General features: G+C 47.2%; 1 protein-coding gene across 1 annotated transcript; it reads left to right on the forward strand.

The window, feature by feature from the left end:
- The first annotated feature begins 473 nt into the window (after positions 1-473).
- Positions 474-36,193, forward strand: STARD7 (StAR related lipid transfer domain containing 7). Its single transcript, XM_044279249.1, has 8 exons — positions 474-795; positions 2,491-2,654; positions 12,558-12,607; positions 12,690-12,800; positions 16,387-16,469; positions 17,445-17,544; positions 25,303-25,387; positions 28,493-36,193. Exons 1-8 carry the CDS (start codon positions 557-559, stop codon positions 28,666-28,668), a joined length of 1,008 nt encoding a protein of 335 aa, XP_044135184.1. The 5' UTR covers positions 474-556; the 3' UTR covers positions 28,669-36,193.
- Positions 36,194-72,089: the final 35,896 nt, after the last annotated feature.

The following is a 72,089-nucleotide window of genomic DNA, read 5'->3' on the forward strand; positions in this document are numbered from 1 at the left end:
CTCTGGCTGGTAAAACTTATGGGGATGCTGTGGCTGGGGCACTGTGAGGATACTGGCTGGTACTTATGGGGAATCTGTGGTTGAAACACTGGCTGGTACTTATGGGGACTCTATGGTTGGGGCACTGTGAGGACACTGGCTGGTACTTATGTGGGCTCTATGGCAGGGGCACTGTGAGGACACTGGCTGGTACCTATGGGGGCTCTATGGCTGGCTCTCAGAAGGTACTGGGGGACCCTATAACGGTGCACATTTCGCCAGCTAGTCACTGACAGCTCTGCCACAGGACGTGCCTTTCTTCTACTTCCCGGAGCACGAGGCGCCGTCCAATTAAAGTCCTTGGTCACATGGCCGGGTCACGTTATCCGCTCATCTCCATTGCCCTTGATCAGGGTTGCACTTGGTGACGTAAGAAGTCAGCGGTGATTGACAGCACTTCCCTCCAATCAGCGAAGCGGCGCGGGAGCCGACGACCAATCGCGGTGTAGGAAGGTCTGGCTCGGGCCTCAGGGTGTCTGGCGTGCTGCAGGCGGGCTCTGGGCGCTGCGGCTTCGGGATGTGGCAGCAGGTGGTCCGCGGTGTGTCGGCGGGGATCGTGGCATGGTTCCGCTGCCGCCTGCCTCCTGTGTGCCACTACGGGAGGGCACAGCAGCGCTATGGAGAACGGAGCGCCAGGGCTCTTATCCGGGGCCTGCGCTACAGGAGCAGGCCGGGGCGGACGGGCCGGCTGCTGGCTGCGCTCACAGGGGCCTTTCTATGGGAAGAGGAGCGTGTGCGGGAGGAAGAGATCCTCAGGTGAGAGGAACTGGTCACTGCTCTGACTACAACTCCCAGCAGCTGGAGGATGGCAGAGCATGCTGGGCTTGTAGTCCATTCATTGTCAAGGACATGCCGTGCACATGGTCTGATGACAGCGCTCATGTGTCCGGCCTTTGTGGGGTTTCAGTTTTTTCCCTCCCCTGTCTGGGGCTTGTTCACATCTGCGCCTTTGCAGAATCCATCAAAAAAATTGCACAAAAAATCCCACCTGCAGCTCCTAAAAAACAAAAACAAAAAAAACCCCCAAAAAACCTGCGACCCAAATTAAAACTATCTGTTAAAAATAAATCAAGGCAACTGGACGTACTGTAGATTTCTTGAAAACGTTTCACTCGTTCTCTACAGTACGTCCAGTTGCCTTGATTTATTCTTTACACATATATACCATGACCTGGATAAATGAGAACCTTCACAGACAAATTAAAACTGAACAGACCCCGTTACGGGAAGTGATGTCTGGGGTGCCATTGGGACCAGTGAAACAGCCTGTACTGTAGTTCTTAGCTGCATTCACAATTCTGCAGGCTTCAGAGCTGAAATCTCTTACCATCCTGCATGCACAAATGGTAGTCTCGGGACAAACTAAGGCTAGCGTTACTAATCTCTGGCAGGCTGATCCGTCAGGGGTACCGCATGTCGCTACCGGACACCCGCCGTCCCTATTCACTATAATAGGGTTGGACGGCAACATGCTTGCTTCAGGCAGTGGCGGAATGCAGAGAGATCGGACCTAACTATCCTACTGGATTACAGTAGCATGGGCCTACTAATAGGGCTGTTGACCGTTTGCACTGACCATAAGCAGCATTGTGACTGCAGCTCTGGAGTATAATGAATGCAGTACTTAGTGTATCTACATGAGCTGTAAGTGGCGTATCAAAGTGAACCTGCCCTTTAAGCTGGTTCTAGTGCACACTTTGCCCTCTGCCATTAGACTTCTGTCGACTGTTCCTTCAGGGGGGTTCTTCCGTCAGTGGGGACAATCGTACGTCTGTCATGGGGGGGGGAGAAACCGATCGGGCAGGTTAGGTTTTAATCTGTATGAGCCTTTTGTAATGGAGCCGTGTTTACCAGGCATCCCCTTATCCTTATCCCTGTGTAGAAATAACCCATGAGTTTTGCCCAGGCGTGCGATAACAGGAGTGGTGACGGTGTGGCCACTTGTTTAATTTGGATGCCGCCATAGACGGGCACGTGTGTGGAGGAGGGGTGGATTTTGCAGTCAGTTCTGACACCACTTATCGTGGGTAAAAGTATGGGTCAAAAAGGAAAAAAATCTTAGTAGATGGCATCAAAAGATTTTGGCCATATTCAAGGGGTTTTGTCCTATCCTTGGGGCTGCAGTGCTGGGCGCCGCTGCTTGTACGGATGAGACGCTGTGCCTGGGTGAAGGATGGGCAGCCCCTTTACAGAACTGATCGGCTCAGTGATCACACGTTGCCGGGCTAAGCATCTGCCGTCAATATCTAGGTACGGTTTTGGGATATGCGCTCTTCAGTGAAAACTCCATTATAGGCGCTGAGGTCCTTACTTCAAATCCAACCAAGGATTACACGTGCCTGGCGTTTGTATGTTCTCCCCGTGTTTTGTCTGCGTTCCTCCACGTGCTCTTTTTTTATTTTTTTCTCTTGACTTCACTGGTATTGATCATTTTTAATTTTTTTTCTGCAGTCCGGCTGAGGAGATGAAACGCGTGCAGCTTGCCTGTCGTGTATCTCAGGGGAAGACTCCAGGATTTGACAGCGGTGAAGAAGGCTGGGAGCTGGTGGTGGATAGAAAGCACTTTCGGTTGTGGAGGCGACCCATCGAGGGGACTCACCTGTATTGGTACCGAGGTGAGGGGCACTTGTCAGATTATCACCACAGGTTTGCAGTGCACACGTAGCCATCTTGTAGATGTCTCTGTGTTATGACTGGGTGTGTTGCCAGGTCCTCTCGCCTTGGCTGGCTGCTGTTCTGACTATGCTTGTGGTGCCCATGTCACAGGTCTGTGTAGTGTGCGTCACTAGTGCTGATCTACATCTCATCTTATAGTCACTAGAAATGAGTGACACCCATTAAAGTTTCAAGGCAACCTTGTGAAAAACCATATTACGTAAGAGACGTTGGAGCGCAGATGCATCTACGTTATCTGGACTGGTCAGTGAACTCGATCCAGTGGAACAGGAGGTCCCTACGGCCAGGCATCACTGTCCATCTGCAGCCTTTTTGCACCATGGCACCAGTTGTGGAAGCACACGCCGCCTTCAACCTTTTTATGCCTTTGCAGATGTTGGATCTCTGTTATTCTGGAGCCTTTTTCTAAATTTATTTCTCAAGGGTGGTCCTGCCAGGAGTTCAAGACTCCAGCCGACATAGGCATAGCTTCCATAAAATCATGTCATATGAAAAAGAATGCATTCTGTTTTGAAATTATTATTTTTTTTTTTTTTTTTTGAGTAGCAAAATAACTCTAGACAAAATTTTAGGAGCTTTAAGGGGGTTGTATGACCCCACCCCACCCTCCTGGCTAAATTTAAGGTTTGAAATGTGTTTAAAACAAAACAGAGAGCCACTCGCCTGTTCATATTTGCTGAGGGTTCCGACCCCACTGCTTCTGGTCCTCTGTGGACCAGATATATGGCGTTCCCATCTGTGGTTATGTGCGCTGCTGCTACCATTCACTGGCCCCAGTAGTGACTTGTCCCCAAGCGGAATGTCAATACTGAGTCCAGTGATTGGCTTCAGCAGTGCACATGACGATGGAGAGGACTCCACATTAGGTCCACAGAGGATCGGAAGCAGTGGGGACAGGACCCTGAGCATGGAGCACCGGCGAACAGGCAAGTGGCTTTCTTTTTTTTAAGTTAAAATCCTGGCCCGCATTAAAGCTTGGAGAGCGGACATTCCTTCAATACTAATTCCTTTCTTATAATAATGTGACTTCTTTTATTTAAACCCAATCCCTTTCACCTTATGGATGACGGCTCAGTCAAGTCATGTGACAGATTAGGCTACTTTGACACTTGCGGCAGAGTGATACGGCAAGCAGTTCCGTCGCTGGAACTGCCTGCCGGATTCGGCAAAACGTATGCCAACTGATGGCATTTGTAAGACTGATCAGGATCCTGATCGGTCAGAAAAATGCATTGAAATGCCGGATCCGTCTTTCCGGTGTCATCCGGCAAAACTGTTCCGGCATTTATTTTTTCACCTTTTTTTTTCGGTCTGCGCAGACCGGAAGCCCGGATCCGGCATCTAGGCAAGTGTTCCGTTTATTGGCCGGAGATAAAACCTTAGCATGCTGCGGTTTTATCTTTTTTTGCCTGATCGGTCAAAAAGACTGAACTGAAGACATCTTGATGCATCCTGTACTGATTTCTCTCCATTCAGATTGCATGGGGATGATACTGATCAGCTCTTTCTCGCCCAATTCCTTGGGGGACACAGGAACTCTTGGGTATAGCTTATCTCCATAGGAGGCGTGACACTAAGTAAAAGACTGTTAAGCCCCTCCTCCAGCAGCTATACCCTCAGCCTGGAGAGAGAGACTTCCAGTTTTTTGCTTAGTGTCAAGGAGGCAAGACACTCTCTGCACTGCAGAGTTGTCTTTGCGAAGATTTTAATTTTTTATTTTATTTTTTTCACTTGATTTTTTTCCACAGGGACAACATAGTCGCAGTAGACTTCTCTGTTTTCCCGGGGTTGAGCTGCGCCAGGGCCGGTTATCCGCCCTGCTGCCTCCCCCACAGAAGAAAAGGAGGACCAGGGCAGCTCATGCTCCCCTGCATCCCGCCAGCACTGGGTCGCCCACCTGCAAGCCCCTCTCCAGCTACTGTCACTTCTGTGCCAGTGGCTGAAGGGGCGTCCCCAGCTGGATGGACAAGAGGGTGAAGACATCGCATGGTGAGGTGGCTAGTGCAGCCGTTCCGCTCCCCCTCCCTTCCCTTCCTCCCCTCCGTTCCGTTCTGTGCTCCCCCGTTTTTCTGCTGGCCTCGTTGCTCCGATTCTGGGGCGGCCTGGTGCCCTGTCAGTACTGAGCGGCGCTCATGGGGGAGGGTTGTTAGGAGCGGCCGGGTATATGCGACCGCTGTTCGCGCAGGGCCGTTGTTCTACAGGACGCCTACCCCTGTCCTCCTTTCGGCTTCCTACCTCTCGCTTCCGCTGCGGCGGGGGACATTGGGAGACATGTGGTGGTTCGGATGCGGGACTTGAATCGCGCGCGCGAAAATGTTTTCCGGCGGGGGGCGGAGTTTTCGTTGCCGCGTCCTGCTTGGTCTTCAGTCAGGGGCCGGACGTCCTTCTTCCCGCGCCTCACTAGTCCCGCCTCCTCTCGTGCCTGCGTGCTTCTGTGATTCTCACTGCAGGACGGACCTTTGCTCTGGTTGCCGCCGCCGTTCTTCTGCTGCTGCTGCTGCCGCTGCCGTTCTGCTTCCTCTGTGACCTGGTAGGACTGTTGACCCTTTCCTCCACTGCAGCCCCCTGGCCTGGACGCAGTTTTTTTATATTGCTCCTACCAACATGTCTGACCCCTTAGTGCCTGTGGGACCTTGGTATCATACCTGCACCGCATGTAAGGCGCCCCTTCCTCAAGGGCAGTCTGACCCGCATTGCTCGCTTTGCAAAGACCCATCGCAGGGTCCGCCATCTGTTGTCACCCCCTGGCCTCTTGGATCCCCCTGACTGGGCTAGATCCCTCTCCCAGGCTGTGGTTAGTCTCACTAGCGTTGTGGGCCGACTTGCAGATGTGTTGCCCTTGTCGCAGCCGGATGATTCCCCTGCTGGGCCCTCCGGGTCCGCTGTCTTAGCCGACCCGTCTGAGTCTCTCTCTCTCTGCAGGCGACTCCTCCAGAGCCCGTCAATCCCAGAAGCGGTCAAGGGCGGATCACCGGTCATCCTCGGATGCTTCGGTATCTCCCCCAAGGGTGCGTTCTCAGTCGGGTCCTTCCTCATTGCAGGATTTGCCCTCTGAAGGGGAGCTGGTTGATTCCGATTGGGATATGGATTCGGCACTGCCTTCAAAGCTGGCTTCCGCCGTGGGCCATCTTATAAACAATATCCGTGATACCTTTAAGATTCACGATGATCCTCCTGATCCTGAAAAAACCAGTGTTTCCTTTTTTCGCCAGAAGCAGGCGTCTGCGGTTTTTCCCCTCCATGCTGACTTTTCGTCAGTGGTTTCTAAGGCCTGGGCCCGTCCTGATGCACGTTTTACCCCGCCGAAAAAGTTAGATGTTTGTTATCCGTTCCCGGCGGATTGCATTACAAACTGGGCGTCACCTCCTAAGGTCGACCCCCCTGTGGCCCGTTTGTCCAAGAGCACGGCTATTCCCGTCGCAGATGGTTCTTCCTTACAATCCACTGAGGATCGCCGTATAGAGGCCCTTACAAAGGGTATCTTTTCGGCCTCCGGGTCCACTCTTAGGCCAGTCTTTGCCTCCGCTTGGGCTGGAAAAGCGGTTTCAGAGTGGGCGTCTCAGCTGGATCTGGAGCTTGAATCCGACGTCCCTATTCAAGACCTCCGTGCTCTGGCTCAACTTATCGTTCAGGCTGGTAAATTTGTATGTGAAGCATCCCTGGATGCGGGGGCTCTCATTGCCCGTTCGTCTGTCCTGGCCGTTTCGGCTAGGAGGGAGCTTTGGTTAAAGGTTTGGTCGGCGGACGCCGCGTCAAAGCGGTCTCTTACTAGCCTTCCCTTCTCTGGTTCTCGTTTGTTCGGGACCCGTTTGGATGAAATCATCTCTGAAGCCACGGGGGGGAAGAGTACCCATCTTCCCCAATCTAAGGCTAGGAGCTCCACTCGTGGTCGTCCCACCTTCTCCCGCTTCAGGTCTTCTCGTAGGGCTCCCGCTCCTCGCACCGCTTCGGGTCCGTCCGCTAACCCAGTCCAGGACAGGCGTAAAAAACCCTTTTTTCAGACCCAGCCCTCCTGGCGCAAATCACAACCTGCTCGCGCTCCCGCGACCAAGCAGGCCCCCGCCTGAAGGTGCGCCCCCATCCACCCGGGTGGGGGGACGTCTCCTCCTGTTCAGGAACTTCTGGCAGGCGCACGTCTCCGACGCCTGGGCCCTCGAGGTTGTGTCTTCCGGGTACAAACTCGAGTTTGCGTCCCTTCCCCCAGTTCGGTTCTTTCGTTCTCGGGTTCCCCAGGATTCCCGAGGGGCGGCCGATTTCTTTGCTGCCGTTCACACCCTTCTGGACAAAGGAGTCATTGTCCCGGTTCCTATGGGAGACAGGTTCAAGGGGTTCTATTCGAACCTTTTTGTGGTCCCCAAGAAGGAAGGTTCGGTGCGTCCCATTCTGGATCTAAAACGACTGAACCGCTTCCTTCGTCTTCAGCGATTCCGGATGGAGTCTCTCAGGTCGGTGGTGGCCTCTCTGGAACAGGGGGAGTTCCTGGCCTCCATCGACATCTAGGACGCCTACCTTCATATTCCAATCGCACGGTGTCATCAGTGCTTTCTGCGTTTTGCAGTGGGGTCCGACCACTACCAGTTCGTTGCCCTTCCCTTCGGGCTGGCGACGGCCCCTCGTGTTTTCACAAAGGTCCTTGCCCCGGTCCTCGCCTTACTTCGTTCCAGGGGAGTTTTTCTACTTCCGTATCTGGACGACCTCCTAATCAAGGCGCCTTCTCTGTCACTGACTTCCGCCAGTGTGGATCTCTCGCTGCAAACCTTGCGCCGGTTCGGTTGGGTTATCAACCTACCCAAATCCTCTCTTGTTCCTTCCCGGCAATTGGTCTTTCTGGGGATGCTGCTGGATACGGATTCAGCGGTGGTTCGGCTTCCGTTGGAAAAGCGCCTGCTCCTCCATCGGTCGGTTCAGAGCCTTCTGTCCCACCGCCGTCCTTCTTTCCGGTTCAGCATGCGGGTCCTGGGACAGATGGTGTCCTGCTTCGAGGCGATTACTTACGCACAGTACCACTCCCGCACCTTTCAGACGGCCATTCTGTCCACCTGGGACAAGTCCCAGGAGAGTCTGGATCGGCATTTTCCCCTTTCCCCCCAGGTTCGTTCCTCTCTCCTCTGGTGGCTGCGGACCCCTCTCCAGGGGAAGTCTTTCCTGCCAATGACTTGGCTGGTGATTACCACCGATGCCAGTCTGCGGGGTTGGGGGGGAGTGTTTCCTCCTCGGTCCGTCCAGGGCACTTGGTCTCCATCGGAGTCCAGACTGCTGATCAATGTTCTGGAGCTGAGGGCCATCCTCCTCTCGCTCCGACACTGGACTTCGCTGCTTCAGGGTCGCCCTGTTCGGGTCCAATCGGACAATGCCACGGCTGTGGCGTACATAAATCACCAGGGGGGCACTCGCAGCGCGGCGGCGATGAGGGAGGTGTCTCTGATCCTTCGCTGGGCGGAGGTTCATGTTCCGGCCCTTTCGGCCATTTACATCCCGGGGGTTGGACAATTGGGCGGCGGATTTCCTCAGCCGGACGACGATCGACCCGGGGGAGTGGTCTCTGCACCCTGACGTCTTCGAGTCTCTTTGTCTCCGTTGGGGTCGTCCGGACGTGGATCTCATGGCCTCCAGATTCAACAACAAACTTCCCACCTACGTGGCCAGGGCCAAGGATCCGGACGCTTACGGCGCGGACGCGCTCGTCCTCCCCTGGACGGAGTTTTCGCTCCTCTACGTGTTTCCGCCCCTGCCTCTTCTTCCACGGGTCCTTCGGAAGATTGCGGCGGAGGGCACGCCAGCAATCCTGATAGCCCCCGACTGGCCGCGTCGTCCTTGGTACGCCGACCTTATGTTGCTTCTGGCAGACGCTCCCTTGCCTCTGCCTCTCAGAGAAGACCTCCTCTCTCAGGGGCCGATCTTCCACCAGCATTTAGGGTCGCTACGTTTAGCGGCGTGGCTATTGAAACCGCGGTCCTGACGCGGCGGGGGTTTTCTGCTGACGTGGTCCGTACCATGATTCGTGCGCGTAAACCGGCCTCGTCCAGGATTTATTACCGTACCTGGCGGGCCTATTTGGCCTTCTGCGAGGCCTTGAGGGTCCCTCCTCTGCGGTTTTCCCTTCCTACGGTTTTATCCTTTTTGCAGTCTGGTCTGGATCTGGGCTTGGGTCTCAGTACCCTGAAGGGTCAGATTTCGGCTCTTTCGGTCCTTTTTCAGCGCCCTCTGGCTCCGCTCGGTCCAGTTAAGACCTTTCTTCAGGGGGTTGCTCACTGTGCTCCCCCCATCGCCCTTCCGTTCCTGTTTGGGATCTTAACGTTGTACTGACGGCTCTCCAATCTTCCCCTTTCGAGCCTCTGCGCAAGGTTTCCCCTCGCTTGTTGTCTTGCAAAGTTTTCTTTCTCGTCGCTATCACGTCTCTTCGGCGTGTGTCTGAGTTGGCGGCTCTTTCTTGCGTGGAGCCCTTCTTGGTTTTTCACCAGGACAAGGTGGTTCTCCGCCCTGTTCCGGATTTTCTTCCAAAGGTGGTGTCCGCCTTTCACCTGAATGAGGATATTGTCCTTCCTTCTCTGTGTCCGTCCCCGTCGCATCCCCGGGAGCGGGAACTTCACCGTCTGGATGTTGTTCGGGCTCTCAGGATCTACCTGGATGTGACCAGACCCTTTCGACGCTCGGATTCTCTGTTTGTGATTCCGGAGGGTCCGCGCAGGGGGCTGGCGGCGTCTAAGGTGGTTGTTGCCCGCTTCCTCAAGATGGCTATCGTTGAGGCTTACCGTGCTCGGGGCAGGGAACCGCCCTTTGGTGTTACCGCTCATTCTACCAGAGCGGTCGGGGCTTCCTGGGCTCAGCGTAATCGTGCCTCGGCTGAACAGCTGTGCAAGGCGGCCACCTGGTCTTCTTTGCACACGTTCACCAAGTTTTACAGGGTGAACACTTATGCCTCGGCGGATGCTGCTTTGGGCCTGCTTGGTCTTGCAGGCGGCGGTGCCTTAATGTCTAGGGTGCTTGGTTCGCCTTGGGTTGTGGTCCCTCCCTGTTTGTGGACTGCTTTTGAACGTCCCAAGAGTTCCTGTGTCCCCCAAGGAATTGGGCGAGAAAACGAGATTTTTGTATAACTTACCAGTAAAATCTCTTTCTCGCTCTTCCTTGGGGGACACAGCGCCCACCCATTGTTTTTTGCTTGCCCTACGGGTGTTTTTTTTTTTCCTGACTTGTTGGTATTGGTTTGGTTACTCCTTGCCTTTGTCTTTCACTACTTGGGCACATAACGGGAAGTCTCTCTCTCCAGGCTGAGGGTATAGCTGCTGGAGGAGGGGCTTAACAGTCTTTTACTTAGTGTCACGCCTCCTATGGAGATAAGCTATACCCAAGAGTTCCTATGTCCCCCAAGGAAGAGCGAGAAAGAGATTTTACTGGTAAGTTATACAAAAATCTTGTTTTTCCGGTATAGAGCCCCTAGGATGGAACTCGATGCCGGAAAAGAAAGCCGCTAGTGTGAAACTAGCCTTAGGCAGTAGACATAGTTGCTCTTCTTATAGCGACATTAGAGAGTGAATCTGGTTAAGTCGTTGTGATTGTAATCTAGAGCCGACACCTCCCAAGAACCAGGAAACAAATGCTTCTGAAAAATTACAACTTAAAGGGGAAATGAACGGGTGGACATATCCAGATACATAAGTATCTAAAAATAATCTTTATTACATTAATTACAAGTATACATGATAAGTCCATTTGGAAGAGACAGACATGATGTAAAATGAGATACAGACAAACACATGGCTGAGACGCCCCTAGCTAGGTAAGTCACCCCAAAAAAACAGTGTTGGAGTATATCCTATAAACCCCCCCCAATACTGTTATCTATAGTGGCAAAGATGCGCAACTGGTAGGTATCAAATAAACTACCTTAACAATTGATAATGAATCGTCTATAGAAGGTCGCAGACACTAATGCAGCTCCACGACTATAATACACGAGTGATATCAAGTGTTTTGCAGCCTCGGTGTCCCACCTCATTAATACTTCCCAGTCTCCGGTGCGTAGTTGTAACTGAACAATGGTGCCGAGAGTGCAACTCAACTCATCGCCCCCCCCCCATAGCCTTGGGTTAAGAATATCTGCTGTAATCGCATTAATAGTCTCTGACGTACCTACGGACATGAGAAGTCGCTGCTAGGATGGCGCCTCAATCATCTGACACCTTTGAGGCAAAACAACACTTGATATCACTCGTGTATTATAGTCGTGGCGCTGCATTATTGTCTGGGACCTTCTATAGACGATTCATTATTAATCGTTAGGGTAGTTTATTTGATACCTACCAGTTGCGCATCTTTGCCACTATAGATAACAGTAGCAGTATTGGGGGGGGGGGTTTATAGGATATACTCCAACACAGATTTTTTTTGGGGTGACTTACCTAGCTAGGGGCGTCTCAGCCATGGGTTTGTCTGTATCTAGTTTTAAATCATGTCTAATTAGTTTAATAAAGATTATTTTTAGATACTTATATTCGCTAGCATTCCCTAGTGCCTTTTTTGGTTTGGGTAAAGTGTCATTATCTAGCCTATGGGTTATTATTAATGCATAGAGAGGTTTTTCATTTCCAGACACCTGTCAGAAGATCACATCGCTGGTGCCCGTGAGCTCTGACCGCCACTCTTCTCCTCAGTAGAGCTAAAAAATCTGCCGTCTGGATCCTGCACCGGATTTATGCTAGAATCTTGTCTGTGCGGTTGTGCGCCCCAAATTCTCTCCCTGCTTCAAAAAGTGTATCTGTGCACCAAAAATAGGTTACGTTTATACCGCATATAAGTTGGTGTAGTTTTAATCCTTGTCAGACATGGTGTTAAAATTTCTGGAAAAAAAGTGTAAAACTGCCTATTGGCGCATTTTCACTAGTTAATCTGGGTGTGGGCTAGCAAAAAAAATTTTTTTTTTAAATTTTTATATGGTGTTCACTGGGCAACCACTTTTATAATGCACTGGTGAACATCTGTGTGCGATTGCATTCCCAGCGGGCTAATGGTGACAGGGAGATCCTTACTTAGATGCCTTAATGCCACGGTTGATGATCCAGTGAGAGCCCAGCTGTATCAGTGCAGCCTGCACTGGGTCTCTTCAGTCCCTGTCACCCACGTCGGGGTTAATGGCAAGGGCGGCAGGAACTGAACACACTATACAGTCTTCACTGATACAGCCCTCTGGACAAAAACTCTTAAGAGGTTGAATGAATCAAGTTAATTTGATCAATCTCCCAGCCCTACATCCAACCCCGTACCACCCGGCCTGAAGAGCTCCCCGTCACCAGCTCCATCTGATCTTTTGGGTCTGTTCCCTATAGGTCTTAAAGCGACCCTCTAATCCAAATCTAAAATTTGACTACGTGCCCTTCCTTTCTCCCACACTGCATCCATTCTGGTCACTTAACAGATTCCTTTCGTCATGGCCACCACTGTCCTCATCTTACTGCCCTCAAATGCACATGGACGTCTGCGGTGTCCACCGGAGGGCAGAGGAGGTGGTGTGTCTTAGTCTGAAACAATGGCAGCCATCTTGAAAATAATACAACAGGGTAGGTAGCATGAGAGTAACGGAGGGCACCAAGTATGTTAACTATACACATGTCATATAGTCAAATTTTAGATTTGGACCTGAGGTCGATTTTAAACTCACCTCAACAGGTTCCTACCAAATGAATTATGAACACATTTTTCATTTATTACCTCCAATACTTAGCTAATTGAAACCTACACCGTTCCTTATGAAGCCGCGGGGGTTAACTGAGCAGCATACCGTGTCTGTTCTTACTTTCTGTGGCCTTCCCGTTTTATTGATATCCATCTCTGTTTTCTGCCCTCAGTGTTTGGCTCCTACAAGGATGTCACTCCTCGTCAGTTCTTTAACGTCCAGGTACGGTTTCCTCCGTTCATGTATGTGTCATGTTCCTGATCGTTGTGTTCTAGAGCTTTAACGTTCTGTATTTCGCCCGCAGCTGGACACAGAGTACCGGAAGAAGTGGGACGCACTGGTCATTAAACTGGAAGTGATTGAGAGAGACGTGGTCTCTGGATCCGAAGTGATTCACTGGGTCACTCATTTCCCTGTAAGTCTTCTATTACGTGCCTGTCTGTCCCTTATCATTCAATTTGTGGATTATGATTAAAGGGGTTGTCGGGTTTCTACAATCCCTTTTCTTTTGAAGTAGTCCTCCCCCAGAATGAGCTGATCACAAGTTGACCCGCAATAACTAGTTGTACTCTTCACTGAAACCAAATGTGTAATTCCCCTGCACCGCTACTACAGGGGGAAAGGAGCATTGCATGATGTCCATTGGACTGCCTGTGTAATGGGTGAAGTGTTAGGTCCTCCAGAGAGATGCTCTTCTACTGTGATCCTCAAGGTGAAAAATTCTTAAAAGCCTAATATGGCCATAAGGAATGGCCAAAGTATTCCTTCAGTCCTGCCAGTCATCTTCCCTGTCCAGTTTTCTTAAGACTCTCACTTGTGAGAGAGCATTGATCCTTTGTCTCCTATTGTGGATGAGAAGCCGAGGGGTGAGAGAAGAGGGGAAGGGTGGACGTGCATGCTCCATTATTGTGTATAGGAGTTAACAAAAACAGAAGTGCAGGCTTTCTCCAACTCCCGGCGGTAGGATCCCCACCTGTCAGACATTTATGGCATATCCATGGATCTCCAATACATACTCCCTGAAGCTAAACACCAGAATACACAATTGTGTATTATGGATTCCTATTTCATTTTTATTTATCTTTTACTTGAAATAATTTTATACACCTAATATGTTTTTATATGCGTATGGCATTTTTTCAATATGCAGCATGTTCCCCCAGATCCAATTTGGTTGTGTTTTCACCCTTAGAAGTGAATATGTTAAATTTAAAAAAGAAAAGCACCTTCCATATTTGCGTGTCCCTTTTTTATTACTTTACTCCAGTAACATTACAGAAATCATAATAAAAATTACTACTTCAGCAAAAATATGGAACCAATATGGATAAAAAGGGACAAGTCTGACTACAATGCGAACAGAAAAAGAGGACAAATTGTAGAAATGTTATCTAAAGCGCATCCATATTTGATCCTTCTGACCATGACTGAACCTGAGGGATATTACATTTTGTTGCTTTATGTTGAGGTCGTTTTTCTTGCATGTGTAATGACGGTAATGGATACACTGCTCACAAAAAGTTAAGGATATTTGGCTTTCGGGTGAAGTTTATGGAAAACTTAAAAAGTTCCTGCTACAGTGATATTATATCATGAAAGTAGGGCATTTAAGTAGACGCAGCAATGGTGATTTCCTCATCTCAAACAATTTATTGAAACAATGGGATTCAGGTCTAGAGAAAATGCAGGTCACTCCATATGAGGTCCCCCAGTCTCCAGCAGCCTTTTCCTAATGATGTGACCTCGATGAGCTGCCGCATTGTCCTCCATGAAGATGAAATTAGGCCTGTGTTCATGCAGAGGCACAATGAGTGGATTAGTGATATTATTCAAGTAGTATGGGCTTGTCACTGCACCATTCACAAAGTGTAGGGCAGTTCTGTATTGACTAGACACACCTGCCCGCACTGTAACACCACCACCATAGACTCGTCTGGTGACAAGTGGCTGATGCATAGGGCTCTCCTTGACGTCTCCAACATCGTTGGCGGCCATCATTTCTGCTCAGCTTGAATCAACTTTTATCAGTGGACAGCACTGAGACCAACTGGTCCCTCGTCCAGAGTAGATGCTCCTTGGCCTATGCAAGACGATGACGCCTGTGATCAGGTACCCTTGCAGGTCATCTAGTATGCAGACCACCAGAGGTCGCACTACATTTTTTCCAGAAGAGTAAAAATACTCCTTAACAATTTTGAGGAGTATTTCTAGCTGAGAAGGAGTAAGAATTTTGCGGTAATTCACATATATAATGCATAGGCCCACATAACGTTATGGGTCTGATATTTCTGTAGGGAATCCATTGCTAGTCTCCCATTTTACATTTATCCTACACTAAATAGAAGACCACTGCTGCCATACACGGCGCCCACCCAACGCTGCCATACGCGGCGCCACCACATGTCCATTACACAGATAGACCTACTGTGTGCACATTACACACAGAAAACTGTACAATAGACTGGTTACACTGACATAGCCCTGCACACCTTCCATACATAAATGACCTCTGCGTTCTCCACCAGCACAGTCCTACACGGAGCCTGTGTTCCCCTAACTCCTCCCACACACATGGCTGATCACATGATGTGACATCACCACAGGTCCTGTAACCACAATGTAGTCTGGAGCTGCTCCTGGTGAGAGAGATGTCCTTCAAAGGTGGCTCTTTTTGGGAGAGGGGCGGGGCTTCATGTGTGCCGAACCTGGCAGCTTCTGATACAGCACTCCTTACTAGAAAAAAAACAGGTAAAAATGCGCATGAGTCTTTTTCCAGAGAGTAAAATGGCCTGAACAGGTGTCTATGATGCTTGTACAGGCGTTATTGCGAATTCTGCAGACCACGCTGATGTAAACAGTTTTCCATGGTCTGATGTTACACTTGGGTGTCTCTCACCTCCCTAAAATGTGTCTGGAGTTGTGTAGTATTCATCATCCGTTTCCGCAGGGCATTGTGGGTCATTAGTGTGGGATGCGGCCAAAGGACATCCACTTCTATGCCTTTCTGCGACTATTGCGCATGCCCCGGCTAACGACGCAAAAACGCAACAAAGGAGGCGGTCCATCGGCGCATGCGCATTAATTACTGTGATGCCGTACAAGAAATGGGCATCGCAGTGCACATGCGCCGGCCGACTGACTGAGTGCGCAGGCGCGGTATCGCGGCGGAATAACAAGTTAGTAGATGGGTGGTCAGAGGGAAAGGATGGGCAGGCGGAGGGAAGGAAGGGGCGGGGGGACGCAATGACAAGGCTGAGCTAGCAGGGCACCTATGAGGGTAACGCCGCCTCTGGGCACTTGCGAGCCCTCATTTGCATATGTTACAAAAATCATTTTTGACGGTTTTGTCCAGGATTGATGCTAGTGGTAATGTTTTTATTAACTGTAAGCATGCTAGAGAGCTATGGTAAGGGTTAAAAAAGTGAAATGCTGATGACAGACTCCCTTTAAATACCAATTCTAATTGAACCAGGAAATGTATTGGGTGATTCATGGATTAAACACCTGTTGTGATTTTTGCCATTAAGCTCCTTGTTAGAGAACAGCAAGTTGTGCAAAAAGTACTGAAACAGAACAGTTGGACATGTGCATTCAATAGTTTAGAGAAGGTCACATGAAGTTCACCTGTAAAGGTTAGAGGGCATTTTAGGTTCATACTGATATTTCACCTACAAGCCAAATATCCCTAACTATATAGTTAGTGTATATAGTGTGTGTGTGTATATACAGTAAAAAAAATCTGGATGTAGTATATTTAATTGATAAAACATTAAGCTTTCTATAATCTTGTTACAGTTGTTCTTGAAATGTCTATGCTGTGTAATGAAAGCTTCTCTTGCCATCTGGCTTCATAACTGAACAGCTGAAGCCCTCCAGCTCACTATATATAGAGATATGGAAGTTGAGGTCGCCCACCGGCCACAATGGTTATATATGTACATTGATTTGTTTCCCTATGCCATCTCCAATCAGTAACATTTTAATTTTCACCCCCTTCACAGTATCCAATGTATTCCCGGGATTATGTTTACGTCCGAAAGTATCACGTTGACCAGGAGAACAACCTCATGGTTCTGGTGTCTCGGTAATTATATTGTCACCATTGTATTTATCAGTATTAATTCTGCGAATGCACTTGAAGTTTAGTCCTAAAATGAACTTTGATACAAACCTTTAGTTTAATTGGCTAACACAGCAAAAAATGACCGTTAGGCTAGTTTCACATTTGCAGCGTGTATTCTCTGTCGGAACAGCCTGCTGGAATTACCCAGATCTGGCACTGCCAGATTCCTGCCGGACACATTAAAGGGGTATTGCCATCTCAGACAATGGGAGCATATCGCTAGGATATGCACCCATTGTCTGATACGTGCGGGTCCACCGCTTGGACCCGCACCTACAACTAGGACGGAGCGGGGAGAGCTGTGGCTGGAGGACCCCAGATTTCCCGGGGTCCGTCCACCACCAAGTGCTGCTCTCTTAGAAGAGAATGGGAGTACACCACGCACACGCAGTCCCTGCTCCCATTCTTTTTTATGGGGCAGACGGAAATAGCTGAGCCAGCGCTCGGCTATTTTCGGCGGCCCCCCAAAAATGAATGGAAAGCGGCTGCGCATGCGCAGTGCGCCTTCCGTTCATTTCCTCGCTCCGTTCTCATTGTAGGTGCGGGTCCCAGAGGTGGGACCCACACCTATCAGACAATGGGGGCATATCCTAGCGATATGCCCCCATTGTCTGAGATGGGAATACCCCTTAACTATAATGGGGTCTGGAATAGACCATTAGTATTCACCCCATAAGACGCACTGACACTTCCCCCCCACTTTGGGCGGCAAAAAAGTGCCTCTTATAGGGCAAAAAATACAGTATTTAGGAATTGTATGAGAGAGGAAAAAAAAAATCCCCTCCCCCTAAAATGGTGCCACTCTTGTCACTTGCATGGGACTTAAGCTTCAATAGCAGACACAGCCATGGTCAAAAGTGATTACCCATATAATAGGGTTTTCTTTCTGTTCTAATACAATCTCTGTTAAGCTCCCATTTCTGTTGTCTCTCATAGGGCGGTGGAACATCCTGAGGTGCCCGAATCTCCTAACTATGTACGAGTACGGAACTACCAGTCCCAGATGGTGATCAGGCCACACTCGTCCTTTGATGAGGTAGGTGTGCTGCATTTACTCTGTATAGATTCCTTGCTTTGGGCAGTATCATTTTCCCAGTATTCATGTAAATGAAATATCATCCATAAAGGTTGGAATTTATCAGAGATCACCATTTTATGCCATTCTGATGTATCCTGCGCTGCCGGAGGATGTGCTTAATTTAATTTATGGTCAGAAAACTGTTATGAAGATGAATTCTCTGGTCCCGCTGGCCCCACCATGCCCCCTTTTCGGGAAAGTAGCGTAGAAATGGCAATTTTTATACTGGGCCTCGTGATAGGCTGACATTTCCTGTTCTGAAGAGATCACTTCTCAGCAGCCATCTCAGTATAATAACAGGCATGATTACAATAACAGATGACAGACTGGTACACAGGATCCACTATTCACAGTTGGAGATGGTCACAGCTCATATACTCTCCCTCCCTGCAGAATCATCTGTGCACAGGTCACAGAGCATGCCCCCACAATTCATCCCCGTTGGAAGTCAACGAGTTATCTCCATGTTTCACTGTCTGGGTTTAATTAGTAAAATACATATATTCTCAATAAAAGGACCTTTAATGGGATTTGTTTTAATCTACTGCCTTATGAAGTAGTCCACTTGCTGCAGATGCTAAACCTTTATTTTTTTTATGACGGACCCCTCCGTTGTGCCCATTTGTTTTTTAGCGCCACGTATGATATTAAGGACAATCAGTACAGGAAAGAGGAGATCGCAGCTCTCCTCAGTCTCCTTCTCCCTGGATGTGACGCTGTCCAGTCGCAGCAGACCGCTTCATAGCCAGTGAGAAGGGGAGATGTTTTTGCAAGATTTGGTAAATTTCATGAAAACAGGCTATGTAAGCGAGTACTAGACTCGCTCAAAATCTTACGAAAGCATCTCTTTTCTCTGACTGTCGAGTGGTCCGCTGCTAGTGGGTTTAAACAAAAATCCCATGGAAGGTCCTATTTAAAATTAAGCTACACATGAACTTTAGGCTCGTGCACACAGACTCCTCACAGATTTGTAGAATGGTGCCCGGAGTGCACCTTGTGTACATCTAATTTCTCGCCCAGTTTCCTTGGGGGACACAGAAGACCTTGGGTATAGCTCATCTCCCTAGGAGGCGTGACACTAAGTTTAAACTGTTAAGCCCCTCCTCCACAGCTATACCCTCAGCCTGGAGAGAGAGACTGCCAGTTTTTGCTTAGTGTCCAAGGAGGCAAGACACTCCCTGCTCTGCAGGGCTGTTTTCTCCTTGTTTAAATTTAGATTTTTACTTTTTTCTTTTCTTTTTGTTCCAGATCATCAGGGACAACAGAGACGCACTAGACCTCTCTGTTTTTCCCGGGGTCGAGCTGCGCCAGTGCCGGTCACCCGCACTGCTGCCTCCCCCACAGAAGGCAAGGTGGACCACGGCAGCCCAGCTCCCCTGCATCCCGCCAGCGCAAGGGTTGCCCGCACGCCAAGTCCCTCTTCCAGCGCCCTGCCACTACGGTGCCAGTAGCTGAAGGGGCGACCCTGCTGGAACGGACCGAGGGTGAAGACGTCTGTGGTGAGAGAGTGGCTTCTCCAGCCCTACGCCCCCTCCCTCCCCGGTCTCCTGTGTGACTGACCCCCATACTGGTAGCCTATCCGAGCAGAGTGGCTATTGGGTGGCCCTGCTGGACTAGGTTGGGCCCTGGGGTGCCACAAGGCGGCAATCTGCTCCCTCTCCTCCCCTCAATAGATCATATGGGACGCGCGCAAAGAGGGGGCGCTTACCGGTGCGCTGCTCAGGACCTGCTGCCGCTCCTGACGGCATGGGTAATCCTGGGCGCCGCAAAAATTTAGTCCGGGGGGGGGGGCGCTTCGCGGCCTGCAGGGCCGCACCATCCAGTGCTCCTTCCCGGGCCCTGACTCTTCCGGGGTGGGCACCCGCGGCCTGTATTGCATGTGCGAGCTATGCTCCAACTAGGCCCGGCCGACCATCGGTCCGGTTGGCCGGACGCCGCAAATTTGGGCCCAGCAGGCCGCTCCTCTCGGGTCCCTGATTCTTCCAGCCGCGGGGTGGGCTCCCGCAGCCGGCATTGGCTAGAGCTGTGCTCCAACAGGCCCCGGCCGGCCGTCGGTGCATTCCGGCCGGCCGGGCGCTGCATAGTTTGTTCAGGCTTCGCGGCCTGCTGGCACAATACCGGCGCTCGGGGTGGGCACCCGCGACCGGTACGGGGGCTCCCGCGGCCGGCTTAGGTCCGGCCGGTACTTTAAATACTTGCGGCCCGGTCAGCCGGGCGACGCTTAAATTTAGGCCCCGGCTTCACGGCCTACTAGGCCGCAAAATTCAGGCCTCTGGGAGGGGGGGGCGGGAACTCTCCAAGCGCGAATTCTTCCCGCCTGGAGGTTCCCCCACCCCCGGGGGTTCGCAGTGCCGCCCCCCCCAGGCCAGATAACTGTAACCCTTTGGGTACTGGCCGGCTCTTGACGGGCCTGTACGGCCTGTGCCCCTGTATGGTGGCCGCCCTTTCTGCCTCAGGGAGGCTGTGATATAAATAAATAAATAATAAAAATAAATAATAATAATAATAAAATAAAAAAATATATATAATTTTGTTTAAATATCTGGACTTGTGGGCTGCGCAGGACACGGCAGCCTCATCATTCAGTACTGCTGTCTGTTTGCATAGCCCCCTCTCTTAGGCGGTATGTCGTGCTCCCCGGCTGCGGCGCTGGCCAGGGCATGTTCCCCCTCCCAGGTGTTTTTCTTGCCCTCTCCTGAGATACGGCGCTGGCCAAGTGCATGCAGATTTTATTTTTATTTTATTTTTTCTGGCCATAATTTGTCGCCCACCTTAGTTCTGGTGGCTGCAGGTGCATGACCCTCCTTCCTAGGCGGAATACTGCACTCTCCCTGGCTGCGGCCTGGCCTCGTGCATGAACCCCCTTTTCTAGGCGGACTGCTGTACTCTCACCGGATGCGGTGTTGGCCATACGCACGACCCCCTTCCACAGGCGGGACGTTGCACTCGCTGGGTTCGCTGCCGGCTATGTGCGAATACTGCACTCACCGGATACGGTGCTGGCCATGTGCATGAACCCCTTTGATAGGAGGTATACTGCGCTTTCCCCGGTTACGGTGCTGGCCATGTGCACGTTCCCCTTCCATAGGCGGAACACTGGATTCTCTGCCGGCCATGTGCATGAAACCTTCCATAGGCGGAATACTGCACTCTCACCGGATACGGTGCCGGCCGTGTGCGTGAACCCCTTTCATAGGAGGTACACTGCACTCTCACTGGATCCGTTGCAGGCCATATGCATGACTTCCCCCCCCCCCCCCCCCCTTCCGTGGGCGGTGTGCCGCACTCTCGCTGGATTCGCTGCCGGCCATGGACATGTCTCCTTTCCTCAGGCGACATACGTACACTCTCACTGACGGTGTTTGTTCTCTTGCCAGTACGTTGCTGGCCATGTACATGGCCCCATCCATGGCGGCATTCTCACTGGATGCGATGCTGGCCATGTGCATGACCCTCATTTCTGGGCGGAATACTGCGCTCACTGGATGCGTTGCCGGTCCTGAGCATGCCCTCTAACTTGGGTGGACTGCTTGCACTCCCATTGGATACGGTGCTGGTCTTGTGCATGGCCACCCCTTGTTCCATGGGCGGCATTTTGCACGCTCACGCGATCCACGGCTGTCCTTGTTTATGTTGTGCTGGACTGGTACACGTCCCCCTTCATTGGCGGAGTGGTGCACTCTCACGAAATTCGGTGTTGGGTGGATTTTTGCGCAATCACTTAATGATAGTAACCCTGTGCATGCCCCCTTTCACTAAGTGGACCTTCCTGCGTTCTGCTGGATATGTGCGGCCATGGGCATGGCCCCCTTCTGGGCGGAATATGGTATGTCCTGCTTTCCGAAGTAGGTACTGGCCTTGGCATCCTCCCCTTTTTTGGGCAGGCCTCTGCACTCTTGCCGACTGCAGTGTTGCCAGGTACATTCCCCCCCCTTTTTCTGGGCGGACTGTTTGCGTTCCATCGCATGCCGTACTAGTCTTGTGCATGGCTACCTTTCAGGTTGCACTTTGCACTTCCGTTGTTACGGTTGGACTCTGGCTGATCCTTCGCTGAGTGACTATTTTTTGCAGTGAGCGGACTTTCTTGTGCGCTCTGTCCATTGTTTGAGCCGTGTATGCCTTCTCCTCCCATAGGTGAGTTGGCCTTCTCACTGCTTACGGGGCTACTCGTACGTATGCCTCCCTTTCTCCTGAGATATACTTTTTTCTCTTGAGATACGATGCTTGCAGCAAGCCTTGCACTATTCTCTAAAGAACTCATTCGGTCCACCTGTGTGAGCCTAAGGTGGTGTTCAACAAACAGCAGATGAATGCCCAATGTATTCAAAGGTATATACCTTATATATAGGTAGACGGGCTCTACTTGTTCACTACTGCACCGAGCTGGGTGGTACTCATTCCTCTCGTTGGCCTTTCCGCCCGGGGTTTGTTCGTGGTTCCTGGATATGTACCCATTCGTCCTCCCGTGGCATTGTTTCCCTGCGCTAGTGGTCACATGGTCGAGAGTGCTGTCTGCAGCGCCCCTCGGATTCTACGTTGGCTCTGGCGGGACTACGGTTCCCTCGCCTACTACCATTTCCTCCCCTTCGGATGCGGTGTGGTATGAGTCCTTCTGGTTGGCACCCTCTGCGCTTCAGTCTGATCTGTTATCAGGTTCGGGACGCTCTTTTCGGGAAGGTCACCCAACTTCTCTTGGGTGCTCGCTTACCCAGGTCCGGTGGACCTCCACCTTGGTGCGAGACGGTGTACCGGGCGTCTCGGTGTAGCGGGGTTTTTGCTCTTGAGCTGTCCTGTGGCTTCCCTGTTGGCCACCCCTCCTTCGGTTGGAGGGTGTTCTGCCGGCCTTTGGCTCCCGCTCAGTACAGATCACTCTGATGTGGCTTTTGTGTGTCGGCCACGCTTCAGAGGCTGTTCTTTCACTGCCCTCCCCTCTGGGGAGAGCATGGTTGTTCCTGTGGATGGTTCCGGTGTTCCTTTTGGCCTCGTACTGTCTCCCTTGTTCACACTGGCTGTACTAGCTGTGTGCCTATTTACCGGGTCTGCCGCGTTCTGTCCTCCCGTTGGGTGCAGATTGCGTTTTTTCCATTCTGGGAATGGTTCTACTAGGGACTGCCCTTAGATCTCCCACACCGGGTCTGTAGAACGTCTTCCTGTGGTGACTACATCGGCATGGACTTTAGCCTGTTTTGTCCTGGCATCTGGTGGTTGCTGGGCGGAGCCTTCGGTTCCTTCCGTCTGTCCTTCTGCTCCCCCACTCCGGGTGGATGCGGGGCGACGTTGCTCGGGGGCCGACGGGACCAGTTTTGCCGACCCTTCTGCCGTGTTACTGGTCTGCGCCTGATCTCATTGGGTTTTCACCCGCTTGCCTAGGCGACCCTAGCGGGCTCGCTGGTTTCGCTCCTGGCCGTGCTTTCGTCCAGGATCTGTTGTAGGACTTAGGGTTGTTACCTGGGGTTCTGTGGGAAGCTGGGCGTTTCCCCCACTCTGCCTTTCTCTCTCCATGGTTCTGTCTTTCTCCAGTCCGACCTGGTACTGGGACTGGGACCCTGTTGCTTGGAGTGTCAGGTGTCGGCGCTGTCCTTGCTCTTTCAGTGTTCCCCGGCCCTCTGGGCCTGTCAAGACCTTCTTCCATGGAGCGGCTCTTGGGTTCCCTTTGTACTGCCCTCCGGTACCGCCCTGGGATCTACATGCTGGGTTCTTGGCGCTCCTGTCTTTCCTTTGGAGCCGTTACAGTAGTTCTCTCTACTCCTTCTGTCCTGTGCGGTTGTGTTTCCGTAGCCATTGTGGCTCTGAGGGGTGCCTGAGTTGGCGGCCCTTGTTCCGAGCCTTATTTCTTTCCCCAGGACAGGGCTGTTCTCCATCCCGTCTCTTCCTTCCTTCTGAAGGTGGTGTTTGTCTTTCAGTTCAGCGAGGCATTCGTCCTCCCCTTCTCGCCCCGGGAACGGACGCTTCAGCGTTTGGGCGTTGTTTGGGCCATGCATTTTTCCTTGGAGATCTCTGAATCTTGTCGATGTTCGGTCTCTTGTGTTTCCGGAAGGTCCGCGCAAAGGGTTGCGGCCTCCAGGGTGGCTTTTCTCCGCTTTCTCGGAGTGGCTGTTGCTGTGGTTACCGCACTAAGGGCAGGTTTCTGCTTTTGGTGTCACTGTTCGTTTCACCAGAGCGGTCGGTGCCCCCTGGGCCCGGAGGCATTGGGTTTCGGCCATGCATTTGTGCAAGGCGGTCACTGATCTTCCTTTCACATCTTACCGAGTTCTACAGGGTGCATACTCGGGCTTCGGCGGATGCTGTCTTGGGCCACCTGGTCTGCAGGTGGCGGTTTTCTTGATGCCTTCGGGTGCCTCGCCTTGGTGCTGTGGTCCCTCCCCTCTTGGACTGCTATTGAACGTCCCAAGGTCTTCTGTGTCCCCCAAGGAAACTGGGCGAGAAAACGAGATTTTTGTATAACTTACCAGTAAAATCTCTTTCTCGCTCTTTCCTTGGGGGACACAGCACCCACCCATTCTTTGTTTTTCTCTGCACGGTTTCAGAGTTTGTTTTACCCGTTGGGTAGTTGGCTTGTTGGTTCCACTTGTTGGGCTTTGCCTTTTCTCACTACTTGGACACGCAACTGGCAGTCTCTCTCTCCAGGCTGAGGGTATAGCTGTGGAGGAGGGGCTTAACAGTTTAAACTTAGTGTCACGCCTCCTAGGGAGATGAGCTATACCCAAGGTCTTCTGTGTCCCCCAAGGAAAGAGCGAGAAAGAGATTTTACTGGTAAGTTATACAAAAATCTCGTTTTTATACAGACACATGGAGATTTTCCCACATACTATATCCTATATATCCTTACACACAGACTGTGCTTCATATGTCCTAGGTGATGTAACACTGGGGGAGTCACTTATAGAGAAGGATTTGGGTGTCCTTGCGGATGTTAGATTAAATTATAGTATACAATGTCAATCAGCTGCTTTTAAGGCCACCAGGATATTGTCATGCATTAAACAAGGCATGGACTCTCGGGGCAGGGATGTAATATTACCACTTTACAAACTGTTGGTGCGGCCTCATCTGGAATACGCCGTTCAGTTCTGGACACCCGTACATAGAAAGGACGCTCTGCAGCTGGAAAAAGTACAGAGGAGAGCGACTAAACTAATAAGGGACATGGATGGTCTTAGTTATGAAGAAAGATTAAAAGAATTGAATGTATTTAGTCTTAAGAAGAGACGTCTAAGGGGGGAGATGATTAACCTATACAAATATATAAATGGGCCATATAAAAAATATGGTGAAAAACTTTTCCATGTAAAATGCCCTCAAAAGACAAGGGGGCACTGCCTCCGACTGGAGAAGAAAGTTTAGTCTCCAGAAGCGTCAAAGCTTCTTTACTGTAAGAACTGTGAATCTGTGGAATAGACTTCCTCGGGACGTGGTCACAGCAGGAACAGTGGGCAGTTTCAAAAAGGGTTTAGATGAATTCTTAAAACATTAATGCTTATGAAAACGTGTAGAAATCTGAGTCTCCCTTCCTTCTGGGATTCGCGTGCCCACCTATCCCTTAGTTGAACTTGATGGACGTATGTCTTTTTTGTTCAACCGTATTAACTATGTAACAGTATTTTTGCACTATATACAGGTTTTTTTCTGACTGTATATAGCTGGTATAGGAGCATGCTTACTAATGAAAGAAGTGTAAATCCACTCTTGCCACTAACAGTGTCCTTCCCTCTGTAGAACGGCTTTGATTACATGCTGACCTACAGTGACAACCCGCAGACCGCGTTTCCTCGCTACTGTGTGAATTGGATGGTGTCCAGCGGTAAGTTTATTAAACATATCTGTCAGCAGAGTATACTGCCCTGTGTAAGTACTGAACAGGTCAGAGCATCACAAAAGCTACCAGGAGTGCAGAAGGAATACAGCAGCACATAGTTTGTCTGGAGTATTTAGCTTCAGATCGGGGGGCAGTTGGGTGGGGTACGTCTTGGAGTCCAAAAAATACGGGTAGGTTTAATAACTAGTATGTTAATAAAGTTTAATATATATATATATATATATATATATATATATATATATTTAAAAAATTTTTTTTTATATAAAAAGTGGTTTTATTTAGTAAGTGGTAAAGAACCCCATACATGCATATGTATGTCATATAATAAAGACATAAATAACATGTTACCACCCTGTAAACAACATAAAAAAAACTATACAGAATTGTTTTTTCCTATTCCCACCCCCAAAAATAAAAGTTAAGTCCAAATGTTAATATGTAGTACAAAAAAATGTGGTATCAATGAGAACCACATATCGTCCTGCAAAATATAAGCCCTCTCACATCTACAAGAGTAAAAATGAGTTCTAGCTCTTGGAATGTGGCGAAATAAGGAGACATTCTACTATTGTGCAAGAATAGTTAAAGGGAGTCTGTCACCTCCATATGGCCATATACAGTGCTTACATTGCCCTATAGCACACCTATACAGGATTGTTATGGTACCTTTGTCTTTAGACTTGCAGAAGCTGGAAAAATGAACTTTGATATGCAAATGAGAACTCGCAAGTGCCCAGGGGCGGCGTTCACTGTGTTGGTGCCCAGGCGGCCCTGCCTTTTTTCATTGTTCCCCAGCCTCTGCATATGCCCGTCCTCCTATTCCCTTGCGTCATCCTAAGGTCCGGCCGAGATCCTGCGACTGTGCGCAAAACCAGCCGTTCGCCGGAGCATGCACAGTAAAGCGATGCCGTGCCAACAATGGGCATCGCAGTGCGCATGCTCCGGCCCGGCGAGGCAGTGCACAGTGGCGGGATCTCGGCCGGACCTTAGGATGACGTAAGGGAATAGGAGGACGGGCATATGCTGGGGCGGGGGAACAATGAAAAAAGGCAGGGCAGCCTGGGCACCAACACAGTGAACGCTGCCCCTGGGCACTTGTGAGTGCTTATTTGCATATTAATCAATGTTCGTTTTTTCCAGCTTCTGCAAGTCTAAAGACAAAGGTACAATAACAATCCTGTATAGGTGTGCTATAGGGCAATGTAAGCGGTGTATATGACCATATGGAGGTAACAGACTCCCTTTAAAAACACATAAAACTACACATATTTGGTATCGCCACAATCAGGGGCGTACATAGAAATCATTAGGCCCCATAGCAAGAATCTGAATGGGTCCCCCACTAACTCTGCCCACTAACCACCACTGGCCCCATCCCACTACCTGCCCTGGCTCCTCCCCTTCCATACCACCAGCAGTGGCAGCTGTGTAGGCACCAGGAGTGACGCGGGTGCCGGGGAGCGGAGTACGTATTAGACTACTTTCACACTTGTGTTTCTATTTCTCGGTATTGAGGTCCGTCATAGGGTCTCAATACCGGGAAAAAAACGCTTCTGTTTGGTCCTATTCATTGTCTGAGGGCACTGTCCACTATAAGCAGCACACGGGCACAGTTCATGGAGGGGGGGGGGGGGGCGCTATAGTTAATATTGCCCTCATGAAATTGCTCAAGGTCTCTGCATGCACATTCCAATAGGTGTGCATGTTCTGGGTAATAGTCGGTCAGCTAAGGCTACTTTCACACTAGCGTTCGGGTGTCCGCTTGTGAGCTCCGTTGGAAGGGGCTCACAAGCGGACCCGAACGCATCCGTAATGCCCTAATGCATTCTGAGTGGATGCGGATCCGCTCAGAATGCATCAGTCTGGCAGCGTTCAGCCTCCGCTCCGCTCAGCAGGCGGACACCTGAACGCTGCTTGCAGCGTTCGGGTGTCCGCCGAGGCGTGCGGATCCGTCCAGACTTACAATGTAAGTCAATGGGGACGGATCCGTTTGAAGATGACACACTATGGCTCAATCTTCAAATGGATCCGTCCCCCATTGACTTTACATTGAAAGTCTGGACGGATCCGTCTGAGGCTACTTTCACACTTAGAAATTTTTTAACATTATAATGCAGACGGATCCGTACTGAACGGAGCCACCGTCTGCATTATATGAGCGGATCCGTCTGAGACGGATCTGCTCTGAACGCAAGTGTGAAAGTAGCCTAAGTTAGTTTTCCATTGCATCAGTTTTTAGTACCTTGTACCTAGTCCAGCAGTTTTCTGGCTGAACTTACTGGGAGGACTGCAACTCTCAGCAAACGCTGAACTGCAGCCCAACAGTCACAGCTTGCAGACAATGGCTAGCTAAGTCAATAGCCCCCAACAGAAGTAACATCGGGATACCGGGCAGCACACACCGCGATCAAGGTTTCCTACTTCCGGGTCTACACGTGTTACAGAATGAGACCAAAACGAGCTCACTGATTGGACGAGTGGCCCAATGAGTCCCCTCCCCTTAGCCAATGAAAGTCTAGATTAGAAACCCGCGGGCGGAGATTGGCTGCTAACTGAAAATATGGGGCAGGCTCGATGTGATTGACGGAAAGGAACGTGACAACCAACCAAGCGTCGTGGTTGTCATAACAACTAAACCAACCTGAGCGCGACATGGTAACAGATCCTATAGAGTCTTATATAGGGGAGGGAGGATGAAGGGGCCTGGGCACCTTACTACCTGAACAGAGGGAAAGCAGGTCCTAGGATGGAAGACAAGTGCCTCTCAATGCCCCATATAACTAGTACTAGGCAGCGATCATAGTACATAATACAGGTGTATGAGACGGGGCCTTCCATGCGCTCCGGGCCCCATAGCGTCTGCCTATATGGGCGGTACGCCACTGGCCACAACCTTACTACTGACCCATAGAATAACAGTAACATGCTGTTTCCACCCCAAAATAAAAGTTACGGCCAGAAAAAACAGCCCCGGAGCTAAAAATGCTAAAAGAATTAGTTTTACTCTTCCATAAAAAAAATGTAGTGCAGCCTCTGGTGTGATGCAAGATATTTGCAAGTACTCCGCTAACATTCTCTTGCCTTCCACAGGGATGCCAGATTTCCTAGAGAAGCTACACCTAGCAACACTCCGTGCCAGAAACATGGAGATCAAAGTGAGGGATTACATATCCTCCCGACCTCAGGACTGCAGCACTGAGGCTAGAGCCAGTCCAGAAAGGAAACCTGCTGCAGCACGTACTGCGCCACAGATGGACTATGCATAATAGGGGTGTGAATGCCCTGCCTTATCTCCACAAGCCAGAATTGAATACCACAGCTGTTGGGACAACGTGAGGCTTCATGCCAACTAAGCAGCAGCATCTCAAATACCAGGTACTACTACTGAGCAAAACTCAAACTCTTTAAATCTCTTACAAGGCCATCAGTGCCTTGTTGAGTCTCTCCTGATGCTCTGGTTGTACTAGGTGCTGCCTCCACAGCTTCAAGAGAACGTGTGGTGGACATCTGCAAGGAAACATGAATGCTGGCATCACCAACAAGAACACAAACTATTTTACGTCCTGTATGAAGTGTTCAGTGAGGTTCTTGTGCCACGGCTATTACCGATACTTCCCTCTAAGAACGTTGATGAACTTCAACATTATCAATTAGGGAACAGTTGCATGGTAGAAGGAAGCTTCATGGCCTTCAAGATTATTATTTTTTTATTTTCTATTTGAACAAGAACTGGGTTACTGGATCATAGGAATCTCCATAATGGGTTTTGATGTGTACTTGCAATGATATGAAGATTTGACTTTTTCCATGAGCAGGTGGACATCCAATATGACCTTAAAGAAATGTTTGTTTTGGTTATCCCTTATTCATAAGAAGTAATCTTCCCAAGAGCTTGTTGATCTGCAGTCAAGATTAAGTTCTGGATCGCTAAATAGAAGTGATGTTAGAAAAATATGTGCTATAGATAAATGACCTTTCTTGCAGTTCTATGCTGTTTTCAGCATTGGTAAAGCAATATCACATTGACCAGCAAGTCATTCCTCCTGTCCACAAGATGGTGGCATGTGACCAGACATGTTATCCCAGGCATGTCCAAACTGCGGACCTCCAGCTGTTGCAAAACTACAACTCCCAGCATGCCCTAATAGCTGTAAGCTATCCAGGCATGCTGGGAGTTGTAGTTTTACAACAGCTGGAGGGCCGCAGTTTGGACATGCCTGTGTTATCCAGTCTCCTCCATTGCTCTTGTGTTACATTCCGACATTCAGGAGCTGTACAGGTGCATTGTATTTCAGTTGAGGAGGCTGGAAGATGCGTCTGGTCCCATACCTCTCCTTTTGCAGCCATCTTAAGATAGGAGCGTGGTGCAGACACAGGGAAAGGCTTGCAGAACAAGAGGATGTTGCTCAAGCACTACCAAAAACATTGCAGAAAGAGTGTGATGGTAAGTTCCACCTAATTATCTGCATCACACATTTCTTAGGCTACTTTCACACTAGCGTTTTGGCTTTCCGTTTGTGAGATCCGTTTCAGGGCTCTCACAAGTGGTCCAAAACGGATCAGTTTTGCCCTAATGCATTCTGAATGGAAAAGGATCCGCTCAGAATGCATCAGTTTGCGACTGCTGAAACCTTTACTGCTGAAACCTTTACTGCTGACAAGAATGAGAGCCTTATATGAATTGAGCAGCAGATCAAGCATGCTTCATTCCTAGTCTGTTATCTGGTGGAGATAGATGAGTGCTGTAGTCGGCTGTCTCGGCACCCTCTGAGGTGACTGGTGGAGCTGTGTGTATGCGCGCGCTTGACCTGTCGCTACATTCATAAGGGGAACAGGACCTCTGTTTTTGTGATAGATTGGTGGGTGTCCAACTGCTGAAACCCCTCCACTAAACAGTTTGGGGATAGGGGATAACTTGTCTTAACAGAAATACACCTTTAAGTGCTATAGTTCAGGGGTTCTCAAGTACCGCTATCAGGTTGTGATTTTGAGGACCTCCCATAGAGACATCTGATCCAACCATTGTCATATCATGACCTGTTCTGTACTAGGGATGAACTAAAAGCATGACCGGTTTGGGGGACTTCAGTTGGGAATCACTGCTCTAGGTTACCAAAGAGTAGGTTCATTTATAAGCAGATCACACAAGCTCAGAACTGTTTAACATCTCTTAAAATTCAGATCCTTTTTACTAGAAAATATTTATTTAAAAAGTGCTTCTAATAAGCGGTTTGTTTCCATGTATGACTCCATAAGCCTGTTATGAAGCAAAATGGGGATGGGGTGCACAGATGCCCGTTGCCTACAGTTCAGGCAGAACAAAAACTAGAATGTAAACTTTTTTTTTTTAAATATATAAAAGGGACTCCGCAGCCTATCCTGCCTACATTTTCTATGCAGCTCCGTGCAATCTTGGGTCGTGCTACCTGGAGTGTTTGCTCCAATATAATTACAGACAAGTCCAGAAAACCAATAATTACTCTTACCGGTAATTGTTTTTCTTGAAACCCATGACGGCACCCATGCGACTAGGACCTCCCATCCAGGACAAGAAACCACGAAAGATAAAATAGTTCACACCCCCACCACACCTCAGTGATTCTAATAAACGGACCTCCAGAGGCGTGCCAACCACCAAGAAAAAGAAGGTTAAAAACAGAAACCAACACACAGTCGCAAAGGAGAGAACCAATCTGGTAAGTTATATCCCTTTGTCTAGCCCTGCTTGCAAAAACTTTAGGATCTTTGGTATTTCGAGAGACTTACAGGAGTCTGGGCTGTGTCCTAAGAAGGCTGAAAAAACATTCCAAACTTTGTTATTTTATAATAAGTAGGAATAATTTTATTCCTACTTCCTACTCTTCAGCATAGTGCAAACTACATTGGCGGGTAGTCCCCTTCTAGACCAAACTTCCCTTTCAAAATCCACACCGAAAGATGGAGAATTTCTGGGTTGGCATGGACTAGGGGAACCTGGTAAAGGAGATCCTTCTTCAACGGAAGGGTCCATAGAGGCTAGACTGGCGTACCAGGACCTCTTTGGCCACATTGGAGCTATCGGGATAACCAAGGCCCCCTCTTTCTATTTTCTTCAATACCTGGGAAATAAGGCAACATGGAGGGAAGGCATACCCTAATTCCTGGCTCCAGTCCTGTGCTAACCCGTCTATTGCTAACGGGCTGTCCGAATAGTTGAGGGAGAAGAACCTCTCTACGTTTCTGTTGGCTCTTGAGGCAAAAAGGTTCACTGTGGGAAGACTGTACCTCTGGACTATTAGCAAAAAATGTCTTTTTAGACACCATTCCCCTTTATTAAGGAGACTTGACTTATAAAGTCTGCTATGACGTTCTCCTTCCCCTTCAGATGCACTGCTGACAGAAAAAGCCTTCTCTCCTCCGCTATATGAAAGATTTTCTGGCATTGAAGTAAAAGGGAAGGGACTCTCGTTCCCCCTTGAAGGTTTATGTAGGCCGCTGCTGTAAAATTGTCAGAATAAAAGACAATCTTCTTGTGTTTTACCTCTGGTATAGCCAACTTCAGTGCCATCTCTGCTGCCTTTAACTCCTTGAAATTGGGGGGTGCTTTTCTCGTGTTCAAGTCCCATCTCCACTGCCAGCACCTGTTTTGGGAGTGGGCTCCCCAACCCCAAGGGCTGGCGTCTGTGGTAATTATAGCTGGGTCCAGAAACGTCCATGGAACCCCTGTGGATTCTCCGGAATTGTCCACCACAACAGGGAGAGTCTTGTCTTTGAGGAAAGGTGGAAATTCTGCTCCAAGGAATAAGGAGAGCCGTCCCATGATTTTAAAAGGTTTGCCTGAAGCTCCCTGGAGGGGATATGTGCATAAGGTACTGCTGAATTCCTAAGAAAATGCAAACCTGAGAAGGAATCTGGTATGATATTTTTTTTTTTTTTTAGTTTCTCTTTTGACTGAGAGACTATTAGATTTGGGAATCTCGCCTGTCACTCTGCCTACCCCTTCTTTTAAAACTGGCCTGGGATTTACGAAAAAGGAAGTTTTCTGAGGAACCCCCCCCCCTTTTTTTTTTTAAATCTGAGGCCCACTCTAGGATGTCATCAAGTGAGGAACCAAACAGCCTAGAACCCTCACATGGAAGAGAGCTGAGTCTAGACTTGGAACCCTGGTCCCCCTTCCACAATTTAAGCCAGATAGCCCATCTAGCAGCATTAATCATGGCAGCTGCTCTGGCAGAAAAACGGATCGCATTTGTAGATGCGTCCTGCCAGGAAATTAGCGGTTTTAGCAAAAGTAGGAGAGGGAACTTTCTCCTTTTAATATGAACCTCCCAGTTGATCTAAGCAAAGCCTTAAGGACCTGGAAACCCAAAAGGCGGCAATGGCCAGCCTAAGACTTGTTGAAGCAGACTCCCAAGCCTGTTTAAGATAAACCTCTGCCTTTTTATCTAGATGATCTCCTAAGCAGCCTAACTCATCGAAAGGAAGAGACTATTTTTATTAATTTTTTGGGGCTATTTTAGCTACCGGGGCATCTACTGTGGGGGCTCTGTCCCAGGTGCCCGCTACCGAACCCTCAAAAAAATATTTTCTTTTTACAGAATTAGGAATGAAACATTTTCTATCAGGATTTTTCCATTTAGTTTTTTCCGATGAGGGCTTTCATATTTTTATGAACTGGGAAAACTCTACGGCTTTTAGGGCCAAGCCCCTGAAAAACCGGGTCAGCAATAGATTTAGGCTGTTTTTAAATCCTCTAATTACACGGTGGCTTTAAGTAAAGGCTCTGTATCTTCTGGTGGGAAAAAAAGCCCTGTGCTGAATCCTCATCTGAAGAGAAGAAATCATCTGATAAGGCCTGGCTGGATTCTCTCTCCTTGACCTCCCCAGAAAAATCTAAAAATCGGAGTCCTTATTATTGATGGATCTTTCAGGAGACCTTGGGAGACTTCAACCGAGTGCTTTAATAGAAGATTTAACTTCTGACTGTACCAAGGCCTTAATATTTTTAGATAAGCTGTGAGACTCTGCCATAGCCAGCTTATCTGTACAAGCTTGACATAGTGGTTTAATGTAAGAGGCTGCTAAAGCTACTCTACATCCTCCACATTCTTTATGATTAGTCTTTCCGGATAATTTCTTTGGTGTTTTTGCTACCTATAACAATAAAGCAAAAATAACACCCAAAAATAATTAGGAAAGGCTAAATCTCACCTATAGAGTCAATCTTCCCCGCTCCTCAGGACCAATACCGGGCTTGCAGGCCTCGAGGGCTCCAGGGGGTTGGTGCGTCCTGCATCACCTGGTTCTGAAATGCTGGTGGAAACCCAGATCCTGCACAGCACTATGTGCCACAAGGCTGGCTGCCTTCTCCTGCTGCCGATTTGTAAAGCGCGCCTCGGCTCCTTTTAACCCCTAGGTCCAAAAATGCCTAAACCAGTGAGGGAGGATGCCGGCGCCCGGAAGGGACATCAATGAGCTGGAAGAGGTTGGCACGCAGAACGCAGGATAAGCGCGCTGGTCATCCTGCTGCAATGGATCGGGAGCTGCCTGAACACGGCCAAAGCGGCTCCCCACAGGCTTGGGATGAGGCAGAAAGAAGAGCAGGCTCAGGCAGCGGCTCCCCAAGGAGACTGAGGCCGCCAGGGATAGGTCCCTTTATTGTATAGAAGACCCGGACCTCCCGAGTTGAGAACCAAAATCACGGCAGGAGTCAGAACTCCTCAGGTACCTCCTATCTGGAGGACTGAAAACCTGAACTGAGGTGTGGGGGTGTTAACCATTTTATCTCTTCAGGTTTCCAGCCTAGTCGCATGGGTGAGGGGAAAAGTCCTTCTATTACATGTCAAGTTCTGTGGACCTCTGTAACTATTACATACTGGTGACCAAGGGTTTCTAAGCTGCAGGCTTTAGGGTTAGTGGTCCTTCCCCAAGAACTGGTGCACCAAGTGATTCCACCAGAAACGATACAAGGCTGATGGGTTATGGCTGTGAATGTTCACTGTCCTTCTCTAACCTTTGAAACCCCTGTAGAAGTGACTAGTGAGAGCTGTGCTTGCGCAGCCACCTTTTCAGTCACAGCTACTGCAAGACCCACACCTATCAACTGTGGATATGCCATACATGTTTGGATGGGAATACACTTTTAAAGGCTTCATACAGGAGGGCATATGGCAAGGCCCCATCTTCATCAGGGTTCAACTAACTGAACTTAGAGTACTATAGAATTGTAGTCACTGGAATGGAGGTGGCCAGGGCTTGTCACTGAGATAAGAACTATAAGGGCTCATGCACGTGACCACATTTTTTTGCAGCGAGCACACTGACCCATTCATTTCTGTGGCTCCGCAAATTATAGAACATGTCCTATTCTTGTCCACTATTAATGGGAGTAAGAAAATTACGGGGTGCAGACTACTCTATGGATCTGTTTGTGTACATGAGGCCTTGCCTGCAGCCACATTACAGCCATCTAAATGAGAAGACTTGTACTGTATAACTTGTACAAGCAATCTGCTGTGTTTTAATTTTATCCAGGGAATGTTTTTCTCCAAGGAAATTGACCCATTGGGGCACAGCCATCTGTCTCTCGGTCAGTAGTCCAATGGAGTATGCTATTTGGCAGGGGAGAGTTAGTTCAGCATTGATATTACGAATGTAACACAGACACCCATGCCGTTTTACTAAACCAGACTTAGCTCACACAAGGTTCTCTAGCCATAGGACATAAAAGCAGATGTGAAACTGCTGCCGTGGTCTGCTTTATCAGGTATTACTAAGGCCACATTCACACAGTCAGTGCTTTGCACCACTATTTGTAAGTCAAATCCAAGAGTGAAAATGGTTTTGGCTTCCAAGTACTGAGGCTGCCATATAAAAGGGCTTTTTTTATTCCAACACCTCTGCCTGTACCTTTTTTATATTTGTGGCGGGATCCTAACAAGACTCTTCTAATTCACATGTATCTAATTATGCAAAGGAATTTGTGGGGTGGGGGAGTACCACTTCACGATCCAAAGCTTTATAATGGCATCATTTGTTGCGGTGGAGGTGGCGCTCCCTACGGGAAAACCTGCCTGTGTGTAAGATCACTCCACGACGAAAGAATTTCTTCTAAAGCTTATCTCAAACTTGGCACTTTTAAAAATCCAAATTTGCAGGAAACAGGGGAGCATCATTTTCATGCAATGAATAATACAATTTTGCATAAAGGTACAATTTCTTCCTCCCCCAAAAAGCATTTTACAAGAACATAATAGCAACTAACCACTGGAAATTACAGCACTTAAAACAAGGCTTTTAGTTCTCTCACTCTTAGTTCTGCGCTGTTGAATACGCATTACCCATGCAGGTAAACCAATTTCTTCCTACGTAGCCACCAGTAAACTGGAGAGGACCAATGTACTGGAAACTACAAGTGTGTGAATAGCGGCTGCGGAGTAGTCTGAGCATGGCCATGCATGTGGTTTCTGTCTAGCTGGGATTTTTTTTAGTTCTATAGACTTGCATACATTGAAGGTTAATTCGTGTTGTTGTGTCTCTTAAAGTGTTACTGTTCTCTCCAGTGCCGACAAGTAAACGGCGTCCAAATAATCCCCTTAAGTCTACGTGTTTGCACTGCTCCTCTAAGCTGGGAGCTCTCACTGATGTAATGTTACATTTCATTTTTTTTAAATTAAATATAAGTGTAATTAAAAGTACAAGTTAGTACTACATATTTTCTGTGCCTTTCATTGTGTGAGTGGCAACTGCATGCAACATTTTTTTTTTTAAAGGGTACCTGTAATAAAAAATAAATAAAATATATATATTACAGACTTTGCAGTGCTTTTAGGTCATGTGCAGAACCTTTTAGATCGCGTTCTGCTCAAATTACTGTGCGGAAGTGTGCAGCTGCAGCTCAGTCATGGTCACTGTTTCTACAATTCTACTCGCCCCTCCTTCACCCTCTCCTCATACTGCTGTAAGCTGTGCAGAAGCTGCCGTAAAGCTGATACTACTAAATAAGATGGCATGCTTTTGGACTTTGCCACTTGCAAAAGTATTTACCACCTTGGTGTTTTTCCTATTTTGCTTCCCTACAACATAGAACTAAAGATGTATTCTGATTACTTCAAAGGCTAGTTTCACATCTCCAGCACCCAGTTCTGGCAGAGAATGCCACGAATCATCAGCACAAACCACAGATTGCAGCGGTTTCTGTCCGGCTGATTATCAGCATTTTTGCCAGATCTCCGCCGGACCCCATTATACTTATTCTTTACCACAACAGCCTGCCAGAGATGTGAAACTAGTCTTATCCTATCCACAAGAGGACTATTTGATCACAAGAATTAGAGATAGCAGAGTGCTTTGCTTATGCGATGAAGACCGTGCTATTGTGTACGTGTGAAAACGCCTTAACCCCTTCAGAACACATTTTTCACCTTTTTATAGACAATCAAATTTTGTAAACTGCCGTATGAGCACCATTGGGCTTTCGGAGCTCAGATTTTGCTGGAATGGTTTTTGGGTCCTAAATCACGTTTGTAAAGCCTGTGAGGTACCAGTAAAGTGAAAACCCCCAATAAGTGACCCGGTTTTGGAAACCACTTCTCAGGAAGTTGAGTGAGCGTTTTGACACCACATTTTGCAGAAAACGATTTTTACACTTACCAGTAATTGGATTTTCAGGACCCCACGCCAGCACCATAGAGAGAGGAAACCTGCAGAATAAAAAGGTGGAGCCTCTCTCCCATCTCAGTGGTTTACAGAGCACGAGAGGGACTCAAACCTGGGTTAGTTTATCCAAGTATGTAATAGTGTGTGTATAGAATTATTATTTTTTTTACTACACCCTGTGCAACTTAACCAAGAACCGTGAACACGAGGGAGGGAATAAGGAAGGGTGCTGGCGTGGGGTCTGGACAATCCGATTACCAGTGAATGTAATCACCATTTTTTCCACAGAGAGAGATTACAGAGAGAACTCCTTCCTTAAGGGTGGGTAACCACTTCTAGAACTTTCTTCCCAAACAGAAGATCAGAGACAGGATTCAGTTGAAGCCAATAGCGAAGGTAGAAGGAGAAGACCACATGGAAACCTTACAGATTTGTTTAATAGAAACATTAGCCCTTTCAGCCCAAGAGGTAGAGACTGCACAAGTAGCATGTGCTCTCAGGAGAACTTCCAGAAGAGGTGTAAGCCAGGGAAATAACTGTCCTAATCCATCTGGCTAGTGAACTCTTTGAGGCCACCTTACCTTTATTTATGCCAAAAGCGTAGAGGACTTACTTCAATCCTAGGTTACCCCCACGTAACGTATAAGGCATCTCCTGACATCCAGGCAGCGGCAAAACTCTTTCCTTCTGATCCCTGGGCTTATCAACAGCTTGAAAGGTAATCTTAAGCTAGGGAACCCCCAAACTTAGGACATTTTAATACTAGACACTATACTTAAAACCCAGCATAAACTTATAAAATAATTCTCATATGGGTTTCTCATCAAGTATTTAACAAAGTTAACATAATAGATTTAACAAAACATTTTAGAGAAGCACTTATCTTGACAAGAATGATTAAAACTGAAGGTGATTGCTGAACACCGATTCCTTCGGTGCAGAATATATTGTGATACTGATGTTTTGATCGAAGATCCACTGAAGGCCCTTTTGTTACATCACCAGAAGAACTTTAGACGTCCAAATATCCTTGCAATCTGGCATCCATGATGGAGCTGTACTAGGGCTGCAGTAAACAATTATTTTAGTATTCTTTTTATTTTTTACGATTAATCGAGTAATCTAAGAAAAAATTAATTAGACTGTTTTCCTTTTTAAAAACTCATAAGACCCCTGCCAATAGTCCCCAACACCCTTCGTTCCCCACTGTGCGATCAGCTCCACTATTCCCCCCCCCCATATGCCATCAGCTACCCTCGACCAGGCTCAGACTCACAGGCGGTCAGCTGACCAGGCACAGACGTTACAGGCATTCAGCTGACCAGGCCATAGACCCTACAGGTGTACAGTTGACCAGGCATAGACGTAACAGGCGTACAGCCCACCAGGCATCGTAGGTATAAAACAAGACATTCAACCAAGCAGGCATAGATGCAAAGGAGTTCAACTATACTGGCATCAGAATTTAGCCAAACCAACATAACATCAAAGGCATACAGCCAGGAAAGCCACGAGGCAGCCGACCAGGCCCAGAAGCCACGAGGCAGCCGACCAGGCCCTAAAGCCTCATAACACAAATATTTGCTGTAAAAACCTACGCTTTTTTTTGGGAAGTCATGTCCACTTCTCGTGCTACCTCTTCTGGACCGCATGCATAGGAAAACGCTGCTCCAGAAGACCCGACTCCCTGCTGGGTCCTGGCCGCATGAGGAGGAATACAACACCCCATATGGGGCTGCTTCCATTTCCTTTGTTTTAGCGTGGCCTCACTCCCATTGAGGAGCGCACACGCACCTGCCACAAGAGCCAGGTGGAAGCCCAGGACCACCACCAGCTCCTAGGGTCCTGCCAGCCCAACATATGGACGATATACCCCAACAGGTATGTACCTCATAGCCCTCCAGAGCATCTCTGGGTAAGAACCTGAAAAGAGAAACTGCAGGTCTCCCACTCCAGGGTCAGGAAACCACAGAGGTGGGAGAGACTCCTTTTTATTCTGCAGGTTTCCTGTCCCTGGGGCGGATCCTCTCTCTCTTTGTGGTGCTGTCGTGGGAGAAGAGAAAATTAATGAGCAGGAGAGCACGTGAAATGAAAATTTCAAGTTTTCCACAGATATGGCATTTCAGTGTCCAATATGCTGTCCCCCAAACTTTAATACTGATGACCTATCCTCAGGATAGCATACAGACAAATTTGACGACAGCATCTCCAGAAATGAACTTTTATTCACAGTGGGTCTATGAAAAAATGTGCAGCGTAGCCAAAAAGATATTGCAACGTTTTGACTACATAGTAGTCTTTGTCAAGCATAACATGCAGTGAATCAATAGTTTATAAAGCATAAAAAGTGACTCCCCCAATTATCATACACCAATCAAAAACCTCTTATGTTCCGTAACACCCAACAATCAAACGCCACCTATCAGATGTAATTATCAAGTGTAAAAACCTAAAATGTTGTCCAACAAACAACAATTGAATGCCCAATGTAAGATATATTTTTTTTATTACATCAAAATAGACAATACATGATTCTTAGAATAATAGGAATAACAAGAAAAGGATTTAGAGAGGTAAGCAGAAAAACCCCTAGATGCCGCAGTCCCCCGGCCAATATTTCTATACCCACCAAAAGATGGAACACATGTCAAATGTATATGAAATATATAATATGGTGATTCACAGAAAAAAAGAGGGGGTTATTACGTATACAGACCCCAAAAAAATAATTCTAACTGTGATCATCACCTATATATATCCACAGGATGGGACTCAAATGTTGGATCTAGATACCTATGGGATGTAAAACAGATAGGTAAATAAGACCCCATGCACCAGACTCTCATGAGAGCTGTAAGCAAAAAACTCATCCGTGGCTAGCTTAATAAAAAGTCATAGCATACCATGAGACATGATGGGCAGAGAAAGTCGGCACGAGACAGGCAAAAAGACCCCGACGCGCGTTTCACCTCAGCTTCGTCAGGAGGTAATATGAATGTGGCCATAGACTCCTATTTATATCCCCCATGTGGCTTCAGGGCATAATATAATTAAATATAGTATAACAGCTGGTACTCACTACCGGGCGCTCCTGCCTGAGGATGCACACATGGCGGCGCCACATTCACCAGGAGGAGGGGTGGAACGCAAGCCATGCGTTCCAGCCAGCCTTCCAAGGAAACGTAGCGGCGTCCCCACGTGACCCAGCACGCAGCGCATCATAGCACAGCGCTGTATCAGCCAATCGGAGCAAGGAAATATCAAGATTCAAAAAGTATTAGAGCCGCATCCTGTATATTAGATACTCTCATACTAATAAAAAGAAAGCCCAATATATGAAGTCCGCATGGGGGATATCATGGATAAGGAGCGATAGTAAAAAGCTGAATACATCTAAATACATATACAGTACAGACCAAAAGTTTGGACACACCTTCTCATTCAAAGAGTTTTCTTTATTTTCATGACTGTAAAAATTGTAGATTTACACTGAAGGCATCAAAACACATGTGGAATTATATACATAACAAAAAAGTGTGAAACAACTGAAAATGTCATATTCTAGGTTCTTCAAAGTAGCCACCTTTTGCTTTGATTACTGCTTTGCACACTCTTGGCATTCTCTTGATGAGCTTCAAGAGGTAGTCACATGAACTGGTTTTCACTTCATAGGTGTGTCCTGTCAGGTTTAATAAGTGGGATTTCTTGCCTTATAAAGGGGGTTGGGACCATCAGTTGCGTTGTGGAGAAGTCAGATGGATACACAGCTGATAGTCCTACTGAATAGACTTAGAATTTGTATTATGGCAAGAAAAAGCAGCTAAGTAAAGAAAAACGAGTGGCCATCATTACTTACATAGAAATGAAGGTCAGTCAGTTCGAAAAATTGGAAAAACTTTGAAAGTGTCCCCAAGTGCAGTCACAAAAACCATCAAGCGCTACAAAGAAACTGGCTCCCATGCGGACCGCCCCAGGAAAGGAAGACCAAGAGTCACCTCTGCTGTGGAGGATAAGTTCATCCGAGTCACCAGCCTCAGAAATCGCAGGTTAACAGCAGCTCAGATTAGAGACCAGGTCAATGCCACACAGAGTTCTAGCAGCAGACACATCTCTAGAACAACTGTTAAGAGGAGACTGTGTGAATCAGGCCTTCATGGTAGAATATCTGCTAGGAAACCACTGCTAAGGACAGGCAACAAGCAGAAGAGACTTGTTTGGGCTAAAGAACACAAGGAATGGATATTAGACCAGTGGAAATCTGTGCTTTGGTCTGATGAGTTCAAATTTGAGATCTTTGGTTCCAACCACTGTGTCTTTGTGCGACGCAGAAAAGGTGAACGGATGGACTCTATATGCCTGGTTCCCACCGTGAAGCATGGAGGAGGTGTGATGGTGCTTTGCTGGTGACACGGTTAGGGATTTATTCAAATTTGAAGGCATACTGAACCAGCATGGCTACCACAGCATCTTGCAGCGGCATGCTATTCCATCCGGTTTGCGTTTAGTTGGACCATCATTTATTTTTCAACAGGACAATCACCCCAAACACACCTCCAGGCTGTGTAAGGGCTATTTGACCATGAAGGAGAGTGATGGGTTGCTGCGTCAGATGACCTGGCCTCCACAGTCACTCGACCTGAACCCGATTGAGATGGTTTGGGGTGAGCTGGACCGCAGAGTGAAGGCAAAAGGGCCGACAAGTGCTAAGCATCTCTGGGAACTCCTTCAAGACTGTTGGAAGACCATTTCAGGTGACTACCTCTTGAAGCTCATCAAAAGAATGCCAAGAGTGTGCAAAGCAGTATTTAAAGCAAAAGGTGGCTACTTTGAAGAACCTAGAATATGACACATTTTAAGTTGTTTCACACTTTTTTGTTATGTATATAATTCCACATGTGTTAATTCATAGTTTTGATGCCTTTAGTGTGAATCTACAATTTTCATAGTCATGAAAATAAAGAAAATTCTTTAAATCAGAAGGTGTGTCCAAACTTTTGGTCTGTACTGTATATTTAGTTATTAACAGGAAGGTTTAGCAGCGGGTATGGGGCTTGGGCATATTAAAGCACATTCCAAATAAACGTCTTTTAGAAGAGCATATACATCATCCCCATATATCATATTGTCACGTGGTGGGGCACAGTGCATGCCGCATATTATATTGTACAAAAGTCTGCAACATCAACACCATTACACATACTACAGCTCCATAATATAAAAACCACACAGTAGTGCATATCACACACGCGTGCACCACCACATGACAATACGATCAGGATACACATCACAAGTAGACATCATATATTACAGAAAGGGTACTCTTTTTAGTACACCACAACATGAACATATCTCGTAACAGGGTCATCATGCATATAGAACAAATATCAGACATGATCACATAGATTATCCTACATACTCCGTATCACACATGCCGAATACGCTACATGATTACCAACACATTACAGAAAATCAATACAGTGCACAGATAATATAATATCATCCGATAATTCATCATAATCCCTGATAGTATCCAACAGATATAAGTAAATTTCATAGTACTGTCTTAATAACCATAAACCATCATTAAATAACAACACATATACCCACATTATCAAAAGTGATATTAGTCATGAATCATTATTTATAGCCATAAATCATTATTAATAGCAGAATGTGTATCCACATTATCAAGGGTGATACAACTCATGTTTATATCCACCCAACATAATCAGGACCACCCCCGCTTAAGTGCTCAATAAATACAAAAAATAAATAAAAAAAATTATAATAATTAACACAGTGATTCAATATTCAGCTAGTGTGACCGAGGTACCCAAGCCTCCATATAATAGGTCAGACCAGCTGTCTAGTGACTAGAGAGACATAGACATCCAACAAAACATAACACCAAAAATACACAAGTGTCATTCAGCATATATGGTACAGATCCCACATGCAGGAGTCCATCCCAATATTAGCGAAGTAGTCCATCTTCCACACTTGTAATGTGTCTCATATCCAACCCTTCACTTGCAGCTTGTATAAATATCATCCCTCTCCTTAAAGCACTTCAGATATCGCTCTACATGACCGCACAGAAAACTAGATGAATAAAAAAGCTGTTAAAAATCACTGAAAAAATTCAGTACATACGCTAACCTAAGTAAAGGATTTGAAACTTAAGGCCTCGTTCAATCCATGAGGAGTCACAGTATTGAGCAAAACCATCCATTTTGTTTCTTTTTGGAGGAGACACCGTTTGATGTCGCCCCCCCTAATTCCCAATCGTACCCGGTCTATCCCTTTAAAAGAGATACCCCTAGGATTGCAGTTATGGGCTTCCCTAAAGTGTTTGGCCACTGGTTTAAGTTTTCTGAGTTTATCAGGTTCCACCATCTCGGCAGCCGCCTTGATGTCCCGAATATGTTCTAGAACTCTCGTCCTACGTGCCCTTGTAGTCATCCCGATGTAAATCAGGCCGCAGGGGCATTCAGCATGATAGACCACTGCCTCTGTTTTACAGGAGATATGATGTACAATTTTGTACTCCTTCTCCCGACCTGTATTGGTAAATTTGTCTGTTCTTATATATTTACATGCAGTGCAGTCCCCACATGGGAAAAATCCCCACTGTGGACCTTTATCCCCAAATATTCCACCTTTATTAGGGGTACATAGTGGCTCCTAGTCACAATGTCTCTCAGATTTTGTGCTCTTTTCCAAGTAACTAATGCTCTCTCAGAGATAATCTTCTTAAGATCCCTGTCTGTTCGAAGGACTTGCCAATGTCTCTGGAGAATATCCTGTAATTGTCTCCATTGGGCATTGAAGTTCGTAATGAATCTTGGGAAACCATACTTATTCTCTTTCTTAATTATCAAGTGTGTATTACATTTATTATTAAAACCGGCATATCATTACCTGTGGGCGATACTGACATATGGATTCTCAGTACCCTGCACACGTAGCTCGCGTGTACCGGGCTTCACCGCACATGTCCATCTATCATTACATCATCCGCACAATTGCGCGCACTCATCATGTGATCTATTCCCAATCACGTGACTTCGCGCGTCATGTTCACATGATCAAACCAACACCTCCTGAGGGCTTCCTATTACCATGGAGACCCTCATAGCCATGCAGCGGATGATCGAACCATCCATGATGACCAGACCCACCACGCAAATCAATGTCTCCATCTTGTAAGGACAATCAAAGGACTGTGAAACGGATGTTAAAATATATATGTGTCTGCACTTACTTGTAAGATAATCATACGCATATGTATTTCTAAAGTGTGCATAGTAGATTTCCAATATGTCGTATCCTCCACCTAGTGAACAATAAAAACAATGCTGATAAAAACCACTTCCATTTGGCTACAAATTGATAAAGCTATACATAATATAACAATAATCGATACCACCTACATTAAACTTAATATTCAACCCATGAGGTTGTAATGATCTCAGATTAAACATCCATCTCAACTCCTTTTTCTGCAAAATTTTCTCTCCGTCTCCTCTTCTCCTTAGTCTACCCACCAAGTCTATGACTTGAAATCTCAATGGACTAATCAAAAAACCTTCCTCCAAAAAATATTTTGCTACTGGTTTATCAAGCATATTTTTCCTGATAGTACTTTTATGTTTGTTGATCCGCTCTCTGACCTCCATTGTTGTCTCACCAATATAAATCGGGCTACACAGACACTGCATCATGTAGATCACGTCCTTGGATCTACACGAATAGTGTCCTTTAATCTTGAAAACAAGTTCTGTGTACGGGTGTGTAAAGGGATCTCCTTTAATGATACTGCCGCAATTACAACACCACAAACAGGGGACATTACCCATCCTTTGTGGGGCCAAAGACTGTTGTTTCTTCTCACTCCTTTCACCCCCTATGTCCATTTTCACAGGTCTATCTCGTAGACTGGTATTCCTCCTAAAAGCCATAAAAACTCTTATGGCAGGTAGTCCCTTTTCTAGGACATTCCATTCCTTTCTAAGGATCCTTGCTATCTTACCGCTCGCTCCGTACAGTATTCTAACATTCTAGGTTTCATCCGAAGTCGATTCGCTCATCCCTACCCGTCATGTCACTTTTACTGGTCACATGGCCAATATGCAGCTCAGTCACATTCAAGTGAAGGCGCCTGGGCTTCAGTACAAAGCACAACCACTATAGAACGTATGGCGCTATTCTTGGTATGCTGTGACCAGGCTGCAGAGCTCACCAGAACAGATGATCAGCGAGGTTGCCGGGCGTCGGAACTCCACCAATCATATATTGATGAACTATCCTGAAGACAGGTCATCAATACTGAACTCCCTGAAAACCTCTAAGGAGTTACAAGCAAAATCTCAGCTGGATAAGTAAGGAGTTAATAAAGTCATAGTATTTTTTTTTTTTTTTTTGTCTAAAATATTTATTCTTTGCTCTACTTCAAAGCAATTTCTGTTCTGTTTTACTCTCAAGCAATTTTCTTTCCAAAATGAAGCTAAATTGCAGTACTAACTGTATTCACAATTTTAGATTCCAAGCCTACAACTAAGGGCTCATGTACAAAAGCATGTATGCTCCGTGCCCGTGCTTTGGACCGCAAATTGCGGTCCGCAATGAACGGGTACCTTTCGTGTGCACGCTGTTTGTGGATGCAGACCCATTCGCTTGAATAGGTCCTCGATCCGTAAGAGACATCCACACCGCAAAAAAATAATGTTTTATTTGTTTGCGGTGCTGAGGTGCAGACCGAAATCCCACAGAAGCACCTGATCCATGCCTACGTTCTGTACCGCTCCATATCTTGCGGACCCATTCAAGTCATCTGTGATATGGAGTGCACAGGGCCAGTGCCTGTATATTGCGGACTTGCTGTATGCGGGCCACAATACGGGTACACACGTTAGTGTGCATGGCCAATTTTATGTTTCAGGTTTCTGTCCATATTTTTGGATGCCAGGATAAGAGGGGATACAATACAGCCTAGTAAATAATTTCTGTTATGTGCATGTAACACCCCAGAGTGGTGTTACCACTTTTGCACCTTGCTACTGTCTTCATTGGGCTAACCTCATGTCATCTTGTGTATTTATTTCCAGGTCCTCCACATGTGCATTCCTAATCTGTTATGCAACTGTTATGTGCACATGTAATGTGCCTGGTTCACCAGCAGGTGGCAGCAAACATGGCAGAACTGCAGTTAGATAGAATGGAACCTTCCATTCCATTCTAACCCCCCCCCCCCCTCCTCTGGGGAGTGGGAGAGTCCCACTTCCTGCAGGAAAGGTGGGGATTAGTGAGTTAGGGCTCATGCACACGGCCATTGCCCCAGCGCGGCGGCCCGCATACAGCGGGTCCGCAAACCCGGAGATGCAGTGCTTCCGTGGTGCTTCTGGCCGTGCCTCCGGACCGCAAAAAAGTACTGCATGCACTACTTTATTGCGGTGCGGATCACGGACCCCTTTCAAGTGAATAGGTCCACAATCCGCATGCGGCTTCCCCAAGGTCGGTGCGCCGTGCATTGCGGACCGCAATTTCGTGTGCATGAGCCTTTAGTCTAGCTACCCCCTGCTTGGGGAAGGTGTGCAGGGCACGTTTCTGTTGGACGTGCCCAAGCCAGCCAGAGCACCATCAGCTCTGCTGGCCATGGATGCCAAAGCTTAGAACCTCAGGAGCCAGAAGGAAAGTTCCCTGGCCTAATCTAGAGACAGACCTTCCAAAGAGAAGTGCAGCATACAAGAAGAAGCAAAGTCATACAGTCAGCCTGTCAGTACATCATAGCCAGAGAGAAACTGATGTAGCAGAGTCGAGTTTGCCGGCCAGTTTTAATGCTAAAGCCTGCGGGGACCAAGACAAAGCCTGTAAACCGTTTTGGAGAACGTTTATTGAAAGTAAAGCTGCTGTTCAACTATATACAAGGTCTGAACTCAATCTTTCTTTCAAATCCCTCAATTATTCGCCCATTTATTGCTTCGGAGCCAAAGCCTGGGGTCCAGCCGTATTCAGGTAGAAGCACCGTGACACATATAGAGACATTTTAGGCCGCACTATACCACTCTGCATTCCTACACCTGGGTCGCATTGCATAGAGGGCCCTAGGGGGAGGCACCCTTTGCATACACAAGTAGCACATATTCAATTGCAACTTGAAGACAAATTTGCAATAGGACCCCCAACTAGCCATGTGTCATGTTTCCGCTGTATCACTGAGCTTACCTTACACTACAAAATGAATCTTAAAGACATATTCTCTTTTTCTGCTTCTGTGAACACAAAATATAACAGTTATATGACATCTAAAACATGATGTCACAGTAAAGAACTCTGCTTTTGTCTTTAACACATAAACATAGGAACTGTATTAACCTGTCCCGGTACTTAAGGACACATGACGTACCGGTAAGTCATGTGTATTTCTGATCACCGCCGTGCAGCAGGCGGTGATCGGAACTGGGTGCCTGCTGAAATCAATCAGCAGGCACCCTTGGACAATGCCAAGGAGGGTCCTGTGACCCCCCTGTATCGTCGATCGCTGCAAACTGCAGGTCAATTCAGCTTTCAGCGCTGTTGGAAGTTTCTGATCCCCACGGTCAGTGACATCTGTGCTGGGATGTCAGCCGTTTAACCCCTTCCATGCTGCAGTCCGTAGGAGTTAACAGGGAGGGATATCCCTCCCTAAATTGTCCAACTGTACCAAGTTTAGGGACCCTGCCATTAACAGTGTAAGATCAGCGGCAGTTTTAAATTTCCCAATTAAAACAACTGACTAAAATCTGATTGGTTGTTTGTGGCCCCGCCCACTTTTTAGTGTCCCCAAAATAAGACAGACATTCTCACAGTCCTTCAGTGACCAACTGTGGCAAGTTTCAGGAACCTGCCATTAACAGTCTAAGAGCAGCGGCAGTTTTAAATTTTCCCATTAAAACTAATGGCTGAAATTTGATTGGCTGTTGTAGACTCCGCCCACTTTTCATACATTTTTAACTTCAGCCACCCATTGAACAATGGTGCAACGTTACGGTATTCTGGCTTAAATACTGTGAGAATGGCAGCAATTTCAATTTTCTCATTGAAGTCAATAGGGAAATTCTGATTGGTTGTTTGTGGCTCCGCCACATTGGCCGTTTCTAGCTCCGCCCACTTTGGGGGCCCCCAAAAATCCACTGTTTTGTTCGGGGTGACACCAACAATATGTGATCCGAGTTTGGGGAATGTAGCTTCAAAACTGTGCAAGTGAAAGCGACTTGAACATTTTCGTTTGGGGGCCCCGCCACAGGGGTTTTGGAGGGTGGGAACGGTTATTAAAGCACAAGCAACGAACTTCGCTATAGGACGAAGAAGTGTGGAAAGTTTGGGGTATGTACCCCCAAAACTGTAGGAGGGTAATAATAAGCTGAACCACAATCGAATAACAGTATGTTGGCTTTTTAAAGCCAACATAATAAATATACTCACATATACCTTTCATTACTTAGAATGGCTTGTTTTGTCTAGGGAGCAATCATTAGGAGAAATAAAATGGCGGCAGACCTATCAGTACACACAGAGCCTGTCCTAATCGCACAGGAGGACAAGTTACTTCACCACAATGAGCCATAGAGCTGCCTCATCCTCCTCTCTGCTCTGCTCATCAGGAATCATGATCCTGAATACAGGTGAATCTATGTGGGAATGGACATGAAGGAGACATGAGATGAGGGCGTGGCTAATGAGCAGCAGCACCTGTTTACAGTCTCCATTACCACAGTCTGTCCTGTCCTTCCTCTCTGTACTTCATGTCTCCTCATGAACTAAATTCCCCAGAGATTCAGCTGAAGTTCTTATTATCTGTATTCAGGATCATAATCCCAGACAAGTAGAGAGGAGGAGGAGGTGGAGGATGAGGCAGATCTTTACCTCAGCGTGGTAAAGTAACTTGTCCTCATGTGTTATCAGGACAGGTTTTGTGTGAACCAATGGGACAGCGGCCATTTTGTTTCCCCTTATGATTACTTCCTAGACAAAACGAGCCATTATAAATAATGAAAGGTATTTGAGAATATATTTATAATAATGTAATATTTAAAGATTTTCATTTTCTTTAAGTCAAGCTTAAAGGGGTATTCTCATCCCAGGATATGCCATCAATGTCAGATAGGTGCGGGTCCCACCTCTAGAATTTAGTGTACCTTCCTAAAGACCAATATTTTCACCAAAACTTGGCATATTTGAAACGATGTCCCTTTTATAAAACCACTTCCCCTTTTATCAAACACTTCAAAACTGTCAGGGCATTGTATATAGAATACATTATAAATGTGACGCAAGGCATCAATGCCAGTTTTTGCCTCAAATTGAGGCAGAATTGGCACATTCAGCTTAGTAATCAGCTCCCCCGTCCCCATTATGCTTGTACTGTAGCTCTGTATACTGAATGATATATCTTTCACACTTGTGTATATGCAGGAGATTCCGAGCTTTTTATAAAAAGAATGGTTCCCAAATTGTCAAGGGGATGTCCAAAATACAGAGCCAACATGGAGCAGATTTCAAACATTACGATTACCCGAGCCACTTTCAACTGCGTTTACGCCTGCCACATACATGCAAATAGCGTACAAGAGAATTTGGAGCGTATTTTGGGGAAAAAACAAAACATGTTCTGAGACTCTTTAAAGAAGAGATTTTAAAAACAGCAGCATTAAAATCCACACCCATGTGAACTATGGTACGTGTTTTCTATTAAATATAATGGAAACATGCTTTCAAGTGTTTTTGAAGCATATTATGGCTTTTAAAGAGGGCATTTTAAGGCAAAATATTTTCCCTTTTGAACATAGCAATAATTTGTTCAGGAGTGGACATTCCCTTTAAGATGAAGGCCAGTGTGTTGAGCTTTCCTGCCTGGTGGTTGTCAGCCCCATCTCCTTCGCAGGGATTCCTCTATACTGGAGCAGACGTACTCACTGTGCCCTTATTGTGCAATTAGGAGCAATAACACAGGTCTCAAACATAATGACACCGATTACATCTAATTACCTAAATATCACAACACTGTATAACAAACCTTTTGTTTTCTATCTTATAAAAAAAAAAAACTAAAACTGAGTGCTCTCATACAAAATCATGAGAATATTGGCATGCTACAAAGCAGAGACTGTCTATAGGGCAGAGCCATGTGCATAGAGACTCATATGGTTCAATGGCTCAGGCGGTGCATTTGGCTCGCAGACCCCTATTCTCAACACTCCCAGGAGCCCATACATAAAGTCATAAGGCCCAGCTGCCCACCCCAGTGTCTTAAAAGGGGTTGTCAGAGTTATGAATTTTTTTTTTTTAAATTTATATATATATATATATATATCTCTATCTCACTGTAAATCTGATGGGCAGCAATATATAACTAAGCTAAGCAAGTTTTAGGCAAAAAAAAAAAAGAAAAATCTATATTTCCTCATTTCCCTGGTCTCTTCTCGCCCTTTGTTTACCTGCAAAAACAACCATCTCTGTTCCTCCCCTGCTCTGCAAAGTGCTGCCCTGAGTGTCATGTCTGCCTGCTGGAAGACTCAGCAGCATGTTGTATGTGTAGGACTACAAGCACCAGCTGTACAATGACACTGCTAATACACACAGGTTCTTCCCCCTACCTGTTCTTGTGCAATGCTCTGCAGAACTGCTCTAGTCTGTCAGCTCCTGTGCCCAGCATTTGTCTCCTCACTGCCTGCAGCTACTCAGTAAAACAATCAGCCCCGAGTCTGTGCTACTGAAGGGGTTAACTTTTTTCCCTGAAGAATACAGGGAGAGAGCAATAAGCAGCAGACGACATCTCGTGTACAGACACATATCAGCTCTCTCAGGCTTCTGCGCGAAACATCATCAGAGCAGGGAGAAAAGCTGACATCACAGGTCATCTGAGAGAGCAGCAACTGGAGATAAAGTAAGTGAATTGTAAAGTCCTTACATTTGCCTAGTTAGAAACATACAAAGAACAAAAAAAAAAAAAAAAACTCAGACAACCCCTTTAAGTCACATGGGACCCAGTGGGTGCATGACGATGAGGCGCACATACAGTCAGGACCATAAATATTGGGACATCGACACAATTCTAACATTTTTGGCTCTATACACCAGCACAATGGATTTGATATCAAACAAACTAGATGTGCTTTAACTGCAGACTGTGCACAGAATCATTGTAATCTATGATGCCGCGTGCTCCGGATTAATGCCGCTGCGGGACATATGGCCCGCTCACGGACCGTATGTCTCGGAGGGCATACAGTCGTGTACAAGGGCTCTTACACAGAGAATGCTATCAATCACTGATAACATCTACCCTGTGTACAACTATCAGAGACTGACAGCTATCTCTGTATACACGCTTAGGGCTCATGTGTAACACCCCATAGTTGTGTTACTACACGCCTCTACCCCGCTACTATCTTCTAAGAGCCTTTATACTGTCATCTGATGTCATTTATATTATGTCCTCCAGAGATGTGCATATAAACTTATGTTAAATTAAATTTGTTCATGTAATCTGCCTGGTTACCAGTAGGTGGCAGCAACACATTGGCAGGTACAAGTTACAGTTCAGTGCATCTGAGCTGGAATGGATTATTCCAGCTTAGCTCTCCCTCTGTGGAGAAGTGGGCTGGTCTCACATCCTGCAGCTTGGGTGGAGAAGGAAGTTAGAGTCAGTGTACCAGCCACCCCTGTTGGGGAAGGCTGTGTGATAGTGTTCAGGAGACCCCTTCTTAGGGAAGACAGAAAGGACATAGTCTCGGCTGAGACTTGGCCAAATACCTAGTCTGAGCACCTTCAGTTCTGCTGGATGAGGAAAGCAGAAACAACAGACAACCTCCAGAGTTCCAGGAAGAAAGCATCCCTTGAGAAACCATCTGTGAGAGAAGTCCAGAGTCCTAGGAAAAGTTTATTGCTCCTCAGCTAGTCTGTCCCACAGCAGAAGGTACTAGTTAAGTGCAGAAACTAACCCCGACTAAATTAGAGAGCTCCCAAGCAGATGTTTTGTCCTACAAGCTCCACATTTAAAGCAGAAGTATTCATTCCTGCCGATTATTGCAAAAACCTGCTGGGACCAAGAGACCAAAGCTGTACACTGCTTGGATGAAAGTTATTTCAAGTAAATAAACATTTAAACTTAATCTAAAGGTCTGGACATGAAACTTCCTCTATTACTCCTACTATCACTAGCCGTACCCAGGTAGGAGACACCGTGACACAACTACCACCAAACTGTAGAGACATTATAGGCCATTACACCACTCTGGCACTCCTAACCTGGGATGTGCGTTATAACACCTTGGAAGGGCCCTGGGATAGTACCCTGCTATCAACGGCCGTGTGCATGTGCAGTGACCAGAAACAGATACTCTGACACCACTTTAATGCAGTGACCAGGTCAGGTGGATAATACAGTCAGGTTCATAAATATTGGGACACTGACACATTTCTAACATTTTTTGCTCTATACACCATGACAATGGCTTTGAAATGAAACGAACAAGATGTGCTATAACTGCAGACTGTCAGCTTTAATTTGAGGGTATTTACATCCAAATCAGGTGAACAGTGTAGGAATTACAACAGTTTGCATCTGTGCCTCCCACTTGTTAAGGGACCAAAAGTAATGGGACAATTGGCTTCTCTGCTGTTCCATGGCCAGGTGTGTGTTATTCGGACGTACTACGGGTTCCTTTCCACGAAAAAAAAAAAAAAAAAGACATTTTAATTATTTTTTGCAGTGCAGACGGATCATGGACCCATTCAAGTTAAATAGGTCTGCATCTGTCTGTGCCAGCCACACAGATGGTGCCCGTGCATTGGGGACCCCAAATTGCATCCCCCAATGCATGGAACGGGCGAACAATGGCCAGGTGCATGAGCTCTCACACAGAGAATGCTATCAATCACTGATAACACCTCTCCATGTACAACCGATACAACTGTCTGAAAAAAAGTGCCTGGAAAATGGTGGCATGCCATGGTCTGTTTTTTTTTCGGATCTGCAAAACATTTACAGCCATGTGTACTGTATTAGCTCTTAGGCCTCTTTCACACGACCGTATGGCTTTTTCAGTGTTTTGCGGTCCGTTTTCCACGGATCCGTTGTTACTTTTTTTAAAATTTCTGTTGTGTTTCCGTTTCTGTTCCGTTTTTTCCATATGGCTCAGGCCGAATGCACACGGCCGTGAGCGGTCCGTGGTATGCCGGGCTGGATTCCTGTTCAGAGCAGGAGCGCACGGCGTCATTGGTTGCTATGACGCTGTGCGCTTCATGCCGCCGCTGCACTACAGTAATACACTATACGAGTGCATTACTGTAGTGCTGCGGCGGCATGAAGCGCACAGCGTCATAGCAACCAATGACGCCGTGCGCTCCTGCTCTGAACAGGAATCCAGCCCGGCATACCACGGACCGCTCACGGCCGTGTGCATTCGGCCATATACAGTAATTACATAGAAAAAATTGGGCTGAACATAAAATTTTCAATAGATGGTTCCGCAAAAACGGAACGGATACGGAAGACATGCGGATGTGTTCCGTTTTTTTCTGCTGACCCATTGGCTCGAATGGAGCAACGGAACGTGATTTGCGGGCAATAATAGGACATGTTCTATCTTTCAGCGGAACGGAAATACGGAAACGGAATGCATACAGAGTAAATATTTTTTTTTTTTTGAGGAACCATTGAAATTAATGGTTTTGTATAAGGAACACAAAAAACGGCCTGTAAACGGAAAAAATAAATAAAAACGGTTGTGTGAAAGGCCTTACAGAGATCTGGGGCAAATCAGTGTCTAAATCCGCAACAAAATCCACAAATAAACATTTGAGTAGTGAAACAGAGCGAAATCTGCATGGAAAATGCATAAACTACACTGCCGTGTGCATGTCCTCCTAGGTTACGTTTAGGGTCCATTCACACGTCCGCAATTTCGTTCCGCATTTTGCAGACCCATTCAGGTTTATGGGGCAGCAGGATGTGCTGCCCGGATCCGGAATTGCGGATCTGCACTTCCGGGTCTGCAATTCCGTTCCCGAAAAAAATAGAACATGTCCTATTCTTGTCCGCAATTGCGGACAAGATTAGGCATTTTCTATTAAGTGCCGGCGATGTGCGGTCCGCAAAACACACACGGACGTGTGAATGGACCCTTACACTGTATAAAACACAGAGATGAATTCAAGATATTTCAGCCTCTGTATTTCTTTTTGCAGCAGTATTTTCTGCCACAAAAAGGACTGCAAAATACATAGCAAATATCAAACAAGCATACGTGGTGGGGGAGATTTATCAAAGCTGGTGTGCAGGAAAATTGTTTGCCATGGACAACTAAGCCAATCAGATTTCACCTTTCATTTTTCACAGCTCCTTTGGAAAATGAAAGGTGGAATCTGATTGGTTGCTATGGGCAACTAAGCCAGTTTTCCTTTACACCAGTCTTGATATATTTCCCCTGGTGTGTTTTTGGCAAAAATCAGCTTCGGTGGCTATTTTCAGATGGGAAAGTTGTCTGCAGGAAACCTGCTCCGTGTGGGAGAGCGATTTCCCAGTCTGAAGTGGACACAACCGTATTTTCAGTCTGCATCCGATCCGCGTTTTTTGTGGGTCGGATGCGGACCCATTCAATGGGGCTGCAAAAGATGCGGACAGCATCTTATATTGTAGCGAGGCCCCAGGAGCAGAGTTCAGGCCAGGAAGTCATGCCCTCTGTTGGAGCGCGTTTCCCGCAATCAAGTTGCTCATTCGAAACTAGCCTAAAACATGACATTCCAATATACTGCCCCGGTAGAACCAAATACCACAGTGCAGCACTAAGGCTGGGTTCACACTTGAGCGTTGCGCAAACGCGCATTTTTATGCGCGTTTTTGTAATAGTAAACGCGCGTTTGACGCGCGTTTGTGTGATTCACTACAGTGTCCTATGGCCACAAACGCCCCAAAAGTCGCTCATGTACTTTTTGGAGCGTCGGGCGTTTTACAGCGCGATCGTACGTGCTGTAAAACGCCCAAGTGTGAACCATTCCCATAGGGAATCATTGGTTTCTCCTTGTTGAGCGTTTTACAGCGCGTAGGAACGCGCTGTAAAACGCTCAGGTGTGAACCCAGCCAAAATACTGCCCCAGTAGAACCAAATACCACAGTGCAGCACAAAATACTGCCCCAGTAGAACCAAATACCACAGTGCAGCACAAAATACTGCCCCAGTAGAACCAAATACCACAGTGCAGCACAAAATACTGCCCCAGTAGAACCAAATACCACAGTGCAGCATAAAATACTGCCCCAGTAGAACCAAATACCACAGTGCAGCATAAAATACTGCCCCAGTAGAACCAAATACCACAGTGCAGCATAAAATACTGCCCCAGTAGAACCAAATACCACAGTGCAGCACAAAATACTGCCCTAGTAGAACCAAATACCACAGTGCAGCACAAAATACTGCCCCAGTAGAACCAAATACCACAATGCAGCACAAAATACTGCCCCAGTAGAACCAAATACCACAGTGCAGCACAACATACTGCCCCAGTAGAACCAAATACCACAGTGCAGCACAAAATACTGCCCCAGTAGAACTAAAATACCACAGTGCAGCACAAAATACTGCCCCAGTAGAACCAAATACCACAGTGCAGCACAAAATACTGCCCCAGTAGAACCAAATACCACAATGCAGCACAAAATACTGCCCCAGTAGAACCAAATACCACAGTGCAGCACAACATACTGCCCCAGTAGAACCAAATACCACAATGCAGCACAAAATACTGCCCCAGTAGAACCAAATACCACAGTGCAGCACAAAATACTGCCCCAGTAGAACCAAATACCACAATGCAGCACAAAATACTGCCCCAGTAGAACCAAATACCACAGTGCAGCACAAAATACTGCCCCAGTAGAACCAAATACCACAGTGCAGCACAAAATACTGCCCCAGTAGAACCAAATACCACAATGCAGCACAAAATACTGCCCCAGTAGAACCAAATACCACAGTGCAGCACAACATACTGCCCCAGTAGAACCAAATACCACAATGCAGCACAAAATACTGCCCCAGTAGAACCAAATACCACAGTGCAGCACAACATACTGCCCCAGTAGAACCAAATACCACAATGCAGCACAAAATACTGCCCCGGTAGAACCAAATACCACAGTGCAGCACAATATACTGCCCCAGCAGAACCAAGTACCAGAGTGCAGCATCAGCATACTGAGGGCAGTGATACAGTTGAATTCAGGAAGCTCTTGCGGATGCTGGCCAGGTGCATAAATACCTGGTACTCCTAGCATTAATTGAAACGGAGAACATCAGATCGTTAAGTACCTGGCCATCAGCCATGAGGAGGGCTCAGACAGCCCCCTGTTCATCGGCCCACCAGGAAATTTTCCTGTAGGGGTATACAGCTAATCCGCCCCTGCCTATAAAAATCAAATGTAATGCATTCCCATGGGATTTCATGACATGGACTGTGTACTTTGCTGGATTTGAAATAATCACATAAACCAATGTGTGCTGTGATGTCATGGCCATGGGTCGCTGCGGAGCCCAGGACAAAATGAGGGATAGCCCTCGTGTGGCAGATTTGTTGCAGAAATTTCTGAGACTAATGGTACATGCATACAGTACAGATTTATGTCCAGAAAATCTGCAAGAAATCTGCACTAAAAAATAAATAAAAAATGCGCATAAATTCCCACCATTTATTGCATTTTTGGTGCTTATTTTCTGTTTATCTTAACAACCCCATTAAATTCTATGGGGAAAACCTCTCTACATAAGGTGGGGCACTGCAGAAACTGTTGACATGCTGTGGATTTTTAAAACTACACAGTAGGTCAATTTCCCACACGGAAGAAAAAAAGCAAAGTGTACGTGAGGTTTGTCAGATCTCAGACACTTTGCTAGTACTGTATTAGACTGCAGTTTTTACGGCATGAAAAACCGCACGCAATCCGCAACGTGTACAGGTACTCTAAGGATGAATTCTAATGGCGTTTTTCTGCACCATGCACCAGTCAGACGAATGGGACAGTCAGAAGTTTCTTCTTTGTGTGAACACACCTTTGACATCCGTGTGCATTCCGTATTTTGAAGAACGGAACAGCTGGCCCCTATTAGAACAGTACTATGCTTGTCCGTAATGCATACAATAATAGGACAGGTTCTATTTTTGGGGGGCGAAAAGGACATACGGAAACTGAATGCACCGTTTTTTTGCAGACCCATTGAAATTAATGGTTCCACATACGGTCTGCAAAAAATAAATAAAATGGAATGGACACGGAAAGAAAATGGGTTTGTGTGCATGAGCCCTAATGTGACGGTATTTCACCCTTCCATGGCTCAAATGAACCAAACTTAGATCAGCATAGTTCCCTATAGCCATAAATGACAGCATATACTGCTGGGCGGTATACCTGCAATCTCACGTGCCCTTGATTTCACAGTTGGAAGAAATCCCAAAATTAGCAGATGCAGCTTACACATGGCATGAACAGCACATACGCTGGCATCCATATTCCCCAGCAGGCATGCACATAGGTCTACTGAAGCCACAGGTATTCCACCATCTGCAGATGTCAGCTCTGGTATTTCTGGTGAATCAGGCATCCAGACCCCTCCTGGATTTATTTCAGGCAGCTGATGTCTATAAAGTAATGAGCAAGAGGCTCGGCCATCACTGCAGGTGTCATCATGAGCTGCATTCTGGTCATTTGTCTGCTTGGAGCTGGAGGTAATAGGTTTGTCTTGTCGTGGGAGATCTGCAAGCCTTTTAAAATGTTGTATTCGTTTTGTGTAAAGCCTCTCGCACGTGACCGTATGCCCTCCGAGATATACAGTCTGTGAGTGGGCCATATGTCCCGGAGTGGCATTGATCGAGCGCACAGCATCATAGATTACAATGTTGGGCCGCCTGCAGGACTATAGTCTCGGCGGCGGCCTGACGTGCACAGCATCGTTGTAATCTATAAGGTTGTGCGCATGATTAATGCCGCTCCGACCCGCTCACAGAGGGCATTTGGTCGCGTGCAAGAGGCCTTAGGCCTCTTGCACACGACCGTATGGCTTTTTCAGTGTTTTGCGGTCTGTTTTTCATGCATCCGTTGTTCCGTTTTTTGTTTCCGTTGTGTTTCAGTTTTTCCGTATGGCATATACAGTAATTACATAGATAAAATTGGGCTGGCCATAACACTTTCAATAGATGGTTCAGGAAAAAACGGAAGACATACGGATGCATTTCCGTATGTGTTCCTTTTTTTTTTTTTTTTTGCGGATCCATTGACTTGAATGGAGCCACGGACCGTGATTTGCGGGCAATAATAGGACATGTTCTATGTTAAAACGGAAACGGAATGCATACGGAGTACATTCCGGTTTTTTGGCGGAACCATTGAAATGAATGGTTCCGTATACGGACCGCAAAAAACGGCCAGTAAACGGGGGGGGGGGGGGGGGGAAACGGCCGTGTGCAGGAGGCCTTAGGCTGAGTTCACACTTCTGTTATTTGATCAGTGATTGTGAGTCAAAACCAGTAGTGAAGCCTACAGAGAGATCGGGTGTAATGGAAAGATCTGCACCTCGTCTGTGTCTTTGACCTGCACCTGGTTTTGGCTCACAATCACTGATGGAAATAACTGAAGTGTGAACTCAGCCTTAAGGCTGGGTTCACACCTGAGCGTTCTGAAAGGAGCGCTCTGTATGCGCGATTGTACCGGCGTTTACAATCGCGCATACAGAGACAAGCGAACGCCCATTGTCGCGTGTTCCTGAAAGTCTATGTACGGGAACGCGCGACAAAACGCCCCAAAGAAGCTCAAGAACGTTTTTGAGCGTAGGGCGTTTTTCAGTGCATTCAAACGCGCTGTAAAACGCTCAAGTGTGAACCAGGGCCATAGGGAAGCATTGGGTTTCATGTGTTGAGCGTTTTACAGCGCGTTTGAACGCGCTGTAAAACGCTCAGGTGTGAACCCAGCCTTAAGGTTCATGTTGGTGCAGCAGCCAATACTGTGTGTAGTAAACCATCCTGGTTTATACCTATAGGGGCACATTTACTAAAGTTGTAGCCCCAGAACTCTGCTGTGAATGGCTCCAAAGAACCTATGGTTGGACCTAGCGAGACACCTCAGAAGTAAATGTGGACCATACTTTTATCATGACACAGACAAACATTTTTATGTTTTTGGTGTAAAAAGACCAATTTTTGGAATGTTTTGTTGCCCAGGCTTTTTTGCTCTGTGCTCACCACTTTGGAGTGGCTGAAAGGGTCAGGACATTGCCCCTCGCAAGTTTACTAACATAAACCTATACAGACTGGCTCCAGATACGTTCAGTGAAACTCTCACTATTTTGCAAGCATGTTCAGTCAGTTTTGTCTGCGATTGCGTTCATTTTTTTTTCTGCGCGAGTGCAATCAGTTTTTATGCGGTTTGTAAAAAAAACAAAAAAAAACAACAAAGTTTACAAACAACATCTACTGGCAACCATCGGTAAAAAAACGCATCACATCCGGATGCAATGCATTTTTCACTGAAGCCCCATCCACTTCTCTGGGGCTGCGTGAAAATAGAATATAGAACATGCTGCGATTCTCACGCAACGCAGAACTGATGGGTGAAAAATAACGCTCATGTGGACAGATCCATTGAAATGGATCCCCTCTCCCGTGCGGAAAACTCGCTCTTGGGAGAGAAGCCTAAATTTTGGCGTAAAACTACTCCAGTCAGGGCCTGGAGTAGTTTTTGCTCCTGGTGCACAGACTGCCAGATGTTCACCTAATTTATGATCAGGAGCACGCCCTGTCATAAATTAGGCTAATATTACGGCAGTTAGACCGGATGTAAAATGCCAATATTTGTAAGTGACCCCCAGAACCCTTGAAAAACAATTAAGGATTTTTTTAGTTATTTTTTAATTTGATTCACTACCCTGGGGCTGGAAGGATCTCAAAACCGGAGGAAAACGCTTCAGTTTTGTCCCCATCCATTGTCCATGGGGACAAAACTAAATGGAGTGCACCAGAATGCATTCCGTTCCAGTTTAGTTGAATTCTCATGATGCACATAAAAGGGCTGCAAGCAGTGTTTTTGAGTGCGCCATGCGATATGGAGCAAGACGGATCCATCATGAAACACAATGTAAGTCAACGTGGCTGGATCCGTTTTCTCGGATACAAAAGAAATCGGTTCTGGCGCCTATTGACTTTCAATGGTTTAAGTGCCGGATCCGTCATGGACACTTTATAGATTATACAACCGGATCTGTTCATAGTGGATGCAGCCGGTTGTATTATACTAATGGAAGCGTTTTTTGCCGATCTGATATTGATGACCTATCCTGAGGATAGGTCATCAATAAATATAACTTGGACTACGCCTTTAATGTGTACGGTCAGTTTAAAGTGGTTGTCCAGAAATTAAGGACTGATGACCAGTTGTGTAACTAGAACTAACAGGCCTCTCCTCCCCCACTCCTGTGACTAGTCAAGGTCGCTCTCTGACCAGGCCAGGCAGCCGCTGCGTCCGTTTCCTAGACGTATCTACTGTATGTCACTTCACCGTATATAATGTTGTTGTATAATACTGTTGAGGGGTCCTGACAAAATCTTTTAGTCCTCCTCCTGGGTGGTCCCCTTCTGAGTTCCGGCCCTGTAGCAGCTGCTTCAACTATAGATACACCCCTGTCCTGGTCATAGGTCACCAATATCTGATCATGGGAGTTCAGACCCCCCCCCCCCCTTCATAAACAGCTCGAAGTGGTTGCAGCACTTGTGTGAGCTCTGTGGCCTCTTCCTTGGCCTGCGCCATCATGTCCACTGGCCACGTGGCCTTTGTGCAGCGAATGGGATTTAACTGTAATACCAAGCACAGCCACTAGACAAAGTAAGGCGCTGTACTTAGAATACTACGAAGAGGCTGTATTGCTCGGAGGAATGCTGCGGCCACTTCACACTGCTGACTTGATGGGGGGGGGGGGGGTCTCTGGAGTTAGACCGGGACCCCCACTGATCTGATATTGATGAAGTCATCAATATTTTACTCCTGGGAAAACCCCATTAACCCATGAGCTGTTTATTTTAATGCACCCTTCCCCCTCCGTAAAGCTGTAGAGTACATGATAACGTCACAACGCTCGTCTATTGTTTGTTACGTACTGTTATGAGTTGGGAATCTTAAGGCAATGACCTTGTATAGTGGATGTCTTTAATATAATCTCGGTAGCTGTGCAGTCACCGGTTTTCTAGCTGTGCTAATAAAAACGCTTAGTCTTCTATAATTCTCCTAACTGTTCCCTGGATGATGTGCGGGAGGACATTTCTGCAGGTTATCAAGTGAGACATCGGCCCCAAACATTGCAACCACTGATAATTAGATGATGCCTTTATGGCAATAATCTGTAGGTAGAAACTGAGGCCGATCACCACTTACCCATTATATTCTTCTCTCTGCCCCAGAAAATTCTAGACTAGTGACCTGAAAGTGACATTATACTGATGTGTCCTTCAAGGCTATTGCTCATACATGAATACTGTGGATTCATCACATCACCCCCACATTACGTGTACAAAATACATTCGAGGACTGAAGTGAAGTATACTGCTTACTTAAAGGGGTTATCCCATGATTAGAGTAAAAATATAAACCGGGCATTATATAGTACATGACAATCTCTTTGTAACAAAGCTAAAACCAGCCCTGTACCTCACATGGATCCAGAGATCTCCACATTCATTGCTCTGCAAGTCTTTTCTGCCGAAGCTCAGGGGGCGTGTCTGTTCTCTCCCTATCGAAGCTCAGGGGGCGTGTCTGTTCTCTCCCTATCGAAGCTCAGGGGGCGTGTCTGTTCTCTCCCTATCGAAGCTCAGGGGGCGTGTCTGTTCTCTCCCGAAGCTCAGGGGGGCGTGTCTGTTCTCTCCCTATCGAAGCTCAGGGGGCGTGTCTGTTCTCTCCCTATCGAAGCTCAGGGGGCGTGTCTGTTCTCTCCCTATCGAAGCTCAGGGGGCGTGTCTGTTCTCTCCCTATCGAAGCTCAGGGGGCGTGTCTGTTCTCTCCCTATCGAAGCTCAGGGGGCGTGTCTGTTCTCTCCCTATCGAAGCTCAGGGGGCGTGTCTGTTCTCTCCCTATCGAAGCTCAGGGGGCGTGTCTGTTCTCTCCCTATCGAAGCTCAGGGGGCGTGTCTGTTCTCTCCCTATCACAGATGAAGGATGAAACGGAGCATGGGCGACCATCTCAGTGAGCCAGACAAAGAAATGAGAGAAAAAAAAAATTGGCGCTATACATTTTACTAAATAACATTTTTAATTACATAAATTTACAAAATAATTCAGATCCAGCTGCTGGTTTGACAACTGTAGAATTTTTGTTTGTTTTTTTTGTGGGAAAACCCCTTAGAAGGTACAGCTATACTGCGACCCCTGAATCGCAAATGCATTTGAATTTTTGAGAATTAAAGTGTCGTAGTTGGGGCACGCTTGCGTTGTGACTCCATCCATTTCTATGGGATCACAGCTACACTGCGATGCCCCTACAATTCTGCCATATAGCTGTACCTTAGGGCCTAATGCACACGACCAGGCCTCATGTGCCAGCCTTGCCCGTGCTGTAGACCACAAAAGCTACACAGCTCCATTTAAGCGATGCTCCGCCTGAGCTGGATGGGAGCAGCACTGCAGTAACCACTCCGGCCACTACACAATGGATGGCGCTGTATAAACCTAACGCCTTTTTCTGACACCAGAGCTACAGCTGATCTGAGGGGTATGAGGTTTTGGACCCTTTCAGATATGGAGGATAGGACATCAATATAAAAAGATTGGACAAACTCCTTTAAGGTATGTTCACACATTGTGGTCATGTTGCATTTTTTGCAGTAGATTATTATTTTTTTAAATGAACTGTGGCAGAACAGCAGTATGACTGCAATGTGTGAACACACAAAATAGATCTGCAATACAGATTTTATTTTTTTTTTTTGCTGGTTTTGTAATTTTGGCAAAATACAAATGTAAAAAAAAACATCTGAACCAATATGAACGCCAAAAATGCGGAACACTTTTTTTCTTATTTTATTTTTTTATATAAATTGTGATGAAAAAAAACCAGAATTGACATGGATCTATAATACGTGTCAATGAGCCCTTAGGACTCTTTCGCACAAGCGAGTTTTCCGTCTGGATGCGATGCGTGTACTGAATATGTAGCATCCGGACTGAATCCTGATCCATTTATTCCAATGGGTCTGTGCACATGAGCGTCGTTCTTCATGCATCGTCTCCGCGTTCAGGAGAAATCCCAGCATGTTCCATAGTGTGTGTTCTTCATGCAGCTCTAGCTCCATAGAAGTGAATGAGGCTTGTGTGAAAAACGGAAGACATCCGGATGTAATGTATTCTTTACTGATAACTGCTAGAGATGTAGAGTGTTGTTTAGTTTTTCTTCATGTGCGTGAAAAACGTATGCAATCCAGACGGAAAAAACCGCAAACGCACTGAATGTAATCCCAGAAGAAACTTATTGAACTTGCCTGCAAAACCATCCGTTTTTCTCTTACCAGATCCTGACACAATCCTTATCGCTCGTGTGAATGAGCCCTTAGGCAGATTGCCACTCTGCAGTTTGGCAAAAAACATGGTCACAGAGATTTTCCCATTTTTGGTGGTGGCTGGGCAAGTCCCATCTACAATGTGTTTTTAGGGGATGGATGAAATGAAATATGTCTGGTTTCTTCCAGGAACAGCACCACTCTTGTTTACAGGCTGTGTCTGGTATTACAGGTTAACGCTATGCAATACCTTGCAAAGCCCGTGGACACAGGATGCACGCTGTTCATCGTTAATATCCTACAACGCCTTTTATTATTTCCTACAGATGCATTATTGTAACGGCCTGCTCTTTTTCAGGGATGTTTCCAGGAGCACAGTCCATAGATAGCATTCTGCAAATTAACAAAAGTAAGGCATTACATTGTTGTTTCTTCTCCTCTTTCACTTTATTAGCTTAAAGGGGTTGTCTGGTTCAAGAGGAAACCAGACAACTTGGGGTAATAGACTTGTAATAAAGAGTAGCTGTCTGTTCTCCCCTCCGGGCTCTGTTTTCCAGGCTGCATCGGGGAACTATAATCTATTCTTTATTACAGGTTGATCCCCTGGGTTGTCAGGTTTCCTCACGAAACCGTACAACCCCTTTTAAGGGTATATTCGCACATGGCCGATACTCTGATTTTCTGCCCGATTTGACTCCTCGCTACATGCATGTCCATAATTTCAATGTTAGGGCTTTTTCACACAAGCGTGTCCCTTGCGGGAGTCATGCTCCATGTGAGAGAGATTGTGCTATCTGGACATACAGAAGCGAACGGCATTATCATGATTGATGCAGCTGTAACGGATTCATACTGACAGCTTTATGTCAGTATGTTTGTCATAAGTCCAGACCGCATAATTCCTCTCGCATGCAGCGTGATTCCCGCAAGGGACACGCTTGTGTGAAAGAGCCCTTAAATGGGTTATCCAGGAAATGATAATAATGACCTATCCTCAGGATAGGTCATCATTATCACCGGTCTGAGTCCCGGCATCCCCGCCGACCAGCTTTCCCGGGGAGCCTGCTGAGCTGCAACTAGGCCATATGACCAATGTCTGGTACGGTGATGTCACATGGCCTAGGAAGAGGCCACGGCGATCACAAAGCACCTGGCCTCTTATATCAGCGGGAGTCTTGGGGAATAGGTCCTCAATATTATTTCCAGGATAACCACTTTAGGACCTGATTCGCATCTTCACATCTCCTGGACCAACTGGCTCCCCTGACCGGGACTAAATGCATCGTAGTGTTTTATGATACAGCCAGTTCCTATGTGAGTGTGAGTCTATTGTACTCGCATGATGTGAGGATAGTCCAACAAACCCATGAACAGATAGGAACTGTCTTTATCATGACAAGGAAATAGAAGAGACGCAGCACTCACCAAGGGTCTTGCTCTGGATGGTTGCTTTATTGCAGGTAATATCGCATGCTGCGCAGGCGGGGGAGCGGGATGGCCACGATGTGCGCCAGCGGTGACGGACAGTTTCGTGCAAAAGTTGCGCTTCCTCAGACCGGCTGTGACGTGCAGGCGCACGGACGTACCTTTAAAGGAAAGCTGGCTGTCATCACCATGGTGGTACCAGACGCTCCCCAAGTGCGCAACTGCGGAAAAACAGAGAGAGACATACAGGGAGGTAATCAAGTATACAAATACAAACATTGCAATTACTGCACAAATGCCAACAGGCAAAACACCTATGAAGGCGACAACTGCCAGCAGCCTAGGGTGGGGGTACATAAGGGAATATGCGGATAACATATGAGAAGCACACAATTGCCTGGGAGAGAGAATATAGGGACGGAACCAGAGGTATTAAAGGGGTTTGAATTCTAAACCCTGTACTGACTGCGCTATGATGGGGTCATAGAAAAACTGCCACGTCGTTCTTATTATTGAGGCCATGGGGTCCCATAGCTCCCGTCCTGATGATCCATCTGGCCTCCCGCTGCAGCAAAAGACTGTGGCGATCCCCACCCCGTGGGATGGGTCCTACGGTCTCTGTCAGCAAAGGAGAGGCCCGAGGGATCACCATTGTGGGTAGAACAGACATGTTCAATTAAGCGGGGCGAACCTCGCCCAGTGCGGATGGAGTTAAGATGCTCACGCACCCTTTCAAGTAAGGGCCTGATAGTTTTGCCGATATAGAACCTATTGCAGCTGCATGAAACGACGTAAACCTCGTATGATGTACGGCACGTGATAAATTGAGTGACTTTATGTGTGACACCCCCTAGCCGCAGACTTTTAGCTTGCGAATTGTGATGACAAAGGGAGCAAGTTCCACACTTATGGTTACCTAAGGGAATTCTGCTCTGTGACCAATTCGACCGTTTAGGAGATCGGAGAACACTATGGACTAACCTGTCCTTCAAGGTGTGGCACTTCCTAAAGGTGATGAGAGGTCTGCTGGAAACCACAGGGCTGAATTTAAAAATAAAAGCAAATCTGTCTCCATTATCGCCATGTATCCGGTCACTAAGGAGACTGGATCGAGGGCGAAGGGCCGCTCGATGGAGTGCATCTACTACAGTCCTCCTTGGGTAACCCCTTTCAAGCAGCCTCTCCATAAGCTGGTGAGCCTGTCTAAAATAGTCTGCATCAGTACTATTAATTCTGCGCAGCCGTATAAACTGACCGAAAGGGACCGGTTTGCGGTTTCCGCAAGCCCACTGCCACTAATTCGCTGCTCCACCAGACCAGTTTCCATCCTTCCGCCGTCAAAGACGCGGTCCCTTTCGGGCAGTTTATACGGCTGCGCAGAATTAATAGTACTGATGCAGACTATTTTAGACAGGCTCACCAGCTTATGGAGAGGCTGCTTGAAAGGGGTTACTCAAGGAGGACTGTAGTAGAGGCACTCCATCGAGCGGCCCTTCGCTCTCGATCCAGTCTCCTTAGTGACCGGATACATGACGATAATGGAGCCAGATTTGCTTTTATTTTTAAATTCAGCCCTGCAGCCGAAATAGTCAAACGGGCCATTTATAACAACTGGGACCTCCTAAAAAGTGAAACGTCCTTGGGCGCTGTGGTTTCCAGCAGACCTCTCATCACCTTTAGGAAGTGCCACACCTTGAAGGACAGGTTAGTCCATAGTGTTCTCCGATCTCCTAAACGGTCGAATTGGTTACAGAGCAGAATTCCCTTAGGTAACCATAAGTGTGGAACTTGCTCCCTTTGTCATCACAATTCGCAAGCTAAAAGTCTGCGGCTAGGGGGTGTCGCACATAAAGTCACTCAATTTATCACGTGCCGTAAATCATACGTGGTTTACGTCGTTTCATGCAGCTGCAATAGGTTCTATATCGGCAAAACTATCAGGCCCTTACTTGAAAGGGTGCGTGAGCATCTTAACTCCATCCGCACTGGGCGAGGTTCGCCCCGCCTAATTGAATATGTCTGTTCTACCCACAATGGTGATCCCTCGGGCCTCTCCTTTGCTGGCATAGAGACCGTGGGACCCATCCCACGGGGTGGGGATCGCCACCGTCTTTTGCTGCAGCGGGAGGCCAGATGGATCATCAGGACGGGAGCTATGGGACCCCATGGCCTCAATGATAAGAACGACATGGCAGTTTTTCTATGACCCCATCATCCCGCAGTCAGTACAGGGTTTAGAATTCAAACCCCTTTAATACCTCTGGTTCCGTCCCTATATTCTCTCTCCCAGGCAATTGTGTGCTTCTCATATGTTATCCGCATATTCCCTTATGTACCCCCACCCTAGGCTGCTGGCAGTTGTCACCTTCATAGGTGTTTTGCCTGTTGGCATTTGTGTAGTAATTGCAATGTTTGTATTTGTATACTTGATTACCTCCCTGTATGTCTCTCTCTGTTTTTCCGCAGTTGCGCACTTGGGGAGTGTCTGGTATCACCATGGTGATGACAGCCAGCTTTCCGTTAAAGGTACGTCCGTGCGCCTGCACGTCACAGCCGGTCTGAGGAAGCGCAACTTTTGCGCGAAACGTCCGTCACCGCTGGTGCACATCGTGGCCATCCCGCTCCCCCGCCTGCGCAGCATGCGATCTTACCTGCAATAAAGCAACCATCCAGAGCAAGACCATTGGTGAGTGCTGCGTCTCTTCTATTTCCTTGATTTGATCCTTCTCCACACACGCTGAGCACCACTGCTTCCGGTCATCGCAAGCAACCGCAGTGCCTTTGGATTCCTGACAGATGCAAGGGGCTTTAGCGTAGTGCCGCTGATATTCCATTTCTTCCCTCTCACCTACCATTTGTCTTTATCATAAAACACTATGATGCAGTCAGTTTGGGTCAGGGGTGGTGCTGCTGACACATGGACTAAATTTCCTCTGAATCATCCATCATTGGCAGCGCCTGAATAGAGCAGCGTTAAATACCTCCTTAATGTGTTACATTGACTATCATTGCTCTACCATAACTGATCATTCTGCCATTTGCCCCCCGTTTTTGTTATCCTGTTTATATCATCTTTCCATCCCGCTTCTGATGGCCATATAGCTTACGGACCTCGCATTGGTCTCTGAGGACTGGAAGCAATGGGCACATCTGTGCACGCATAGACTGTGATCATTTAAAGGGGTTATCTGATACAAAGAGTGGCCCAGACCTGCCTGACCCAGGGTGTGGGTAATGATCACCTGATCCCCGCCGCTAGGTCTGGTCTGTTGGGTTCCCGGTCTGGCAGTTCCGCTCCCACGTGCACCGATGACAACACGTGACTCGAGAGGATCCCTCGTCGACTGATGTTGTCCTCGGTGCACACGTGAGAGGAACCGCCAGCCCAAAAGTCCAACAGACCGGATGCAGGGGATAAGTTGGGCATCACCCCCACCCAAGGTCGGGCAGGAGTGAGCAATTCTTATAATGCACAAACCTTGATGAAACCGTATAGGATCCATGATGATTTTGTCACCAGTTTTCCTCAATGTATCATGGGACAATAAAAATTTGCCCCATTATAGACTAGTATGCTGACTTCATGGTAATATTTATCTTCTAGGATATATTTCAGAAGATGATCCAGCATTCTCTGAAGGCGACATCTTTACACCCGTGAGTTTTGCTTGCATCTTGAAATTGCTCATCACCTTCATCATGACATTGGTTATGTGATCTCATGATTTTCTTACTTTCCTTCTTGATCCTCACAGGAATTGCACCGTAAATTCAGCCCTAAACTGCTCACGTGGCCACGGGTTGGTGACGCTGTGGTAATTCCTTATAATCCTGTCTCGTCAATACAGTGAGTTATCGCTCTCATACTTTATCCTCTGATGCAGATGCTAGATTTCATAGTGCTTCCTCTCTCTTTGTAGACGACTTACAAATCTGTAGTGTTGTAGATGCTGTATCATTTTTATTTTTTTCCCCAAGGAAAATTGTCTACCTCTTAGGCCTCTTTCACATGAGCGTCACGGGTTAGGGCCGGATGCGTTGTGGGTGCATTAGGTCTGCAATTTCGTTCAGTTTTTTCCGCGCAAGTGCAAAGCGTTTTAATGCGTTTTGCACGCGAGTGAGAAAAATCGCCATGTTTGGTACCCAAACTCGAACCCTGACACCTGGGATCCCCGCCGATCATCTGTTTGAGGAGCTACCAGCGCTCACAGTAGCTCGGCAGCCTTCTCTCGCTCACCAAGCACAACGTTGTCCATTGTATAGCGGTTGTGCTTGGTACTGCAGATCAGGCTCATTCACTTGAATGGGGCTGAGCTGTGCCTAGTCCATGTGACTGATGAACGTGACATCACATGGCCTAGGAAAAGCTGGAGAAGGCCGCGGCGCTACTGCGAGCACTGGTGCCTTCTCAAACAGCTGATTGGCGGGGGTCTCGGGTGAGTTCCACCTGATCAGGTACTGATGACTTTTCCAGAGGATAGCTCATCAGTATATAAGTCTGGGAAAACCCTTTTAACTACATTTTCATGCTTCAATGATCGCCGATTTATGGAGATAAATGATCACTATTACGATCATTCCTCTCCATACATTGTCCTTGGTTTTTTTCAGCACACCCCTCTGTACATGGGGGATGATCAGCAGCACCTTACCACAGGCCAAATATTGGGAAAGCAATCATACAATATATAATCGAGACATGGGCGTGTGTGTTACTGCACGGTATCCTTTTTTTTTTTTTTTTTAATTATGGGTGATGAAAGCCACTCGGAGGCACCTGTCAAATGCAAACATCCTCTGAGCGCGATTACGTCATCAAAAGTCCTTTTGCAGGTCCTGAAAGAAGAGGATGCCGGCTGCGCGAACAAGAGGATGAGGTGAGTGAATTTTTATTTTATTAACCCCTAAAGCCACATTTTAGTAAGCATTCTGTATTAAGAATGCTATTATTTTCCCTTATAACCAATATAATAAAATCTACAGAACACTAAACCCAAACTTCAGTAAAGAAGTCCGGGTTCAGGTCTGGGTACCACATGCAGTTTTTTTTCTGATGCGTGTGCAAAACGCATTGCACTCGCACGGAAAAAACTGAACATCGGAACGCAATCGCAGTCAAAACTGACTGCAATTGCGTGCCTACTCGCACGGTTTTCCCGCAATGCACATGCGGCGCATCCGGAGCAAATCCGGGACGCCCGTGTGAAAGAGACCTTGGAGGGTAGGGTCCTGACAATGTTTTTTTTCTCCCAGGCTGTTAGCTGTGCACTGCGATTGGCCAGCGCTGCAGCCTAGGAGAAGGAGACGCCCACAGGACAAGGGCAGACACCGCCTACTATAACTTAGAGAGTGAAGATACAAGAGGGCAAAACGGGAGAACGGAGCGGCGCCCCGGGGATAAGAGTAAGTGCAGCGAGATCCCCGGGCGCCGCTCTCCATGGCAGCATACTTCATTCACAATGTTTTTCAAGGTGAAAGGTCCTCTTTAATGGTGCCGTCAAGGAGACTTTCCAGAAAGCCAATTATTGGTAAGTGCAATTGTACATTTGTGGCACATCTTTTAAGATTGCCCTGCCCCAAAAGGAACAGGAAGAACACGTGCAGAGTTTAAAGGCCCCTCCTCTTCTTGCCTCTTCAGTGATTTACCAAGAACCTCCAAGGCAAGAGCAAAATATAATGCTCCAAACCCAATAAGAGCTAGGGGGAAAACTATGGGTGCTGTCGTGGAGACTTCCCGGAAAGCCAATTACCGGTAAGTGCAATTTAACATTTTCCTAGTCATCTCGATGATGGCACCACTGAGATACACCAAATAACTAACTTAGCGAGGAAATTACCACAATGGGCAAAATAATGCCCAAGTTAGACAGGCTCAGGGCCGTTTCTGCCATCTTGCCTTAGGTGGCAGTTTTCAGTATTTTTGAGGGGGCGGCTTCCATGCAGAAGTTAAAAACTGCTGGATGCCGCCAGTGTTCCCTTTTAGGCTGTGCAGCTAAGCAACTTTCATAGTGTCCCCCCCCCCCCCCCCCCCCACAGGGCCTCTGTAGCTCCGCCCACCAGTGGCGTGTTAAGGGGGGGCACTCTGCCAGATGCCCGGTCTCATGGGGGTGCCAGAAGCAATGAGCTCTTCCATCAATACAGATGGAAGCGCTCATTGCTGGAGCGCTGGGAGCTGCGGTCCTGTCATTCACTGACTGCTTCCTGCGCACCTTCAGGCTGGCGGCGCACAGAATGGTGACGTGGGGAGACTTCTCCCTGCTCCACCATTCAGCCTGCAGACACTGATCGCACTGCTGGCCTGTGTGGGAGGAGCCTGCAGCCCAGGAATCTGCCTAAGCTTCTCCCACACCGTGCTGCAGAGCGATCAGTGTCTGCAGGGGAGAGCTGGATGTGAGCGCCAGGAACGAGACCAGGTGAGTAGGTACTGTTTTGTGTTTTTGTTTTTTGGCACAGAGAGGGGGCATTGCTACTACAAAGGAGCCACAGAGAGGGGGCATTGCTACTACAAAGGGGCCACAGCGAGGGGGGCATTGCTACTACAAAGGGGCCACAGCGAGGGGGGCATTGCTACTACAAAGGGGCCACAGAGAGGGGGGCATTGCTACTACAAAGGGGCCACAGCGAGGGGGGCATTGCTACTACAAAGGGGCCACAGCGAGGGGGGCATTGCTACTACAAAGGGGCCACAGCGAGGGGGGCATTGCTACTACAAAGGGGCCACAGCGAGGGGGGCATTGCTACTACAAAGGGGCCACAGAGAGGGGGGCATTGCTACTACAAAGGGGCCACAGAGAGGGGGGCATTGCTACTACAAAGGGGCCACAGAGAGGGGGGCATTGCTACTACAAAGGGGCCACAGAGAGGGGGGCATTGCTACTACAAAGGGGCCACAGAGAGGGGGGCATTGCTACTACAATGGGCACAAAGGGGCATTGCCTACAAGGGCCAGAGGGGGGCATTGCTACTACAAAGGGGCCCCAGAGAGGGGGGCATTGCTACTACAAAGGGGCCACAGAGAGGGGGGCATTGCTACTACAAAGGGGCCACAGAGAGGGGGG

This window comes from Bufo gargarizans, chromosome 2 (genome assembly GCF_014858855.1).
Source record: "Bufo gargarizans isolate SCDJY-AF-19 chromosome 2, ASM1485885v1, whole genome shotgun sequence".
Classification (NCBI taxonomy): Eukaryota; Metazoa; Chordata; class Amphibia; order Anura; family Bufonidae; genus Bufo; species Bufo gargarizans.

What these genes read in the sequence shown, in the direction of transcription:
- STARD7 (XM_044279249.1), top strand. Translation starts at nt 557, where the DNA reads ATGTGGCAGCAGGTGGTCCGCGGTGTGTCGGCGGGGATCGTGGCATGG. An exon ending in CGGGAGGAAGAGATCCTCAG is followed by an intron (nt 796 to 2,490) that starts GTGAGAGGAACT and finishes TTTTTTCTGCAG; the next exon opens with TCCGGCTGAGGAGATGAAAC. An exon ending in TCACCTGTATTGGTACCGAG is followed by an intron (nt 2,655 to 12,557) that starts GTGAGGGGCACT and finishes TTCTGCCCTCAG; the next exon opens with TGTTTGGCTCCTACAAGGAT.